Source organism: Wolffia australiana, chromosome 3 (genome assembly GCF_029677425.1).
Source record: "Wolffia australiana isolate 7733 chromosome 3, ASM2967742v1".
In the NCBI taxonomy this organism is placed as follows: Eukaryota; Viridiplantae; Streptophyta; class Magnoliopsida; order Alismatales; family Araceae; genus Wolffia; species Wolffia australiana.
Genome location: NC_135837.1, coordinates 3,261,676 through 3,333,006, shown reverse-complemented (window position 1 = coordinate 3,333,006; position 71,331 = coordinate 3,261,676). Strand labels below are relative to the sequence as shown.

The 71,331-nt window shown below is 38.5% G+C and overlaps 6 protein-coding genes and 1 pseudogene across 8 annotated transcripts in view; all 7 read left to right on the top strand.

Moving 5' to 3' along the window:
* Positions 1-1,573, top strand: part of LOC144700651 (uncharacterized) — a 5,759-nt gene extending 4,186 nt beyond the window's left edge. For both annotated transcript variants that reach the window (XM_078572099.1, XM_078572100.1), the window contains exon 6: positions 1,377-1,573. In XM_078572099.1, the coding sequence (XP_078428225.1) occupies positions 1,377-1,455 (79 nt within the window). In that variant the 3' untranslated portion in view covers positions 1,456-1,573. The remainder of the gene's footprint in view (positions 1-1,376) is intronic.
* Positions 1,574-1,960: 387 nt separating this feature from the next.
* Positions 1,961-10,378, top strand: LOC144700650 (long chain acyl-CoA synthetase 4-like). Its single transcript, XM_078572098.1, has 19 exons — positions 1,961-2,223; positions 2,873-2,936; positions 3,016-3,105; positions 3,275-3,331; positions 3,424-3,472; positions 3,969-4,045; positions 4,211-4,250; positions 4,486-4,580; positions 4,905-5,072; positions 5,691-5,801; positions 5,880-5,967; positions 6,524-6,590; positions 6,721-6,796; positions 6,897-7,014; positions 7,298-7,543; positions 7,830-7,969; positions 9,116-9,298; positions 9,392-9,511; positions 10,156-10,378. Exons 1-19 carry the CDS (start codon positions 2,081-2,083, stop codon positions 10,189-10,191), a joined length of 1,968 nt encoding a protein of 655 aa, XP_078428224.1. The 5' UTR covers positions 1,961-2,080; the 3' UTR covers positions 10,192-10,378.
* Positions 10,379-11,709: 1,331 nt separating this feature from the next.
* Positions 11,710-17,699, top strand: LOC144700649 (DEAD-box ATP-dependent RNA helicase 31-like). The gene is made up of 11 exons (XM_078572097.1): positions 11,710-13,111; positions 13,221-13,327; positions 13,864-13,919; positions 13,991-14,215; positions 15,216-15,422; positions 16,038-16,121; positions 16,209-16,304; positions 16,370-16,585; positions 16,825-17,007; positions 17,080-17,331; positions 17,443-17,699. The coding sequence occupies exons 1-10, from the start codon at positions 11,835-11,837 to the stop codon at positions 17,305-17,307; spliced, it is 2,679 nt and encodes an 892-aa protein (XP_078428223.1). The 5' UTR covers positions 11,710-11,834; the 3' UTR covers positions 17,308-17,331; positions 17,443-17,699.
* Positions 17,700-37,316: 19,617 nt separating this feature from the next.
* Positions 37,317-37,885, top strand: LOC144701471 (putative ribosome biogenesis protein RLP24 pseudogene; annotated as a pseudogene).
* A 14,330-nt stretch (positions 37,886-52,215) lies between these two features.
* Positions 52,216-54,270, top strand: LOC144700647 (ubiquitin-conjugating enzyme E2 28). 2 transcript variants are annotated; one of them, XM_078572095.1, is made up of 5 exons: positions 52,216-52,351; positions 52,471-52,565; positions 53,497-53,624; positions 53,706-53,810; positions 53,898-54,270. In XM_078572095.1, exons 2-5 carry the CDS (start codon positions 52,496-52,498, stop codon positions 54,039-54,041), a joined length of 447 nt encoding a protein of 148 aa, XP_078428221.1. In that variant the 5' UTR covers positions 52,216-52,351; positions 52,471-52,495; the 3' UTR covers positions 54,042-54,270. The 2 variants fall into 2 exon arrangements, with proteins under 2 accessions (XP_078428221.1, XP_078428222.1); XM_078572096.1 differs by having other exon boundaries at positions 52,233-52,389.
* Positions 54,271-55,443: 1,173 nt separating this feature from the next.
* Positions 55,444-56,480, top strand: LOC144700646 (ethylene-responsive transcription factor CRF6-like). The gene has a single exon (XM_078572094.1). It carries the CDS (start codon positions 55,590-55,592, stop codon positions 56,301-56,303), a length of 714 nt encoding a protein of 237 aa, XP_078428220.1. The 5' UTR covers positions 55,444-55,589; the 3' UTR covers positions 56,304-56,480.
* Positions 56,481-69,222: 12,742 nt separating this feature from the next.
* Positions 69,223-70,936, top strand: LOC144700645 (transcription factor TRY-like). Its single transcript, XM_078572093.1, has 3 exons — positions 69,223-69,378; positions 69,481-69,568; positions 69,668-70,936. Exons 1-3 carry the CDS (start codon positions 69,324-69,326, stop codon positions 69,780-69,782), a joined length of 258 nt encoding a protein of 85 aa, XP_078428219.1. The 5' UTR covers positions 69,223-69,323; the 3' UTR covers positions 69,783-70,936.
* The last annotated feature ends 395 nt before the right edge of the window (positions 70,937-71,331 follow it).

Here is a 71,331-nt window from a genome sequence, read left to right as displayed (position 1 = left end):
ATAATGGGCCCCCCATTACACATAGGAGGGGAAAAATAAAATAAAAGGAAAGGAAGGGGAAGGGGACGGTCCCTTCCCTTGACAATGAAAACGCGGATACAGGTCGCATCGCAGTGCGACGAAAACAAAACGATGAACAAAAACAAAACACAAAACATGACAAGAGACGATGAAAATAAAAAACGATAATCGAGCATTTCTTGATGGTGGGGGGTAGCGTGAACGACATCGTTGACGATCCATGATGGCGTGTGCCATCATGGAAACTGCATGTGGCAGGGAATCTGTAGAACGAGCTCAGTTCTGTAGAAGATGGGTCATTGGTCATCAAATCTGAGGTGGCTCTGAGGTTTTACGATGCCTCTAAGGGCTTTTTTGTGAGGGAGAACATGTGATCAGGGATCGGCAGGCGTCATCCATCACGTCATGCATCACCTTGACGGAAACTTGATGAATGACATGACGTTGACGAAGATAGGGGCCCGTGACGGTAACGAAGATAGGGGCGCGTGACGGTGACGGTGACAGTGACGAAGTTGTCGTGACGATGATGAGGGGCCTTGGATGCGTGATGTGACCGAACGGCCGTCACAGATGAAGAAGAAGAATGACGAATGAGGAATGAGGTCATTGGGAAGAACTCACCAGGAGTGACAGGAGTGACCGAGCGAGCGAGCAGGAGCAAATGAGCGAGAGCTGCTCTCACAGTCACTGACAGCAGTCAGGAGGAGAGACAAGAGTCGAACTGGGAGTCGGGAAGGAATCGTCAGGAGGAGTCGTCACGGAGACGGCGAGTGGGGGGCTCGGGGCAGGGAAAATATATCTTTTTAGGGTTGTTTTTTCACGTCACCGGTGACGGTGATGCCGTCCGGTGATGGGGGCGTGATTGGATGCTGCATGGAGAGACGTGTGACGTAAACATGACAGTTTTTTCCCAACATACTTGGACGCGTGACAGGACGGTGACGTGATGAAAGTTTCGTCACGTCACTGTCTGTCACATTTCGTCATCCGTTCCATCACGTCCAGGGTGTCACGTCCCGGAGGTGCCGTTTTGTGAGATCTTCGATTTGTTGAGTCAGACTTGGTTACATTTATAAAATTGATCAAGTCGCAAAGAATCTGAACGGTATTGATGCGAAACTTGGAAGCCAATACAAAAATAAAAATTGTCATGATCGAATACAAAAATGGCTCTTAGCTTCCTTCTGGTCTCGGTTCGTTGGGTGAGATATTACAGACATGAGGGGATCTAGAGAGCTCTTTGGTCCTTTCCTTTTTATTTTTCCTCTTATTTTTGCAAAGAAAGTGACATATTGCCCAAAATCTCTCCTCTCTCTTTCGCGAGATGAAGTGCCACGTGGCCTTTTTTTCAGGTACAGTTTGAGCTATGTGCCTTTCGCTCGGAGGATGGTCTCGAATCTAGTTATCAGCTGTTGGGACACAGAAATTTAATTACGATGCCCTATGGGTCTATCTCCAATTTCCGTTCTTCATTAAGGATGCTACGCAGCAGAGTATTATTTCTCATAATGAATGTTTTATCCAGATATTATTTGGCTTAAACTCCGAATTTATAGTTCTATGCGAGAAGGATGCTGCCGTGGAATTCAGGGAAAGTTGGCATTTACCCCCATTATCTATGAAGAATATTTGACTTTTATTGTTGAATAATCATTCATGTGTTCAGATCTTGAACTTTGGGATCCCCGCGTTCCATGGGTGTGAATGGAGAGGGACGGTCATTTCATGATTTTTGACGAAGGTGGGAGGACAGCTCCGTAAATGGAACCCACGTCATTGATTATGCAGATTTTTGCCCCAGCGGAGCAGAATAGCTTATCTTGAACCACCAATTTACACAAGGGCGTTGCTTTCTGTCCCGCGTTGGCAGCTGGTACACGATTGGCTGCACGTCTGCCCAACCCGCGGGAGCCTGAGACCCATTAAATGTCTCCAACGCCATCGGTGGAGCGTGGGTGGGTATTGGTTGACTTGATCTTCGCGGTCGCGTCGCCGTTTCTATAGATTCGAACTGTTTCCGGGGAGAATCAGTCGAGAGGAGAAGGCAATCTCAACGATGAAGTATCTCGTTGAGGTCGAGAACGGGATTCCGGCCTCGGGAGATCGCCCGTCCGCAGGACCCACCTATCGCAGTATCTTCGCCAAGGATGGATTCCCGGAGCCCGAGGCGGGCGTGGACACTTGCTGGGACTTGTTTCGGTAAATCCTATGGCTTTCTACTCGGTCTTGTTATTTATTTTCTTGGAAAGAATGGTGTTTGGCGAAATCGTAACCTTATCATTCCGTGGATTTTTGACGTTTCAATGATCAGAAATATGAAGTTTCCTGAACTGGGTGATCTCCAATATTTCGGGATTAGACCGTTGGTTCTTTGTTCTTATATGGTGATAATTGTTTTTTGTTCGTTTCCATCGAAAGAACGCTCTTTTCGACTGATCGGATCTTATAATTTCTTGGGTGTTTCATGTTTCATGGATCTGAAGCGTGACGTCAACCGATTTGCTTTTGTGTCTATCTCCCAGAGGAGTCTGTTAAGAGCGGCGTTGATTCAATATTCTTATTTGGCGTCAACTGTCTTGTTTTTTGTTTTCGTGGATTGAATATTGTTTTTTATGTGAATCGGACATTATAACTCCGAGGATTTTTAATGTTTCCTGGATCTGGAACATGCGGTCATCCGAGTTGGTTAATATTCTTTTCCCCGGATTCTTATTTCTGTCGAGAGAGGCCACTAAGCTCTGATTTGATTCAAGATTCTTTCGGAAAGCGTGGGAATTGCGTTTCTGTCAAAGTAAATTTTAACTAGTGTCTTCAGTGCCTAGTTTTTTACTATATTCTTGATCCGTAGAACATCGGTGGAGAGGAATCCTGATAATCCAATGCTTGGGCGTCGACCGACCGTGGACGGCAAGGTAATTGTTACATACAACTTTCTTACATCGCGCTATCTGTTACTCAGAACTTAATTTGACATGGATTGGCCTTATGTAGGGGGGACAATATCAGTGGCTGACCTACAAACAAGTTTACGATGATGTAATTAAAGTTGGGACATCTATTCGTAGCTGTGGAATTGAAAAGGTAATGTCGGAGCTCCTAATCACGTTCAATGAGCTTTTACTGAGACTGATGACTTACACGGCCTAGTAGTGGAACTATTTAATATTTCAGAATTACCTTTGTGAAATTTTGAGATTTTATTTGCACAGTCAAAACATGGAAATCAGTTTCCCACTTTTCTCTCTTGCAGGGAGCTCGCTGTGGTATCTATGGAGTCAACTGTCCCGAATGGATCATCAGCATGCAGGTACATGTCTCCGTCTGCTGAAGGACTGTTTATTGTTTTCAAAGTTATTCCCTGATGCTGTTTGTGGCATTAATTTTGCCTTTCGTGTGCAGGCCTGCAATGCGCACGGAATTTTATGTGTTCCGTTGTATGATACTCTAGGTATTGATTTAATGACGATGGAAACATAGATGGCAAGATGAATTTTTTATTTTGAATTGATAACTCTTTAGTGAGAATAACTCTGCTGCATACAATCGGGTTCAGCATGCCTTAAATAAAAATGAGATTCATCAATATCTCTCTTCTTTGCGTACTGATCTTTTTCTGTTCTCTAAAATCGACTAATCAATTGATAACGCTATTGGATTTTTATTAATGGATATTTTTCACTATTTTTTTGACCATTGTTTGACTCGTGTAATGTATCTTTATTTTCATGATCCCCAAGTTTGCGACTTTTCTTTACGTACTCTCCTTTGAGGATTTTTATGATAAATCTTTTGGGAGCTGATCATTTTATTTTCGGGATGTATACATACGCATGATTTGATTGTTCTAGACAAGTTGGTATCATGCGCTCTCTGGAGGCTAGAGTTTAGAATATAAGAGTCTCAAACCAAAGTTTTCACTCACTTTTTCCATGGCACTTTTGCAGGTGCTGGTGCAGTTGAATTCATCCTTTGTCATGCCGAAGTGTCTATTGCTTTTGTTGAAGAGAAAAAGATCCCTGAGGTACCAAGATGAAACATTGCTAAAGCTGAAAGCTTGTTTTGTTTAAAATTTGATGTTCTCTTCTGTTGTGATGACAAAGGCTACTTGTAGCAGCTTTAATATTCTATGTGCGAGCCCTTAAGTTAATTGATGAATAGTCAATTGATGAGACGATGCTGTTTTCAGGTTTTGAAGACATTTCCAAACTCAACAAAGTATTTGAAAAGTGAGTCTGTATTGCTTTATCCTGCTACAATGAAATACTATTTAAATTTATGTTTAGTGTGAAAATCCAGTCCGGATTATGCTTTATCCTGCTACAATGAAATACTATTTAAAGCTGAAAGCTGCTACATATGTTATGACCGGAGTTTGCAAATTCCAGTCCGGATTCGCCAGAAATATCTGTGAATGTTGAAATATTTATTTTGAACTAATTCAAACTTGCTATATTTTTCCAGCGATTGTCAGCTTTGGCACAGTCACACCCGAACAGAGAGAGACTGTCGAGAACTTTGGTCTGTCCATACATACATGGGAAGAGCTCTTGTCATTGGTAGGAACTACCCTCTCTTGCTATCATGTTCATGCATTTTTGGTAAAACTGATAAGTGGAAAAGGTTCTATTCACTTCATGAAACTTCTTACACTTTGTAACTGCAATCTAAGTGTTAAAACATTTTTGTGGCATTATCCTCACCATGATAGTATGATTTTATCCGGCAACATCGTCCTCCTGGAAATCCTAGATTTGGATTTTTAAGAATGTCAAGCAGGCTTCTTAATACATTATTTGGGCTTGACATTTTTCTAGAGTCCTAGATTGATGTATTTTTTCTTCTAAGTTAATTCATTAATTGTTTCCCTACTTATTTCACAGGGGACGAATCAACAGTACGATTTTCCAGTAGTGGGGAGGTCTGATATCTGCACGATAATGTACACTAGTGGAACAACGGGGGATCCCAAGGGAGTCATGATCTCCAATAATAACATCATTACACTGATTGCCGGTATGAAAAGGCTTCTCAGTTCTGTCAACGAACAGGTGACTTGTCATTATCAGACTATATTTAGTGCTCCATTAGCATTAACTTTCTCCATTAGCATTAGCATCAACTTCCTCCATTAGCATCAACTTCCTCCTCGTCCAATATATTTCTTACGGATTCTCATAGTATCTAGTGCTCTATACTTAGGTTCAGCGTCCAGAACGGTGATGATGAATCTAGGGATGACCTCATTTTTTGGCAGCTAGATGACTTGTCATTATCAGACTCATTCGTGCTCAACTAGGGATGAAAATGACAAGTTGTCTTCGTGATTACCATCCTTGCTCCAGAGAAATGATTAGGGGTTGGACGATAAGGATGGACAAACAAAAATATTTAAATCATTTTTTTTCTCTTAATGTGGCCATCTCTATTAGACTCTCCCAGACAATGAAGGACTAATGATTTTTTTGAAAGAAATGAAGGGACAATGATGAGTTCATCAATCCCGTAATTTGTCTGTGGTAGGATGACAGGTCATCATCGCCATCCTAAGCATCATACAAATGATGATGTTGATAATGGCTTCTGCCTTCTAATCATATTCCAAATAATGATGTATCCCATCATGGGGATTTCTGTGTATTGAGTCTTCTATGGATTAATATCTTCAGTTGACATCCAAGGACGTCTACTTATCATTTCTCCCTCTGGCCCATATATTTGATCGAGTCATTGAGGAGGCGATCATCTCTCACGGTGGCTCAGTTGGATTTTGGCGGGGAGTAAGACCCTTGCGCGAACTGTTTTGGATGTGTTGATCAATTGGGTATGTGATCTGACAATCTCTCAATTTTGTTCAGGACGTGAAATTGCTAGTTGAGGATATCGGGGAACTGAAGCCAACCATCTTTTGCGCTGTCCCGCGTGTATTGGATCGTATATATTCAGGTCAGCTCCACTGCATTCTTAAGAATAATTTTGCCCTTATCTTTTGAAAAACTAATGGGGACCTTTGGGGGCCAATTTTTGGGCCGGCCCAATAAGTGCATATTGGTCATTAGGTTTAACGAATCTACAAAGGTTCATTCATCTCTCCCTCATTCACATAAGTGATACATGTTTCAGATTGATCATTAATCCGGGACATAAAAACTCAACCTGAACAATTTTTTAAGATTTAGTCAACCCTATATCCGAAATTGTTGGCTGGCTAAAGGTGACTTGAAATTTCAAAAAGGAAAAAGTACTAAATCCTCAATCAGGGTGCTCGTCAAACTAAGTATAAATCCTGAATCTGGGATATATGGCTCCGATAGATCCTCAATCAGGGACTCTATCAAAAATACAACGTGCACAAATTTTGAAGATTTGGCTAACCTCATATGCAAATTTGTTTCTGGCTCAAGAAAACTATAATATCTAAAAGGGAAAAGAACTAATATAAATTCACACCTGGGTGCTCTTCAAACTAAATATAAACACAAATTTACTTGTCCGCCCTCAGGTCTTCAGGCCAAACTTGCTGCTGGAGGCTTTTTAAAGCACACCTTGTTTGATTTGGGCTTCAAATAGTAAGTCGATTCTCATTTTTACTTCTGGATATAAGTTTAGTTCTCTGTTGTGAATGTATTCGTATACCTGACAAAATGTGTTACTACTGTACATCGTTTCGATCTGAACTTTGCTGTGACTCTGGCGCAGCAAACGGCACAACATGAGGCACGGAAGCAAGCATACAGAGGCAGCTAAAATTGTTGACAAAGTTATTTTCAGCAAGGTTCGGAGAAAATCAATTTAAGTTGAAATAATTTGTATCACAACATGAGGATTTTATCAGTTTTTTATTGAAATGAAAATAATTTGTATCACTTTGCCAGGTGAAAGAAGGACTGGGGGGCAGAGTGCGCATTATTCTGTCTGGAGCAGCCCCTCTAGCCACCCACGTTGAAGAATTCTTACGCGTTGTTGCGTGTTGCCACGTTCTCCAGGGCTACGGTATTTAAAACATGTCTCCTAATTTACCCTCGACGAAATTCTATATCCATCACCGTTAATCATAATACTTCATTGACCAGTGTTACTAGATTGCGATTCTCTTTTCAATTTAATTTTAAACTTCCATGGAAGGTAGAGAGATCTATTTATTCTTTCATTGGATTATTTTGCGCTGCTATCTCAGCACAGTTTGATCATGACGTCCTAATTCCATTTTTTAAGAGAACTTCCCTGTGAGGAAAAAAGATTTTTCGTGGAAATTATGAGCCTGTAATATTTTCAGGTCTGACGGAGACCTGTGCGGGGACATTTGTCTCTCTGCCCCACGAGCATGGCATGCTGGGAACCGTGGGCCCGCCGGTGCCGAACGTGGAAGTCCGCCTTGAATCGGTCCCAGAAATGAACTATGACGCGCTTGGCCCAATTGCAAGGGGAGAAGTTTGTGTGAGAGGGGGCACCCTCTTCTCCGGCTACTACAAGAGGGATGACCTCACCCAAGAAGTCCTGATCGACGGCTGGTTTCACACCGGTGAGCACACCCACCCATTCCCCTCGACAAAATTGATTGTTGTCATCCAAAATCTGCAATTATCATCGTCATCGTCCACAGTTTCACTGAAAATGAATATTTTTGTCATCGTCGTCGCCTGAGTGAGGTTTACAGAGGGACAGTTACGAGTGGTGATGATGAGACAAAATCGTCGTCATCCAACTTGTAGACAACTTGTTATTTGATGACAGTGATTATTAGTTTTGCTTATTATCCTATATTGTGGGGCATCAGATCACATGGTTTTTCACATTGAGTGGTGCAGGGGATGTGGGGGAGTGGCAGCCAGATGGAAGCTTGAAAATCATCGACCGCAAGAAGAATATCTTCAAGCTCTCTCAAGGGGAGTACGTCGCCGTAGAGAATCTGGAGAACATCTACAGCCTTGTTCCAGAGATCGACTCGGTATGCTCAGCATGAATCTTGTTCGATTGCATTATTTTTATTTCCAATGAAAATATGATGATACCCGGTCTAAGCTCCTTAATACTGGAATTCCAACATTGAATCTCATCCTTTTTTATGATGGCGATTTACTAATTTAGTGCATAGTAATTATCTTCTCAGTCATTTCACTAACCTTGTAAACTAATGTCCTGCACAGACAAATCGTGATCAACAATATCCTGTTCGTCAACGAGGAAAATCTTCTTCTTTTTTCCTTTTTTTTTAACGAAAATATATCCATGATTAATAACTCCTTAATACTGGAATTCCAACATTGAATCTCATCATTTTTTATGATGGGGATTTTCTAATTTAGTGCGTAGTAATTATCTTCTCAGTCATTTCACTAACTGTAAATTCTTGAGAGAGATGAGGAAATGATGAGAAGAAGAGGAGAGGAACACCAGAAAATAGGGCACAAAAGGTTGGAATCTCCATTACTAATCCTTTGCCCTTTTTATACAAATATGCACCGAGGAGAGAGAGAAAAACAGTCCCTCCAATGGTCATATTTTTGAAAAATATGACCGTTGGGACCTATCACATCCAGCTGCCCTTTTTTGCAACTGGATGTCCAACGACTAGTTTTCCAGCCGTTGGAGTCTGGGCCTGATGTAAATCAGGCCCAGTATATATTAGGTCCTTAGTGGACCTAATATATGGCCCTAATGGGCCCCTCACTATTGGGCCCTTAATGGGCCCTTAGTGGGCTCTTAATGGGCCCTTAACGGGCCCTTATTTAGATTGATTTTAGTTAGGTTTTTTATTCATTTTCCTAGGGTTATTCTATTACATGTACATGGCCTTTGGCCCATAAGTCAGTCCAATCTGCCCTAAATGGGCCGTGATGATCTAACACTAACCTTGTAAACTAATGTCCTGCACAGACTTAAATCGTGATCAACTATATCCTGTTCGTCAACGAGGAAAATCTTCTTCTTTTTTCCTTTTTTTTAACGAAAATATATCCATGATTAATAACTTCACCCATTTGATCCATCCGGGACATACGGATACACCTTAGGTCTTTTCTTAGTTCTGACTGAAGGGGAGTCTTTGCCTTATTTGGGATTTATGAACTTTGGGGGTTTGGGTTATTTGCAGATCTGGGTGTACGGGAACAGCTTCGAGGCATTCCTGGTTGCTGTGGTGAACCCTAACCAGGCAGCGCTGGAGCATTGGGCGAGTGAACACGGCGTGCGTGGTGACTTTGCGTCTATCTGCGACAGTCCCCAGGCTAAGGAGTTCATTGTGGGTGAGCTTTCTAAGATAGGGAAGGCCCATAAGGTAATAAATTCATCATCGGCATCATCTTTATCATCATCATCATCATCATTATGACTGTATGTTTGATGAGTTTCTATGGATTTATGTTCACAGTTGAGGGGCTTTGAGTTCATCAAGGCTGTACACCTCGACCCCGTGCCCTTTGACATTGACCGCGACCTTCTCACGCCCACTTACAAAAAGAAGCGTCCTCAGATGTTTAAATACTACCAGGTTCCCTCTATCTCTCTATGTGTCATGGCTTTATTTCTCTCTCTCTCTCTCTGTCTCTGGTTTTATCTCTCTCTCTCTCTCTCTCTTTCTTAATCTTTCTCTCCTTTCTTTATCTCTCTCTCTCTCTCTTTCTTAATCTTTCTCTCCTTTCTTTATCTCTCTCTCTCTCTCTTTCTTAATCTTTCTCTCCTTTCTTTATCTCTCTCTCTCCCCCTCTCTCTCCCTTCCTCTGAATGTAACTTAGTTTCTCTCGCCACTTCTCTGTGTTCCTGAATCTCGCTCTCTCAACCCAGCTGTATATATCCTCTCTGAATATAACTTTCTATCTAGTTTTTGCTGTATCCCTCTCTTTCTATCTCAATCGTTCCATACATATTTTCTCTGAATATAACAAAGTCAAGTGTCTACTTTTCTCTGTATCCATCTGTCTCTCCAATCTACCTATCTCTCTCACCCTATGTCGATATCTATCTCTCCATCAGTATCCATCTAACTTTCTCTCCATCCAGCTGTGTCTCTAATGTAGCGCCGTATAAGATATATGCCAATATTTATCTATCTGCATATATCTATTCATCTATACTGTATACCAATTACAGTGCATTTATTTATCTCTCTTACACTTTCGTTTGATTTGATTCCAGGAGATTATCGACATGCTTTACAAGGGCCCTCGATAAGGTGGAATCCCTCTCTTTTGTCTATCCCTCGTCGTGTTACGAAGCATTGGCCCGCCTTGTAAACATTTAGTTTCTGCCACCTGGTCCAACCCGACTATTTATTTTATTGTGCGCCGGATCTATCTCTTTCTCCTTTTTGTTTGATAAAAATACATATTATGTTTATGGCATTCAACGATTTCTCACTCTTCTTAATCTCCCAATGGAGTTGGAAGGCACGACTTTAGGAGCGATGAAGATAAACTTGTGCCTACTTTGCATTCATTTAAATAGGCACTTAGGATCGGAGCGAAGAAGCATCAAACCAAAGCAAATTCATACTCTAACTACGACAAGGTTGATGGTGGTCAATGAGTTGACCTGATCAGGGTGGATAGAGGTCAACATGTTGATTATGTTATGGTTGACCTGTTCATCAGTGACTTCTCTCATTTAGTTGACCAAGTCAAGATTGACTTTCTGGATGATGTGGCACTTTACAGCACCAAAGGTTGGCAATTTGGTAGTAATATTAAATGTTATCACCAAATTATATAGAATTTGCCATATGGATATTAGAAATTCCTGAACCTCAATATTACAGTGAAGGCATGCATCATTCTAATTAAAAAAATCTATAAACCTTAGTTGGATGCTTCGAATTGGTGATAGATCTTCAAGATGCTAAATGGCAAACGGTACAGTTAGCTGTAGGTAATTATTACAGTGAGACTTTTGCTCCTGTTTGAAATGGAACCAGCACTGGACTACACTCATTTGGTGAAAAATCAATAAATGTTGCTCAACTCACTGTCTAGTGCATAATATGTATGGAGACAATCAATTTGGATCCACATGTTCTAGGGCAAGTCAAGTAAATAAAGCATTCAAATAGCTTCTGAAAAGATTTGACCTATCAAGTGTGTCAGACCAAATCTCTCAAGTATACTCAGCCAAGATGGGTGATCAAAATATTGGTGATTGACCAGTTTTCCCAAATAGACCTGTTATGTGTTGAATTCTACTGCCTTTAAGGGTTTTAATAATCTACCCATGTCAGCTAGTTGGAGTCCAAATAGCGTAAAGAAATCTGGAAAAGGTATTGGCCAATCATCTGATTTTCTGAGGAGACTATGAGTCAATTAAGTTTGCTCACATAAATCATTCAAATCAGCTAAGTCAACCAATATTTTAATTGGGAGGGGGAAGAGAGAGATGAACAGAAAGGTAACTATTCATATATGCATTGAAATATATTAGAGAAAGAGATGATAATGATATATTTCTCAGAGAGACACAATGAAATACCTCACTGAGAGAGATGGACAGTGAAATATCTCAGAGAGAGGAACAGTAAATTATCTCCGAGAGAGAGATGGACAATGAAATATCTCAGAGAGAGGGACAGTAAATTATCTCCGAGAGAGAGATGGACAATGAAATATCTGAGAGAGAGAGAGAGACAGTGAATTATGTCCTAGAGAGAGGAGGAGAGAGAGAGAGAGAGAGGACAGGTATAAAGAGCACCCATATAAACCCTGAACGCGCCTCTAAAACCCTACCCGGGTGGAGAAAAGAAACCTCATCCTCCTCTTATCCTCTCCCTCCCCGCAAATACCCTCTCCTCCGCCGTGCCCCCATCCCCCACCCCCGGCGGCGCTGCCATGCCAGGGCAGCTCCTCCGCCTCCGTCTGCTCGGCAGCCCCTCCAACCTCCTCTCCTCCCCCGCCGGCGTCTCCGTCCTCAAACGAGCCTTCCCCTTCAAGCTCAAATACTACTCCGGATTCCCTCGCCAATCCCCCATTCTCGCCATGGCCAGCGATTCCCGCCGCGCAGAGCCCCGCCGATTCCCCAATTCCTCCTCCGCCCGTGGACGCGGCGGCCTGCGAACCGGGGGAAGGAGCCTCGTCGAAGACGAAGCCGAGCTCAGCGACTGGGTCAGCGATCTCAAGGCCGATTCCTTCCGCGTGGCCCGGGCCAGCGACAGCGACGACGCCCCCGCCGGCCGGAGGGACAGCTGGAACGCCTACAACCGCGGCGGCGGCCGCGGCGGTGGCCGCGGTGGCGGCCGCGACGGGTCGATTGGCGAGCGGAGAGACTGGGGTCGGTCCGGCGACGGCGCCAGGACGAGGGGCGGAAGAGGGATGGGAAGGGAATCACCCTTGTCTCGCCGCGGTGGCAGCGGAGATGGCCGAGGACGAGGCGGCGCCCGAGGACGAGGCGGCCAGGGCAGGGACTTCAATTCTGAGCTGGGGAGAAGGGATTTTCGCGATTCTGGAAGTCGCCCTTCGGGTAGGATGATGGGTATGGACCGCACTTCTAGGGATGGTGATGATGATCGGATGGAATTGGGCGGTGGTGGGGTTCGAGGAATGCGGTCTTCGTCTCTGCAGACGAAGAGGGGGAGGAATGCTCCCAGAATTGGAGGCAGAACTGCCTTGCCGAGGATCTCTGATGATGATGATGATGATGATGATGATGATGATGAGGATGATCAGATGGAATTGGGTAATGGTGGAGCTCGAGGAATGCGGTCTTCGTCTGTGCTGACAAAGAGGGGAAGGAAGGTTTCTGGAATTGGAGGTAGAACGACCTTACCCAGGTTCGCTGATGATGAAGATGAAGATGATGATGATGAAGATGAGGATGAGATGGAATTGGGTAATGGTGGAGTTAAAGGCATGCGGTCTTCGTCTTTTCAAACGAGGGGAGGGAAGGATTCGAGAATTGGAGGTAGAACGACCTTGCCTAAGATTTCTGATGATGATGAAGATGATGATTTTGACGATGAAGAGGAAGATGAAGATTTGTTCCCCAAGAAGGATGGAAAATTCTCTGAGCAGGATGATAGTGATGGAATTAAAAGCTCTCAAACTGGGGAGAGCTCCACAGCTCTGCCAAGGGAGGCTCTTCGTGATAACTCTTACCTGACCGAATCTAGGTAATATGTATAAATAGTTTTCATGATGATATTTATCGTTGGGGTTTTGGAGATTGAATTTCTTTTAGGGTTTTGTACTGAAGTTCCGGGTTTTGGTGTTTGTTTTTAGGTTTGATCAGTGTTCTATATCTCCGATGTCCTTGAAAGGGATAAAAGCTGCAGGATACGAGATGATGACTGTGGTTCAGGCGGCGACGTTCCCTGATATCTTGAAAGGTCTGCCTGACATGTTTACAGTATATTTCTTACTAGACTCGACATATTTCGAATTGGTTGAAATGTAACTATTTCTTACTAGACTCGACGTAGTTCCTTTTTTTTAGTTGCCTCTCAGAAAATCTTTTAGTGTTAGAGATAGTTATAGATGTAGAAAGATGGATAGAAAATGAGACACAGATTGAAATGCTGATAGAAATTGGGATGTGAAAGGAGATGGAGAGAGAAATAGAGATTGAAAAGAAGATAGAAATGTAGCGCAATCAAGGATCGTAGACCACTGTAATGAGTTGACTATATCAACATTTTTACTCGAGTGTGGGTTGATCTATGGAAGTGGGAAAGAGATTTAGAGGTTTACACGTTCTTACCTGTCTCTAAGATTAAGTTTGGTGGAGATAGAGACAGAAGAAGAAATAGTAAAGGAGATTGAGATAGAGGGCATGCAAGAATCGTAGACCCATGTATAGATTCGACTGTATTAACCTTTTAATCCGATGTGGTAGCAATTTATAAATTCTTATACTGTTGAATAGGGAAAGATGTCCTGGCCAAAGCCAAAACTGGGACGGGGAAGACGGTTGCATTTTTGGTAAATTAATCACCTCAGCCGCCGTTCTTGGATCCCCGGTCGTCTTCTTCTTCTAATCGGGCAATTTCCAGCTTCCCTCGATTGAATTGGTCAGCAAGTTGCCGCCTGTTGACCGGGATCAGAAGCGGCAGCCCATCAATGTTCTAGTCGTGTGCCCAACAAGAGAGCTGGCAAACCAAGCGGCCATGGAGGCTGACAAGCTTCTCAAGTTCCATTCTTCAATTGGCGTCCAAGTTGTCACCGGCGGCACTAGATTAGCCCTTGAGCAGAAGCGCATGCAAGCTAATCCTTGCCAGGTTGACCCTCAGATATCTAGGGATACTGGGACAAGCTCTCTTCTCTATCTTTTTATATAAATGTATATATATATATTTATATTTATCTTTCTGTCTGAACCTACCTCTCTCTGTCTTTCTGTGTTATCTTAGTTCTCTTTCATTTGCGACGCCTCTGTTTCTGTTCCTCTCTATGTATGTCTCGTAATGTCTATCTCTCCATGTCTCTTGTGCTATGTTTATCTATCTATTTCTCTCTTTGTGTTTATGTTTCTCTCTATCTCTCTGTCTGACTCCCACTCTGTCCCTTTTCTCCTCCCTCTCCTCTCTATCTCGCTGTTTCTTTATTTTCTTGTTTCTCTGCATGTATGCACATATATGTTTATCTCCCCCTCGCATCTGCCTCTCTCCCTCTTCCTCTCAGCTGCCTGTTTGCCTGTCTATTCCTCTATGTTTCTCTCGCGGTCTACCTATCTGACTCTCTATCTCAATGTATATTCCTGTTTCTATGTGTCTGTCTCTCTCCCTCTCCCTCTCATTTGTCTGTTTATTTGTCTGTCTCCCTCTCTGATCTGTCTGCCTCTCTCTCTCTCTCTCTCTTATCTCTCTGCCTGCCTGTCTCTCTGTCTCTCTCGCTTCCCCTCTCATCTGTCTGCCTGTCTCACTCTTTCCCTCTCATATCTCTGCCTGCCTGTCTCTCTCTCTTCCTCTCTCATCTATCTGTCTGCCTGTTTTCCTCTCCTGCTCATCTGTCTGTCTGCCCGTCTCTCTCTCCCTCTCATCTGTTTGTCTTGTTTTCTCTCTCTTTCTATCTCATTTTTCTGTCTCTCTCTCATCTGTTTGTATGGTTTTTGTCTCTTTCCATCTCATTTTTTCTGTCTCTCTCTCTCTTCCTCTCATTCCTCTCTTCTTTCTCTATGTCACGCTCTTTCTCTGCATCGCTTTTCTTATTTACTATCTATTAGTATCCATCTGGCCATCCATCATTCTGTATATTCTCTCAATTTTTCCTATCTTCCAGATTCTAGTGGCTACTCCGGGGAGGCTTCGGGACCACATAGAGAACACACCAGGATTGGCCACACGGCTGATGGGGGTCAAAGTTCTTGTCCTGGATGAGGCTGACCATCTCCTTGATATGGGTTTCAGAAAGGACATTGAGAGAATTGTGGCTGCCGTGCCCAAGCAACGCCAAACTCTTCTCTTTTCGGCAACGGTCCCTGATGAGGTGATATGTCGCCCTTCAATAGGTTTGATTAGTGTTTGGCGTCAATGATGTTGATGAATGGACAGTGACGCTTTTTTATCATCATCGTCATATCCACCAGTTGATTGTGGATGAAGTCATCATCATCTTATCTTTCTAAAAAAAATCATCATCATCTGTCAATCCTTGTACATTGTCAACTACAGCCATGACGAGGTGTCATCGGCATTGTCATCCATAGTTGATGACAGGTCATCATCATCATTTCTTCCAGCCCAACCTTGGATGATGATGATGACATTTGGAGATGACAACGATGAATTTATCAATGCCTGCCAATCCTTAGTTCACTCTCAGTAATGACAATGACGACTGGACAATAGCGATGATGAATTTATCATCGTCTACCAATCCTAGTTCAGTGTCATTAATGACAATGACTACGGACAACATCGATGACTTCGTTATGATGAATTGTCCTTGCCATTTGCTCAAGCCCAAGCATAAATGGCAATGAGGATGACACGATTTGGGGATGGCAATGATGATAACGAAATGGTCGTCATTGTCCAACTCCACTGTTGGCAATCCTATGTATTGCTGCATTTCGGGTTTTGACTTATTGCCAACAAGCAGGTACGACAAATCTGCTACATTGCCTTAAAAAGGGACCATGAATTTATCAATACCGTTGAAGATGGTGAGGAGACGCATTCACAGGTTAGCCAATTTCCTTCTTCCTCATTATTCCGCCAAAACTACCCCTCTTCTCAGGCAATCGTTTTAATTAAATATACGTTTGACCAGGTCAGCCAGCATCACCTGGTTGAGACTGTTGACAAGCAGTTCGCTTTGCTCTATGGCCTGTTGAAAGATCATATTTCTGACAACGTTGACTACAAGGTATACCCATATCTTCTCTATGGCTTCTTGTTGACTTGAAGATTTTTTAACTGGGATCAGCACAGGTCCTTGTTTTCTGTACAACGGCAATGGTGACTAAACTCGTTGCTGACCTCCTTGCTGAGCTTCACCTAAATGTACGGGAAATGCACTCCCGAAAGCCGCAGAGCTACAGGACAAGGGTCTCAGACGAGTTTAGAAAGTCAAAAGGGATCATCCTCGTGACCTCTGATGTTTCAGCTCGAGGTGTTGACTACCCAGATGTCACACTTGTTATTCAGGTAGGCATTTCATTTTCAGGGTATCAGCTATGTGTTTCTTTCTGTTCTTATTTTTTCGACAGAGGAAAAAGGAGAAATTGGATTTGGGTTGTTGACTGTGATCTTGGGGGCTATAATATATATATATATATATATATATATATATATATATATATATATATATATATCTATATATAGAGGGAGAGGGAGGGATGGAGGGTGTATATTCATAGAATTCAAAAACTTCCTTTTTTTTGCAGATGGGTATGCCATCAGACAGGGAACAGTATATTCATCGACTTGGAAGAACTGGGCGAAAGGGTAAGCAAGGTCAGGGAATACTGCTCTTGGCTCCTTGGGAGGAGTTCTTCTTGTCCAGTATCAAAGACTTACCTGTGTCCAAAGCTTCTCCTCCTCTAATAGACCCAGACATCAGGAAGAAAGTATGTTCCTTTCTCCATCTTCCCATCTAATAAAACCTGGATTTTACCCTGATTTTTGTTAAATTTGGATAGGTGGACAGAGCGTTGGCCCATGTGGAAATGAAGAACAAGGAAGCAGCGTATCAGGCGTGGCTGGGTTACTATAACTCAAACAAGACCATCGGCCGTGACAAAGCGCGGTTGGTGGCGCTGGCCAATGAGTTTAGCCGCAGCATGGGGCTGGACAACCCGCCAGCCTTGACGAAGGTCGTGCTGGGAAAAATGGGACTCAAGAATGTTCCCGGCTTGCGTTCCAAGTAGAGTTGCGTCATTCCGGAAGATCTGGTTTGTGAACTTCCATAAAATTTCAAAGATTTTATGCGTTTTGATAATCATTTCTGTAATTTCTCTGATTATGCCCATAAATAGTCTGACGGGGCTATTTTGGATGACTAGGCGATTTCTGAATACCGTCACTACTGAAGCGGTTTGGGCCATTCATGGGTCTTGTCTGGTTTTCCCGGTCCTGCCTGATGTTGGCAGACCAGTTAGACTGACCTAGTTGATAGGGTAAGTCTTCATTTCTTCTTCTTGCTATCCATTCTATTTCTGGAGCCGAGGAAGATAGCGGCTGTGGGTTATAACAATATCAATTATTACTTCATATTTTTAAAGTGTTTTTAAATTACGAAATCAATTTGAATATTGCTTGATACGGAAATTTGCATAGATATTGGTCTCCGGTGTGGTAAAATTTAAGTTGTTAGTCTGCTGGAACTCCACTTAACTCCTCTTTGACATATCTTGGGCTCTTAGGGTTTGTTTGGGCTATTTAAATATCTGATAATAGTCCATCATTTGCTGGTCAGGTTCAGTAATAGCAGGCATTGAGAAATGGTCCCCCTCCATTTAGAGACATGGTTCGGTACTAAAGAACTGGAATCTGATATTGTAGTACTAAGCCTAATGGAGCAACTTGTTTGGAAGTCTTATTCTGATCTCATTAGAAAACAAAGAAACTTCATTTGGCGTTATGTTTAGGGATGATGAGAGGAGCTCACTTTGATATTCTTAAATTTTGATTCTTAAGTTCAATTATGATAAACACTAATGAGATTGTGATAAAGTTCCAGCAGACTAAGATATTTTAATTGACTATGGAGTAAAGTAGAGTTAAGTAGGAATATGGACAATGGACAATGTTGTTTCAGATCCAATCATCAACTCGCATTATTTGATCTATAATTTTGCATATGAGTTTTCATATGATTTATCTCAGATTCAATAAGGAACAGAAGCAGTGCAACAAGGCATGAAAATATCAAATTACAGTCCTATTATTTGATCTATAATTTAGCATATGAAAATTGAAACTAAATGCAATGTTCTCTGCATTCATGAAGTGTGCTCTTCTTTATCTTTTAGTCTACAATCACTTATTGGATTTGTTTTTTACAGCTCAATAACCATTTCCCTTAATTATCATCAGTGACATCTAATGTTCATGTTTGTTGTGGGGCTTCTTGAGCCATCCTTGTAGATTTCGGAAAAAATAGATTTATTGAAGCCTGCATCTGTCTGACATTCACTCCACCCTAGGATGCTCGGGAGACTCTTCAAGATGCAAAACTGAAGCGACAGGGGTACATACCTGCCCCACAGATACCTCAATGAACCAAGATAGGTCTGAATTTGTGAAAGAAAAATATAGGGGTTGAACTCAAATATTTTGAGGGTATCTCACCCAACCCACATAATATCCAAAGTGGCAAATAAATGTAGTTATTACCCAACCATTAATGCTGGTCTATTGAGATTGTTCCTTAAAACCAGAATCAAAGATTGTTTGTCTTCGCCCAAACAAAGAAAATGGTAGAACCTAATAATTTGAACAAATCATTGAGATTGCTTTCATTACTGATATATATACCAACTTCAGAGTGGAAGAAACATCTATGTTGATGCACAAAATACACCAACTTCAGTGAGCAGTAATTATTTAAAAATCTAGCAGAATCTAATCCAAATCAGAATATATATATATATATCAGTAATGAAAGCAATCTCAATAATTGAAATTAACAAACATTTGAAATCAAATATCACAGAAATTTTGATAAAACACATTTGACTCACTTTCTCTCTCTAGATTATTGTTCCCTGTTGTCAAAGTCTCTTAGTGCCTGATTTAAAATTAAAATCAAAATAATCAAACATTTCAAAACGAAATTTCACAAAAAATTGATAAAACCCATTCGGCTTAATTTTTCTCTCCAGATTTTTGTTATGTATTGTCAAATACTCTTAATGCCTGATTTGAAATTCCAATCGTAATCAATTAACTTTTCAAAACCAAATATCTCTAAAAATTTTGAGAAAACCCATTAGGCTTACTTTCTCACTCCAGATTTTTGTTCCGTATTGTATAAGATTCTTAATGCCTGATTTAAAATTCAAATCATAATAAACAAACCTTTCAAAACAAGATATGTCTGAAATTTTCAAACTCCACTTGAAATAATTACTCCACTTGAAATGAGGAATTTCAAACTCCACTTGAAATAGTGGAATAGGCATGTATTCAAGGCTCTTCATGCACATGTTGAGACGCTAAAGATGGAGCTTGCTGTGGTGGATCACCAATTTTAAAACACTTGGATTGAAGCAACTTAGGAACAAAATACTCAGACTTGCGAGCAGCTTACTGAGGGCATGCGACGACATAAAATAGTTAAACTCTATAAATCTCATATATAGTGGTTTCGTAAGGGTGATAGAAACATATGTTTCTTTCATGCCTCAATTTGACATAGATCTAGACCTAACTATGTGTCATTATTGGAGACATATAATCAGGATTCTGATCGTTCGGCCGCTGCTAACGTTGATTACTCCCATAATTTGATCACCTCCCAACCGATAGTGGAGAGTTCATTCGACATCTATTGACAACATGGAAAGCACCATCCTTATGGCCATCCCTACGCAAATAGAGAACAAGGATGCATTCTTTTCACTTAGTAGGAACAAGGCCCCATGGCTAGATGGATTTTCTGGTAAGTTTTATTCATCTTGTTAGGATATCAAAAGCACAGACTTAGTATAATCTATCAAGTTGTTCATCCGTATGGAGATCTTGATCCATAAAGTTGTTCTTAGATGCACTTATCCTGAAAATTGATAACCCAGCTTCTTTTCATGATTTCTGACCCATTATCCTTTGTACTAAAATCATTACAAAATGCCTAGGGACCTTTCTTCATAGACTCATCTCCCTTGAGTAGTGTGGTTTTGTCAAGGGCGGTTAGATCCATGATAATATCATACTAGTTCACGAATTAGCACAATAGTTAGACTACCATATTCCGTGATCAAACGTTATCATCCACTCGATATGGCGAAGGCCTATGGTGCAGTTGAATGGACTTTTCTTTCTAGAGTTTTACGATGCTTTAGATTCATTGATGCCTTCATAGACCTCCTTGACACTTATATTAGAGAGATCCATTTCTCCCTCTTAGTGGATGGCATGCTAATACCACGACAAGGTGATCCTATCTCCACTTCCCTTTTCATATTGGTAGAAGAGGTCCTTATTCTCACACTCACATAACTGATTATCAGAGGTCTCACCCAACCATAATTTTTGAAAAGGGGTTGCCTGATCATTTCCCGTTCCCTATTCGTGGATGATGCAATCCTTCTCCTTAATGACTCTAAAAAACTATTAAATGACTTGTGTGTGCACTTATTGCATATGAGATGGCCTCGGACCAGCTCATCAACACTTTGAAGAACATCTTTATGGTAGTTCCATCTACTACTTTCAAGCGCTCACACATCATCCAAACTAACACTAGCTACTCATGAGGGTGCCTGCCTTTCGATTATCTTGGATGCCTCATTTTGGCCACGTGTGACATCACTATTTTTATGCCTTGTTGAACATATTGAGGAAGAAACTTGGGGGAAATATATTTCATTTTCTATCTGGGGAGTGGGGCATCCAACTCATGCGTCATATCCTTGTGTGCATCTCGTTATATACCCTAGTAGCGCACTCCATATCTCTCACTACATGTTGTTCTTTGGAGTGCCTTTGTGCACACTTTACGTGGTGTGGTTAGCTTGAGGGAGCAAACCATCATAATTGGGTATGTTGGCAGAAAACATGTTAGCTGGTGGCCAAGGGGGGATAAGTCGGGCCCAAGACATCCAAGACATGCTTTAGAAAAAGCATGTGTGGTATATTCACGATAGGGGCTCTCCATTGGAACTCTTTATCTCGGCCAAGTATGGTGAGTGAGCTTATTGTGAGTTTGATATCAACGGAACAAAACATTGGCATACTTGGCACAACCACTAGCTATAGATATCCATAGTGACTCACTGGTATGTCGTTCATGGCATGATTAGTGGTAGCATATTACTTAGTTTACAGCTACCCCCTGATGGATATTATGTGGCCATCAAGCCAATAACACCACGACGTTTATTTAGTTCATTGAATAAAATATCACGTTCATTATTATTCTCATGTCATGATTACAATGAAGTCCATGAATACTTGCAATGACCCAGTGAATTATGACGAGGTCATAATGCATTGATCATTAGTCTTTACACGTGCATTCTAAAATATTCCTATTTGGTGGATAGTCGAGATGGACATCAAATTATCCAAATAGAATACACTAACTGATCCTACTTATACAATAAGTATAGCTAATCCTATGGCTATTAGTGTAGCAACACTAAGGATAGATAATGGGTGATCTTTGGAGAAAGAGTTCATTGAGTTGATCCGAAGAATCTCTAAATGATATTTTACCTTAACGTCAATCAGATTGGTTCATGTAATAGTTGTATAAGTGATCCATTGACTTGAGACACCAAGGAAATCACCTGGATGGATGACTACATTTTCACTTAGACTTAGAAGCCTCTAATCATGGGATTCAAACAAGTCATAGCTCGGGTGTAGTAAGAAGCTCACGAAGGTAATTGAATGGTCAAGATGGGATCATCCGCCCTCGGGTATAAGAGGAGATTGATTGAAGGAAGATGATGCATCAAATCCTTGGCCAACGTAGTGAGGATATTGGAGAAAGAGTTCTCTAATGTTCACAATTACACATGAGTATTAATTGAATGACTGATTAGGGCTTGACAATCAACCATACCCTAAATGTTTTGAGAGTCTTGTGAGGATGATGGATAATACATGTATGGTAACCCATGAAGGTAAAGGTTCCATGAGAGAGTTTGAACACTACCTGGTATTGTCTAGAGCAGGAGGTGTAACTTGGTGGCACACAAACACTTTACCTATTGATTGTGTTAACCTTATCTTTAGTTAAATAATTTATAAGTTGATACAGTTTATTAATAAGGTTGGCCAATAGTTGTTTTGGGAAACTAGAATGATACATGGGCCTAGGGGGTGACATGCATAAGAAATTTTATTTTCCATAATGGGTTTTGAAAAAATGTTAAGTGAAAGCTAAGACAAAAAGCTTAGTAAAAAGATAAGGTTCCACGATGATCTCTTCTCCACTCAACCAAGGAGAGTGTCTTGATGGTGAGAAGACCTTCAAGATTTTCTAGAAGAGTTGAAGAAGTGGAGATCCAAGAGCAACATGATCGCATAGATACTTCTAGAGGTCGGGCATGTGAACATCTTCTCATTAATCTTAGAGCGAGCAAGTGAAGTGTGGAACAAGTTCCCCATAAGGTACATGTGATGTATAATTATAATTTTTTATTTGAAATCAAAATTGCTTCCACATTCATGCAAAAACTTGTTTTTTCACAATTGACCAGGGCATAAAACCCAATTTAGGGTGGTTCAAGGATTAATCAAATGTAATATCATATTTCTCATTAGTAAAAAAATTGGGAAATGTTTTATTACCCCAAAAGATGTGTATGTTTCTCCATGTGAGCTTCTTACATTTCTAGAGAAATCACACTTTTTTAAGTTATAGAATATTTACCCTTATATTATTCCCATGAGTCGGGTAATTTTTAAAGTTCATAGTTACATGAAAAGCAAGGACAGTTGATGGATCTGGATAAATATATGGGTGTTCTAAACTTTAAAAGTATTTGTTAATTTTCCTTCAGAAAAATTAGGTAGGGATGGAGATTCAGAATTTAGAAAATAATCCTTAATGACTCTTGATGATACTTTTAGCAAAAAATTAATCATGACTCTTGAAAACATTTTGAAGGAATTCCCTTTTTGCATACTTGATAAACCAGAATTGGGGTTAAATAAGTGGTTTTCAGGATCTGATTTATACAACATATCAATAAGATTTTCCTAGAATAGGGTAGTGCTTGAATCCCTGTATCGATGGCTGGAGCGCTCAACCTCCCGCCTAACTGTTCTAACTGCTACGCACATCAACGATGACATCTGATGAACACATGTAGACTACACCTACTCCATCAAACACCACTGCTATGGGGCACAAGCACCTTGCGAGCGTCAAGCGGCCTTCTGTGAGCACTACCTAGGTATCACTCTTATAAATTTTTCTTTCACTGTCCATGGGAGTGGGCGAGTAGGGTCCGTGTGTAATTGTGACATTTACGCTTGATCCATGCCAATAAATTCTTATGAAAACTACACTTAATATATAAAACCCCATTGGGAGGCGTCCAGGGCATGGCTGGATCAGTCTACATGAACAACCCAAGTATTTGGCACCATGTTTTTAGTGAATAATAAAAAAAGGTTGAATCCACAAGGAGAAGGTGTGGAGAGATAAAATTGAAGTTTAAATATAGTTTCAAATAATTATTTTAGGTGATTTATATTTTTCTGGATTTTAACTACTTTCTAAATAGCAAAATCAATGAAATAAATGAGAACTAGTCAAAACTACTTTAAATAAATGAAATACACATATATTTTGTTTTAGATAAGTTATAATGATAAAATTATATTTTTGAAGGAGCTTTTGGAGAATTTTTAGTTCAAGAAATAATATTTAATGATGAAGAAAGCCTTTGGGCGCAATTTGTGGGCGTTGGCGCTCCACTGAGTGGATAGTAGAGCGAAAGCATTGTAACTTTTGCTACTGGAAGAAATTTTCAGTGATTTTTGATGTGTTAGAAATATTGAACTCTACTTATATCTTTTAAATATTTACCTAGACAAACTATAGAAAAAATTCAAATCAAGCATTCAGTAGGTCACGGGAACCTTGTTGTCACTTCCCCCATGGGTGAAGTAGTGTTCTTTTTCTAAGAATCTTGATCACACTTGAACTATCTATCCTGAAATCTTTTATAACAAGAATGAATCAAATAAATATGATGCACTCGGCCTCCGACAACAAGTTGGAAGCAGAAATCCAAGATGAGATACAAAGAGAGGGGAGAAGAGAATAATTAGAAGCGCCCTAATTCTCCTAGCCATTGGGTTTAATTCTACGGGTTTGTAGGTCTAGGATTTCTTGATTTCTAGCCAGGACCTGCGTTCCCACCCTTAAAGATATGAAAATAGCCTTTTCAAGTTTGAATTGTGGGTTAGTTTCACAGTTCCTTCCTTTAGTTGATCGGGTCTTGAAGGAGTTTAAGCCTCCTCTTATTATCTATTAGATGGCTTGTGTTTATACTTTCTCCTATTTCTATCTCAAATTCACCATTGTATTTACCTAAGTCATGTTTTTCAAATAAAACTCCACGAAGATGTGAGAAATACACTTGATTGTAAGGAGTCAAGTGGGGTTAATCTCAAAAATTAATAATATATATAAAAATATAGCTTAGGAAAATTAATCACAAATTTCTCATTTTATCCTTAAATGGTAAATAATACTAGTGAAAATTGAAAAATATGTGGTAAAACTGAAGTATTGATGCATAATTTATTGATCTAATTTGATGTTATCAAATACCCTCAACTAAAGCATTATTAGTCCATTAATTAAATAATTGTTTTTGAGTCATCCAATCATCCTTGAAACAAATATAAAGAGAGAGAGATTTGTGTTAGAAATATCAGTAACTTATCAATACGTGATACCTTCATTGACAATTTAGTCATAAACCTAGAAAGGACATGTAAGTTGACATCCTTGTAGCTTTGAAAGAGCCGATGAAGATGAGAATGGGAGTCTACTTTTCTCCGGGTTTCATGCTATGGATAAGAGTGTCCTTCCAATTCTCAACGAATAAGTGGCCCTCTCTCAAGGCTATGGATAGTCTCTGTCTCAATAGGTCACTACTTGGTGCTCGATACCTCCGATATATTTATTATGAAGTCATTGGGGATAAGATACTTTTCTCCTCCTGGTGAGAACAAAATGTCAAGTGGTTGCGAGTGAAGTGAGGTGGTGAGGATATGGTTACATGCGATAGCTATAGGTAAAGAGAGAATAGAAGGATGGATGGCTAGAAATAAAGGGGAAAAGTGAGATGAATGATAACATGTTTAGAGGGAAAGATTACACAGATAGCTTTACTCCCAAGATTTTAGACGAAAGGGGGGAGGTAGAAAAAATATAAATAGATTTTTAAAAGTTTTCTTTATTATTTCTTAAAAAATATATAAAAAATACAAAATTTTAATAGGATTTTCTTAATTATTTTTAAAAATTTTGGAAGTTTTATGATTTTTGAGTTAAATAAAGAAAAAATGAAATCAACTTCTTTAGACGCTATAGTAATAAACCATAAGTTAGCGGTTAAAACCCATCATTGATGGCTCTAATTAATGCAAAAAAAATAAGAGTTTACTTACTAAGAACATATTGTGAAAGGTTTCAAAGAAATAGAAGTTATTAAAAACACAGAAATTCAGTTAGGGTATAAATTCAAATTATAGATACATTTTCAAACATGTTAAATCTAATTAAAAATATTAAAAAATAGAAAAAAATAGATGGAATAGATATACACATATATGTTATATTTTTAAATAATTTATCAAAATTTTGGAGAAGTTTGGGTTTTTTTGGTAATGTTTATGAATTAAATGAAGCATAGAGGAAGAAAATATGACTTCCATATTTGCTTTGGTGATATTTTTTGTAGTTTAAAAAATACACAGAATTAAAATATTCTTCCGAAAATTGATTGAATCAATTTAGGCTTTAGTAACATGCATATATAATCACAAAAAAAATGATTAAAGATTTAAACTTAGTGATATTGGAATAATAATTTGTGTTACTAGTGGCACACCAGAATGGTGCCAGTTGTTTGTGGGGATGGGCACATTGGTTGGTAGGCATGAAAGCATAAGGGCTTATGTTGATGGCTTCAGGCATGTGCCAATATTTTAAATAATTTCTCTGTTTAAAAAATTAGGAAAGTGAATAGGCGATGCATTAGTTTCAATATTTATTTTCAGACACTACTTTCAATGGGTGTGAAAATCAAGATGAAAGTGTGTGTTGGAATTAGTGATTGATCAAATCATCAATTCTCATTCTTCTGCCATTTCAACCTTTATCACCTGTCTAAATGATTTGGGTAGAAATCAAGGTATAAATTGATTTCCTTATCGACTGGGCCTACAAGTGCCATATTTATGGTTTTACAAAAATATTTCTAAATGGCAGAGCCTCTAATTCAGCAAACATTTCATCCCGACTCATATGAAACAATCTAATGGTTCATCTGAATATGGATATTTTGTATTCTTGAGGATCAGCATTGATGTGGTCCTTTTAACACAACTTAACCCATGTTATTATAACATATGTTGAATTAGTCAAAATTGAGTGAATCAGGCCAATTAGGCTTTCGGTGGCCTTTTTTTATAGCACAATTGAGCCACTCTGGCCAACCCATTAGGTTGTCGTTTACTCACTCCGACAGACCCTTTTTTGACTAATTCACAGGCCATATAAACCTTTTTTAGCCCATTGGTTCCTTGTCAAAATCCAATTCACAGACCATATAAACCTAATTCTTGAATTAATAGGAAGTACTATCAAAATTATGTTACAAGAAAAAAGTAAACCATTTCTTGACGAATTAAATCCAAAAATCTAGAAAAGCTTCAAAATATCGAAATAGCAAAGGAAAAATTCAATAATAACTTTGAGCTTCTTTTTCAGCCATCATATATTCTATTTAATTACATAAACACAATATAAAATAAGAAACAACATGTTTTTCAGGAACAATTCAAGTACATATCAAATAACTAGTTATATGCATTATTTGAATACAACAATTCAACAAATAATGGTAACAGCATGTAAGTTCATATTATTTATATATTTTATCCGTTTGGACTGTGCAGATACTAGGTATTTCCTCATTCCATTTAATTCAAAAAGATATATATTGAATCCTGACATTATCAAGAAAATATGGTTGGACATGGCTTCTCACCGGTCAGAAAAAGATTAATGATCTTCCGCTTCATTTAGGACATTACACAATAAATTCCATATTGAAAATTTGTCAATAAATTCCTGGAGGCAATTGAATCCAGTGCCACAGATTTCAGTCTTAAAATTTAGAAATGATAATGTGCTAAATTATTTGTACATTACAGAATTAGATGAAAATTTGCACCAAGTTCATGAATAATATAATTACTTTATTCTATGGAACTGGCCTGGAATAATATTTAGCATTATTATCAAGTTTGTACATACAATAATTCTGAAGCAAAATCATTAATTGTATACTTAAGTGTGATAATGTGAGAATCTTTGTAGATAATTCATGAATTTATTTTGAAACAAAGTAGTGATTCATTTCTAAATTACATTTTATTTGTATTACTTCCTTAAAAGCAATTCGAAATTGTGTGAATGAATTGCAGAAACATTTTCTAAAATTTTGATGTCTGATATTCACTTATTTATTTGTCTTCTATTTTTATTAATTTCATAGATGAATAACTTTAATATTTATTAAATATATTTTTCATAATTAAAAGAATTTGAATTTTTAAAAATAGCTTTAGTAAATGTTGTTCTCAGTTTAATTTCATGGATATATCCTAAGTCAGATTACACTTTTCTATCTTTCTTAATTTATTCATTTTCTGGGAACCCTTTAGGGGTTTCTGATCTCACTTTTCTGCCTTGCCATGTGTCAGATTTTTACTTGATCAAATGGCATCATTCATGCCTTTCAGCAATGATTCAAACATCTAGATGTTACAAAATGATGTCGCAATGGCATCCTAAGTTGCAATGCCATCATGTGGAATCATGAACTGGTACATTTTTATTTTTTAAGTGACATGGAGAATCTGGACCAATGATTGCTGATGAAATCTTGAGAATGAAAATTTAGAGCATTCCTGGTTGTTGAATGTTAGATATCCCATTCATGAAAAATTCACATCCAAAAAACTTCATCCCTTGTTTCCTCTATTTACCATTCCAACTAGTGTTTGCCGTCCCGATATCCATCCGATATCCGGTATCGGACAACCGATATCCGATATCTGGAAAAAAATGGGACGGTTCCGGATATCGGATATCGGATATCGGGCGATATCCGTCTATCAGGGGTTAGACGGATATCGGTACCGGATATCGGGGGGTGAGGACGAAGACGGTATCGGTTACCGGATATCGGTTTCGCGATATCCGGTATCCGATACCGACCGATAAAATAATCATCTGTCTGACATTGTATTAGTTAGTAAATATCACGTAAGTAGATTTTAATATGTATTCAACGCCCGTTATTATATAGTAACAATCTTTTTTTATCTTTCCATATGGGATAAAGGGATTCTGAGTTTACCACAAAACCAGAATCCCTTTATCCCCTATGGAACAAATAAAAAAAGTAACGTGTATATAATAACTTAGTTGTATGATAAAATAATAATTTCTTTTGGTGCCCCCTTGCCAACGTTACCCCTGCGAAATATGAAATGTCAGTCGACCATATTTTTAGAGAAACATGGTTTCATGTGCTTCTCATATTTTGAGAGAGCGAGACATGAAAAGCTAGAGAGAGAGGGGGGGGGAGAGGGATAGAGCGAGAACTAGAGAGAGAGACTGAGAGAGAGAGAGGGGACGAGGGGAGAGGGCGAGAACGAGAGAGAGAGGGAGAGGGAGAGGGAGAGAGGGAGAGGGCGAGAACGAGAGAGAGACTGAGAGAGACTGAGAGAGAGGGAGAAGAGTGAGAGAGTGAGAGAGACTGAGATAAGGGTATATGATGCGGATATCGAAAACCGATATCCGTATCCGATATCCGGTACCGTCATCTGTCCCCCTGAGACGGGAGACGGATGCCGGTATCGGACGGATACCGGTATCAGATATGGGCATTGTAGCAACCGATATCCGATATCGATATCCGGTACCCGGATATCGGAAAAAATGGATACCAGAAAATTCATTTTCGGTATCTGGTTCAGCATCCGTCCCGATACCGGTATCCGATACCGGCATCAGGACGGGCGAACACTACCTGTGTTAGATTAAATTCACTTTTTAACTTCCAATTAATCCATGCATCTTGCCATCTAAAATAGTTATATCAGAAACAATGATTTTAAGCCAGATATATATAGATGAACTTTTAATCACTTTTCAGATAAATTTTCCTCTATATTTCAAAATGTTTGATACCAAGAAAATGAAAGGTTGATTTTTAGGTTTGTCGTCAAAAAATAATGAATCGGCATCATTGTCATCAAACCAACCCTCCATGTATCCATTGAAAACCAACAAGGGACATTATCTTATTAAGTCTTTCACAAGAACCTAATCTGACACACACACACACATATATGTATATCTTAGGGTGAAGAATACACATGATGTATTGAAGGATAAGCAGCATCCTTCTTGTATTTCAGAACCATTTTAGCACGACATATTATTTTCCAAATCAATAGGATACAATTTGAAATAAAAATATTTGATATCCCTTATAAAAAAACATTTTCCCCAGCATCTTGTAAAATAATAATGGTTATTTTCTTGCCTCCAGGATAGTGTAAATTTGGAAAAGATGTCAAAGTATGCACCCGATAAGCATGATTGTGGAAATAAGATAGTTTAAAATTACAAATTGGAAGAAGACATTTCGCTTAAGTATGAGAAAGCTCCTTCATTTATCTTCTTTATCAGGGTTAATACATCTGAAAATTTTGAAGTCAACTTCTGTTTAAACTTTATAAATTATTTTAATTTTTTATATTATCTTTTTGTCCTAGTTTTTCAATTTCTGAATCTTGATTCTATTATCCATTTTATTTTGATTCATATTATATATTAAAGCAGATTAAGTCTCCGAATTCCTACATTTATTTTTAATACTTTAATAATATAAATATTTATCATTGCGATGATTTTTATTTATTACTAAACTTTTGCTAATCTTGAGCTTTTGTTATTCTTCCCTAACATTTCTTTCTCTGAAGTTTAAACTTCAAGTTTATTATTTGGCGATTTATGTTTAAAATTTATAATTTATCTTTTATTCTTCATCAGAATAAAGTATTTTTATTATAAATATCATTGCAAGAGTTTTTCCAAAATACCGCTGTCTTACAGAAATGATTTTTTAAATAACCAATTTTTTCATAGAACTCACATGTTTGAAATCTGATATTCAAACTAGTAGGCCATTGAATATTATTCTGTCAATAAAATGTTTTTTTAGTATACAGTATAAAAATTTATCCTGCTTTTCTCAGTTATCAAAAAATATTTTTGGGAATGCAAAATTTGATATCTATTATTATAAAACACAAGCTATAAAAAAAATCAGGATTAACTATGATATTAGACAGTAAATTCTAATATAACTCCTGACCTTAATTTTTTTATACATAATACTTTGATACTTCAAAAAATTGAAGGCTAAGATTTTGGGATAATCAATAATCTATGAAGATTAACCATGAGTCTGTCAGAACAATTATTTATTATTTATTTGTTATTCAGTCCAACATATTTTACAAAAGTACATATATCAATTTTTTTTAATATGTGTCACAAATATTAATGTAAAACCAGAATTTGGGTACTAGTATGATGATAACTTAAGGCCTTGATTTTTGAAAAACTATCTCTAAATTTTACTTGGGATGGGTTGATTAAGGATTGAAATAGTTAAGAAATTGTAATGAGAGAATAAATTTTCGTTCAACAAAAATTCAAAATAATTTAAGGGTCTATTTTTTGTATTTTTAGATGTTTTCTAGGAATTAAATTTGGTGTAATATAAGAAAACGATTCAACATAAAATTTTAATACGGTATTGGAAAAAAGAGATTTTTAGGAATTTTCAAAATTGAATAAATAACGAAACTAAATAAATAACCTTTGGTTTGATTCATATTTGTTTGGATTGGAGTAGATGGGTTCAGATCAGTTTGTCTCACTATACCTTTTTGCATAGAAATGGAGTTTTCACTAATAAGGGATGAAAATATTGGATGGATACCAAATTATGTGGAACTTCTATTTAACAAATCTTGTTCAGTCCATGTATATTATCTTGGATTTCTGATCCTGACTTGTTTTTTGTCGCATTGTGGGTGCAATCTCTTTAATCTGTTCTTTTTTGATGGAAGAGTGAAAAAGAGATTCCAATTTTGATCATTGAGAAAAAGACAACTCAAATCCATCAAAGAAGTGACAATAAAATTTAAGTTCGCTTTACTTTCCACTTTTTAAAAGACAGCCTATATATCAAACTTTCCAATCCTACAAAGTATGTCTCTTAATTGAATATGTAGCTCAAAATAAAAGGGTTATAAGACACGCCCACCATCACCACTCACTATCTCCAGCCATCAATTGACCAGCCCGCAATGACCCTAGCCAGATGTTGAGATCACTGGAATAGTCAAGCAAACTAAATTGACTGGATTACATTGAATCAACTCAGTCAGTTCCAGCCAAAGATAGTGAGCTCCCCCTTATTATTTATCCCTTATTATTCAAAAAATTGATAACAGGAAACAATTACCATTTTTTTGATAAACCCAAAGATTTTGAATAATGTTCTCCACTATCAAATTTTCATAAAATTTCACTGTTCATTATTGTAGAAAAATTTTCAGGGAGAAGATACTATGTAATCTGCTCTCAAAATTCTAAATAAAATTAAATACTCATCACTGGAAAAAAATTATACATAGGGATGTAATATTATCTAATCTCAAAATTTCGTAAAACCTTAGTGTTCAATACCACATAAAAAAATTGCAAGAGATGTAACATTATCTAATCTCAAATCTTATATGCTGTTAAATTTTCAGAAAATATATAGGATTTGGTGGGAAACGGAAGTCCAGATAATTGATAGAATGTGACAGTATATGAATTGGTTATTCGACAATCAAAATGGTATATAGACTTATTATATCTTCCATGAAGAAGAATAATGTGGTAACCGGCATAGTTTTTAGTTTCTAACGCTATATTTACGAATCATTAATTTAAAATATATAGTAAAAATTACTTAATGAATCATCCATGCATTTAAGGATATAATATTTAACTAAATAACCTTACAGACCCTTTTGTTTGTCAATTTGCATTGGTTCACAAGAACACAATCAATGGATATGAATCTAAATACTAACCACATTGACAAGGATAAATCTATAGATCAAAAGGATACATACCATTTGTTGAACATAGAATTTTAGGCATGAACATATGGATTTAAGTAAAGAAATATTGGCATGAACATAACTATATACTTGCAAAATATTGGAAAATTTTCAGTAAGAATAACCCACCTGCCTATCTATTGGAAAATTTCCCATGTTTTGAATGTCCTATTTAGAACATTTTTACCTGTACATTAGAGAATGATTGCTTGTTGTTAAAATTCGTTAAGAAATTAAATTGAATACCTTAGTTCTTATTATTTATCAACGGACATTTTTCTACATTATCTGAAAAAAATGACATAGGTATGGGATAAAAGTTTCATTCATTCATGAATGTGTGAACATTCACAAACAAAGGTGAACACAACCCACCAAAAAAAACATGGATAATGGCCATGAACAGCTCACATACATATGAACTATTTGCTCAAAGGACGCTAGAATTTCCGACCATGGGACTGATTATAAAACTTGGTTTCTTGTTCATAAGTCTATGCTTTGGTATCTTCTCAGGAATCCAAACTGTAGACTCTCTGATGAAGTTGTGCTCCTTGTATTCTCATGTTTTGAAATTTCTTCATTCCTCATCTTTGCCCTGCTCCTCAGTGAAGGTTTATCTCTGTTGTCATATGTTGGTACATTCTCTCTTCCACCATCTTAATCCTTCTTCAAAAGTGGACATGGGTATTAGAGCTGAATTTCATCACAGGCGAGATCAGTTTGTCTTTGATGAAAGTAATTTATGACACATTATGATTAGAGGCAATGTCAATTTTGATATTGGACTACGTTAAATGTGACATATTGATTAGAGATTACTGTTATTCAAAGTTCATCTCTGATCAGAGGTCTACTTTGACCAAAGTCGTACCAGAGTCAAACTTTGATATCAATTTGACTTGTCCAAAGTTTGCGTTACTTTTTTTCCAAGAAACTCCGATCAAGTTGATTTATTTAGAAATACGGTTTCATTCATTTTAGTTGTTCTGGGGATTGTATCTGTTTTTTATTTTTTTAAAAGAAAAAGTTTCTTGAGGATACCTTTTAAATTTTGCATCCCAACTGTTATACTTTCTTGTTTTCTTCTTAAAGAGACATCTGAAGATAATTGCTGCTCATATATCTAAGCATTAATGGTACGATATTTGAGTATCTTTATATTTCTAATAACCTACCAATATATATTTATTTTTTTTATAAATTAATCTAAAAAAAATTCCAATACATTTTTAGAATATAATATAAAAGTATTGCAAACAACATGTCAAAATCAGTGGCCACGCGGCAAGGTGAAACCGACCCAATAGATGCTAAATTGAGGAAACTACAGACCATGATTCATAAACTGTACAAGGGGAGACCCACATCGACTTGAAAATTGAGGGCTTGAAAGGTACCTCATAAAGAAACTTTCATGGCAGGGAATCAAAGGTGATGAATTGTTTTAACAAGTTTGGATCTGATTGCTACCACTGAATGCATTGCAAGGATAACAATGATCAAATCACTAATATTAGTGAGAGAAAAATGGTTAGATGATGTCAACATTTTGGAAATACTTTCAGAAGATCCACATAAAACTTCAGAACCATCTCAAAGAGAAATAAGTCCAACAGACTGAAGATAACGCAAGTTCTACTCCACAATGATCAGCTGTTGATATATTAGATGCATTTACAGGGAGATATTAACAAAACTTATGTCTCACAGATGAACCATGGATCATGTTTGATGGAAGATTTTTTGATAATCTCCATTGTATCAATCACAATATGAGACAATAATACAGTGTTTGAAGACCATCTGTGATCAATGCTAATGTCTTCTTCATCAAAGAAAAGGAAATTTTACAAAGTTTGTATCCAAATTTAGATGTCTTCAATGCATGATACCTAGATGAGAGAACATAATTCACTTATTTTGAGAAAGTATGCATTTGTGAAAAATGAGATCAAGAAGCCATGTAGCATGAGGTATCTAGTATAATTTCTAGCGAAGGTTTTGGTAAACAATAGATTATGAAAAAGAATTATTTATATTACCTTTAAAATTTTAAGCAACAATTGGTTGATGATTACATTGTTGAAAAGAATTAGTTAGATAAGCAAACCCTATTTTAAACAGATTTCACATCATGCATTGTATGGTACACATCATCAACTACATCATTCAAGTACGTCTAAAAGCCTTGGGGATCCATTCACCACTCACCCTGATGAGGCTAAGAAGCTACATGATAAGGAGTCAAAAGATGCAAACACATGATGACCTAGGCATTTTAGGTCCTTGAAGATCTGGTTATACTAGTGTGTAAATTATTGTAGTTGTCGGCTTAATGGGGTCCATAGCTGCGATTATGATGGAGGACCATCCCATTGAGCACGCCCAGACTCGTCATCAGCCACGTCGCAGAGCCCAAGACAACGCGAAGAACCCGAGCTTTCACTACCAGGTATGAAAACCACATATGCGTCGTGTTGTTATATATCGTGTTAGCGTTGTTTTTACGATTTTACGGAGGCCCTTCACAGTTTTACGGAGGTCCTCTTAGCGTCATTGTGGTTTATTTTGTCACCCCTTGGCTATAGGGAGGCCCCTCCTGCGTGTGTACGGGCCTCCCCCATTTGAGTTTTTTTTTTGTTTATTTTACACTTTTGTTACACCCTTGAGGGGGGGGGGAAGCAATGAATGGCTTCTTCCCCTTGAAGGGCCCTTTAGGTGGGGGGAGGCCCACTAAGCTTCCTCCCCCCTAAAGGAGCCCATTAGAGCACTTCTTACCCCCCCTTTTTTTACCATAAAAGAAAGGGGGAGGTCCTCAATTCTGATCGGATATGTTTTGTTAAAAAAAATTAAAGACTGCTATCGTGCACCATGTGTTAGGGTTCCTCCCTCCACCCCTCTCTCAATCCCCTCGTTGGGGAGGTTGATCATGTTTCCCCTTAGGGTTTTCTCCGTATCAAAGACGGTGACGGAGCCCTTCGCTGGGTGAAAGCTCTAAATCCACCTTACTCAATATCACCATCATCCAATATCTCACCTGTCAACAAACTGGACTGCTTGCTTGGGATCTCTTTGAGCAACGGTGCACGTGCCGCCAAGTTGCACCCCAGTTTGGGATCTGTTCGACTGACCTATTCATGGTCGCCAGGCGGCCTTAGTGGGGCCCTCCACCCCGACCATCTCTACCGACGGATCATCCCTTGGTCGTCAGAATCTCTAGATGACAAACACCACTGTCGGCCTTGTGCTCGCTTACATTTTCGTGAGCATAGCATGATGGAAATATATGTGGCGGACAAAGCAATCACACATTCCACATCTCGTTCCATGTTCATTACTACAACGTATTCATTATAGTTCGCTTGTGATGTTTATAATGCAGTCCATGAATACATGATCGGACTTAGTGAATTATGATGAGATCGTAAATATGGAGATCATTAGTCTTTAAGCATGCGTTCTAAAAATTCATAATTGAAGGATAAGCAAGAAAGACATCGACGTATCCAGATAGAATATCACTATCTACACTTTAAGAATATCTCACTCATATGATGAGTATGGCTGGTCCGTAGTCATTAGTATGGAGACACTAAGGATAGATAGTGGGTGCTCTTTAGTGGAAAGAGTTCACTGAATTGATCCGTATGAATCCATGAATGGTATTATACCAAACTGTCAATCAGGTTGATTCACGTCATGGATGTGTAAATGGTCCTTAGACCTGAGACACCAAAGATGTCTTGTGGATGGAGGGTTGTACTTTGACGGTGGCCACGAGTCTCTAATCATGGGATTCTAAAAGTTCTTAGTTCGGGTAGATCAAGAAATTCACGAAGGCGATTGAATGCTCAAGATGGGATTGCCCACCCTTTGTATAAGAGGTGACAACTCAAGGAAGACGATGCGATGAAGTCCTTGGCCAAGGCATTGAAATATCGGAGAAGAGTTCTATGATGATTTTCGAAGAGTACTAATTCGGATGACCGATTAGGGTTTGATAGTTGACCATACCCTAAATGGTGAAAGGAGTGTCAAGTGGCTGAGGGATTATACATACACGGTAACCAATGAAAACATTGTTCCATGAGTGAGTTGGTACACACTCCTTTGTATCTTCTAGAACACGAGGTGTAGCTTGGCACCCCACACGTTGGAGACTCGACCTATCTATTGGGTTAAATGGATCTGACATCAATTAATCTATATGATGATATAGTTAATTAGTTTGGAAGGCCAATAAAGATTATGGGGCCACTAGAGTCATTGACTAGATTGATACATGAGCCTAGAGGGTCACACACAAATGATCTTTTGGACGTCATAAGATATACTTAAGTTTTGGAAATTTTTATGAAAAATACCCAGTTAGAATAAATAGGGGAAGGCCATGAAATTTTTTTTCAGGGGCCTTTCCCCTTCTTCTCCCTTCTCCCCACACCCCCTCTCCATGCATGATGCAATCCGAACGGCATAACGACAACGCTAGAGGTAGAATGGGGCTCGTCAAAAAGAAGGGGGATATTCGATGTGTCGGGGATTTTATTAATACGTTTAGAGGCTGCGCACTTGAGCAGCTTGACTAGTCTCATTTCCGGATCCAAGAAATCACTGATGCAATTCGTGCAAAGTTACTTCATTTCATGGTTTTAATGATGTCGTTCCTTTTCAAGGGTCGGGCGGTCCTCTCCGACTTCGTTGGCGGCGCTCCGCCATTCTATTTTCTCGTCTCCATCTAAACTTCACATGGGAATATGAGAATAGAAAAATGTTGGTTGTGCTCTTCAAGCATCTACCCAGGCCATGGAATACAGTTTGTTTGTAATGATGCCAAGATATTTCGATTCTGTAGGTAGAAGTGTCACAAGAATTTCAAGATGAAGAGAAATCCTCATAAGGTTAAATGGACTAAGGCCTATAAAAGGCTCCATGGAAAGGATATGATGCAGGACGCCACCTTTGAGTTTGAAAGGAAGAGGAACAGACTAGAGAGATACGACAGGAATGTTGCCGAGAACACGCTCAAGGTGACTAAGAAGATAAACAAGATCAGAGTGGCCAGGGAAGCCAAGCACCATGCCCAGAGGATGAAGGGTAAGAAGGTGGCTGGGATGAAGGCTGCCGTGAAGGAACTGGAACAGAGCTTACACATGGTGAAGGCTCCTAGTGTGCTCAAAGAGGACCCCTCTCTCACTCTACCCAAGCTCAAGGTCAAAATTCACCATTCGTCATAGGCCAACAATCAAATGGAACAATGAGGCTCTCTCTCTCTCTCTTTGTCACACTTGAAAGACTATTGTTTAGAAGATGTCTCTTTTAGGCATGAAATGCTAGAGCTAAGAAAATGAGTTTCTGTTTCTCTCAAAAAAAAAAATGATGTCGTTCAATTTTGCATTGGTCTTCCGCTATGGAATGTTTTAATTTATTCATACATGTCAAGGCCTCTAGAACCCAACACGGTCAATAAGAAATCATTACAGGACTCCCCTTTGTCACTGCTGAGATCGACACTCACCTCCATCATCCCCTGGCCTTCCTTGATTTCCCAACGTGCTATGTTGCTTCCTAGTGCGTCTTGATTTGCTAGCCAGCTACGATACTCTCACGTAGGTCCAACCTAAGAAGGATCACACTGCGCGGTTGTCTCCACAAGCCTAGGTTGTCCGATGTGCCATAGGCGTTGGTGGGTAGTTGTCCTCTTTTCAACTACCGCGGGACTTGCTGACTTGAGTTGCTGATTGGAATGTACGTTGCCCTCTACTACTCGGTCGGACCTCTATCGCCATCATCAATGCGTGAGGCCTTGCACGTGTCAAAACTGTCATTCCAAGTTGGTGACCCAACGCCAAAGCAACTCCTGTGGACCCGCGCTTTCTCTATATCACATGCCTCACACGATTTTCCAACTCGAGGATCTCCTCGTAGATCACTCACAACACGACACCGTCTCTCACGCCTGTTAGATCTTGGCAATTGCCAGATACTGATTGTTGTACCGTCTCCTTCATTGCCTTAGTTTATTCGCCCGGAGAATTCCTGGTCAACTGCCTCCGACCCTGCCTTGTTGTCTGGACGACCAGGTCCCAACCCATAGGTCACACTCGCTTCCCCATTTTATTTTGTAGTATCATTATTTCTTTCACTGCCGATCTTCGTTTCCTCCTCTATCCTAAGTGAACCTTTGACGATGATAGGACTAGCCACCTTCTCATGCTAGGGTTCATCTTTGACGGTGTCAGGTCTGCTCGTTCATGCCGATGACACGGATGCTATCAGACGGAAATTGTCTCTCACTTTGTCGATCTTTGAGCTGATCACACGGGTCATTGGGAGCTTGGTCAGGCGCGACACTTCTCTGTGCTGATACCTGAGTTACATCTTGGATCGGACGGCTATTATGTATTTCTTGTTGGTTTTACTCTAATTGCCCGCAACTTATCACAATGTTGCATCATTTTCGTGATCGTTTCCCCTATGGCGTAGCACGCGCCGGTCAACTCGTTTGCCATGTTACATCAGATTAAATCATAGCCGTTGGACTCATGTGAGGGGGATCTGAGGTCCAATGGCAGTTCTGTCCATTCCTGCCCCCCCCCCCCCCTAGTGGCACTGTCACCAGATGATGGTTTTTGGTGGGTAGGGGGACCGCCAAGGGAATCTGAAGGCTTGGGAAGACCCCCAAGGCCATCCCATTAAATTGACGTACATGGCTGGTCCTTCCTAAGCCTTTAAAGGGGGTCCATTACCCCAATTTTCATTATCTCTCATCGCAAGAAGGAAGACAATGGCAGAGGTTCCTTTCGGAGATTAAACACTCGACAGCATTGCGACAGTCTGTGGGTGTGAAGACGACTCAGGAAGACATCAAGGAACAATAAGGATGTGAGGATTTTGCTCCAAGAAGGAAGAGACAAAGGTAGTAAGCAGTACACCACTATTCGGGGTTGGCGATCAGCATTCCCACCCCTGTTCCTTGATTCAGGGCAGATAGATAATTTTTAGGATTTTTCGTTGCAATCAAGTAAAATAACACTATATATTTGATTCAAGCTCTTCGATCACTCAACAAAGTTCAATCTAATCAAAAGTCATTATCCCAATATCTTTTAGGCATTTCATCGAGCACATAGTGTGCATTTGAAGTTAGTCATCGATTTATCTAAATTCATCCTGATTTATCCTTATATATACTTTCAAAATGTAAAAGTATATATCTCTAAATATTCAAAAAAATGTGCATAGTGAACAATTCTCGTATTTCAGCCTCTTTGGGGATTTCTATCGAAAACCTGAAGGCTTTCGACATAAACACCTCATTTCTCGGGATTTTATGCTATAAAAAATACATAGAAAAAGAGATATATATATATATATAACTATATCATAAATACAAAACCTATATAAGTGAATCCCTCTAAAACTAGAAAAAATATTGCCCGTCCTCTCTTCATACTAAGCTCTTAGTATATATATATCACTATACTCTTACGTTCTCGTTTATATCGGGATATAATTCATTAAATCCTTAATCTATCATTCCCTTTATCAATGATAATTCTATTTCCTTTCTCTCTTTCACCCTTCATCTTATTTTCATTTAAACTAAATATTTCTATCAACTAACTTCTTACATCTTAGTACCCTGAAACCCTTATTCCTTGTCTAACTAAAATATAAATCTCCAGTATCATTATCTCCATCTCCAATTAATAGTACTACACTATTCTATCTATTTTATTAATCTTCAGTACTTCTTCACTACTTATACTGATATCAGTCTAAACTAAAATGCCATTAATTCAACTCAATATCCTGCTTTCTTATTTACTTTAAAATATACAAAATATATAAACGAAATATCTTATTCTCTCTTTCCCTAGTTGTTTTTCTTATCAAATAGTATTCATTATTATTAAATATTATCTTAAATTCTCAAATCCATTATATATTGTCCCCTAACTACTAATTTCTTATATTCTACTATTGTTGCTATCTTTTTTCATATTGTTAGACCTCCCTAACTATAATCAATTGTTAAATTCACATCTAAAGGCCAACCCCTTTGGATACTACCTTGCTCTTTCTACACATCTCAGTGAGTTTTCTATCTTTCATCAAATTATTTTATTTAGGCAAATTAAAGTTAAAAAGACATTAAAAATACGTAATTTTCCTTTATCAGATGAAACTTGGTGTAGGTTGGGTCTGTCAGAAGCCCAACCATATATTCTTATAATTATCATAAGGTCGCGACTCGTAGGGCTGCCATCTAGTTTGAATCTTCAGGGCCCTAACCATGTGATTTTGAAAATTAAAACACCATCATTAATCCATATCAAGAAATTCTAGAAAACACCACCATCATTATATAAAATTTGAAAAAAAAACTAAGAATTGAACAAAATAAACCACTACCGTGTGAATGTGTCTGGCCTATACTTTGGCCTTTGACTCTGTCCTCCACGCTGGCATTCTAGTGGCCTTGTTTGTGCGGCCTTGTGTTTTGCTTTGAATGACACTTCCAACATGTGTGCTAGTGCTCGCAAGTCTTGGGCAGGCTTGAGCACTCTGCACTCGCCTATCTATAGTGGTTTGAATGCTACCGTGCTTGAAGGACTCCACTGTTAGCAATCTTCAAAAGCTATTTTTATATTTAATTCTTCTTACACCTCTTTTTTTATTATTTGTTTCTTTAAATTTTACCTTAGCCCTGAAAAATATATAATAACATACTTGAGAGAGGAATTAAACTCATTAAATTTCATAATATTTTTAAAAATTATTTTAATGAAAATAAATGGACCTCTAAATTATGTAAAAGTTATATTAAAAAGTGTTTTTTTAACCATGTTGCCTATTTTCATTGAAATAATTTTTAAAAATATTATGAAATTTAAGGTCAAGTTGTTCATAAATGGGCTAAGGTCAAGTTGTTCATAAGTGGGCTTGGCAAAAGCTTCATACCTCTGATTCTAACTAGGATTTCATGTGTGTTGCATCAGCCTCAAACTTACCTACATATGGCTCGAGTGTCAAATATCCCCCCTCTGCAGAAGCAAGTAGAAAAGTTTCCATTAATTTCTGTTGTGGACAAGACTTGCATACTAATTGTGCCACCAGCGCACCGGTCAAAAAATTCCCATCATTTTTCAGAGAATTTTAACTTAAAAACATTCAAGGCTTTTGGAAAAAAACATATCCATCTTGATGACATTGAACTTTTTATTGTGACAAATGGACCTTGAAAGCAACATGATAGAGCTTTTGACAAACATTGAGGAGATCTACCTAATATAAAGAGGATAGGCCGATGAACCTCCCCCATAATTTTTATTACAAAAGAGGTATAACCATCACAATGTTGTACAGATCTTGTTGTACACCAATGACACATTCTAACCATTGTGTTCTTCTCTTGTTGTACAGCTTTCACATCAGGCAAAGAGGGGAAGGGGCATCAGACACTAAATCGATTTACACTTTTATTTTGTTTCTCTCTATCTTGTTTAATTTTTGTATAACAAATGCCTTCAATGATATTGTGGTTATTTTAAATCTATGGTGCATATGAACAAGGTCAAAACTGATTAGAGTTTAACATTAATTCCAGTTGGACTCTGATCATAGTTGAACTCTGCCCAGAGCTTTGCTCTGATCTGGTTATCATTATCTTCTTTCCCTTTTTTTCTAATTTCCTATCCTCTTTCCTAACTCTTCTGTTTTGTTTGACCCCTTTTTTGACTTATTTTCTGATTCTTCTTTTGTTTGATCTCTTCTCTCTCATTAACATACTTATTCTTGTGTGGATATTTTTTGATATGTTATTTAAAAAATATGCTTTGTTGTTTGTCCTCGGATATAATGGATTGTGTACTGGTGAAAGATGTGGAGCACTTTTCTTCGATCCCTTTCAATTTTTATCATTTTCTGAAATTTTGGGAATTAGACCTGCAGCAGGGGGGCAACAGCTTCATTGTTCTGATGTTGAACGCTCTTGATTGATTTTGATTTGTTGATATGTTATTTTAAAAATATGCTTTGTTGTTTGTCCTAAGATGGATATAATGGATTGTGTACTGGTGAAAAATGGGAAGTACTTTTCTTATTTCCCTTTTTTATTTGTATCTTTTTCTGAAATTTGGGAATTAGATCTGCAGAAAGGAGGCAACAGCTTCATTGCTCGGATGTTGAAAAGCCTTGATTGATGTTGATCTGCAGATCCACTAAAGGATATGAAGGAAAACGGGATGGTGTAGAAAAGTATATTTTAAATGGGAGTGAAAGAATAGGATTTCCAAGGGAAGATGATTGTGTGTTATGTGTGAAGGGTGGAAGAGAAGGAAAGAATATGAACCGACAAGATGATGGATAAAACAGAGAGAAAGGATTAAGATATCAGGAGGGGCGAAAATGAGAGGTGAGTTTCAGAATGAGGATTAAGATGTGCATACGAGGTTGATGATGTGAAGGCTCAAAGGTGGAGAGGATGATGGAAAAAACAAGGTATTCAGGAAAGGGAAAGAGGAAACCAAGTGGAGCTGGTCTATGTACAAATTTAGAAGGACTTATTGTTTTTTCTGATTGTGGGAGAAAGTTATGAGAGAGACTTTGAGTGAAGTCAAATATGGCAGTTATAGATATGGAAAGGAAGATGCAGAATTAGTGAGAAAAGAGAGTAGTAGAATAGTTGAGAATAGTGGATGGTTAAGAATAGAGACAGGATAGAAAAGAGAGATCAAATAAGTGGAGGATAAAAGACAGAGAAAGTAGCTGAATTAGGAGAGATAAAAGAGAAAGAGTGAAAGAGAGACACAGAGAGAGAGAGAAGAGAAGAGTCAACAAAAAGAGAAAAAGAAAAAGAAAAAAAGGAGAGGGAGTGAGAGAAGGGAAAATTTTATGCATTTTCCATCACTAGGTGCTTAAGGCAGGTGAGAAGCTTGTTCAACTTTTAAAGACAACATTTTGTTTTTTGCAAGGCAAATCACTTAGTCAAACTATAGATATGGGTTTTATTAGAGTCAAAATTCATGTAAATATAATACCATTGACAAGAAAAAAGGAACACAAATTTGGGTTAAAATAGATTATTTTTTTGCTGATCATTCACCCCATTCTTTAAATTCAATAATTTGTATCCAAATCTTATGAACCTATTATATATTTGGGTAAGTATTTTCTTGAAATATTAAATGCCTAATTTACCTTTGTCTTCTTTTAAAGGCTTTCTTGTATAAACTTTAAGATAATAAAAAGTTTAATATAAGACGAGATACCATTGTGATGATGAAACAAAGTGTAGACAATTTTAATATTAGGATGCACTGATCCATTTTTATCTTGATGTTCAGTAATTTATAACCACAATTTTTATATTCATGTCTAATGATCCATTTTTTTGCCTTTAAAGTAAGGCTACAATATAACCCACAGGAGCTTTCAGTAAATGAATTTTACCCCCTCACAGTTTGATAGCCCAAACTAATAGTAATCAATGAATTTCTGAATCTCCTCTAATGTTCATCCATGAGTTATCTTTATAGGAGACCTCAAGATGAAAGTATGGTTATTTATGCAAAATCCGCAGATAAATAGCCTTCATTTCAAGTATTGCCTTTCCCTCCTAAGGATGAGATTTCTAGCATCTAACTCCTTAAGAAAACTAGGTGGGAAGTTAATGGAAATGCTCATTACAAATATGTGGGAACTTCACCAGTGTTGCAAAATTCTTGACCAATTTGGATAGCCTCACAAAAGACTCCTGTGACGACTAAAAGCCAGAGCTAGTTGCAAAGATACAACTGTAAAAGATCTTCGATAGAAGTTGACAGAAGATGATAGAAGAAGTGAGAAGGGAGAAGATGAAGAAGAAGAACACCAAGAAAAGAGGTGTAAAGAGAGATCGTTGTTAATCCCCAAACATCGATGGTTACATTGATTTGTTTTTATAAGTAGTATAAGAGTGTAAGAATAGCAAGTAACCGTTGTTTGAGATATATTCATTGTAACCGATTACAACGGATAAATTCATTTAAACTCAGATATAATCTGTACCGTTATAATGAATCGGGTGCACCGATCAACGGTGCACCTTTATAATGATCCCTTTCTTTATAACGTTGAGTTGGTTATATCTGGACCATTATAACTAAATGGGTGCACCGATCATGTCCGTTGATTGGTGCTGTGGACCCATTATAATCCTAGCCATTATAATCCTAACTAGATTTAATCCTGACTGTCTAGATTTAATCCTATTCTATATTTAATCCTATCATCTAATTCTTTAACGAGTATAGTAGTTATGTTGATTTTACTAACTAATCTTGATTATATCCTAACTGAAGGTCGTAACTCATGTCCGTTGACTTGGCGAGTTGGCGCACTGGTCTTCTGGTGCTGACTCCTTAACACCCCCCCTCAAGCTCAGTGGGGAGGTAGTGAGCAAGACTGGATTTCCAATGACCGAGACGTTGAGCTTGGCCCGAAGATGACTTAATCTCGGAGAGGGTATTGGCTTGGTGAGAATATCGGCCAGCTGCCCTTCATTGTTGACGAAACGGATGCTGAGTGACTTGGCTGCGACCTGCTCTCTTACGAAGTGGTAGTCTATCTCAATGTGCTTCGTTCTCGCATGGAATACAGGACTTGCAGCGAGATAGGTTGCTCCGATGTTATCGCACCACCGGGTGGGAGGAGTATTGCCGTCTAGATGTAATTCTCGTAGGAGTATTGGCAGCGTTGGCTAGAGCTTTATACTCGGCTTCTGTGCTTGATCGGGCAACGGTTTGTTGCTTTTTAGTGCTCCAAGAGATCAAGTTGTTTCCAAGGTACACTAGGAAACCACCACTAGACCGACGATCTTCTTGGTCTCCAGCCCAATCTGCATCACTAAATGCACTTAAGGAGAAATTGGAGTTATTGTAAATAAAAGGACCATGCAGAATTGTGCCTTGAAGATAGCGAAGGAGATGTTTTAAAAATTGCCAGCCATGAAGAGTGGGGGAATGCATTTTCTGGCAAGCTTTATTAACGGCGAAGGAGATGTCGGGTCTGGTCAAGGTTAGATATTGAAGAGAGCCAGTGATTTTCCTATATAAAGTTGGATCAAGAAAGGGGTTGTTGGATGAGAGTGTTTTGTTCAGACAGCATGGAGTGAGTGAGGGTTTGCTGTTCTCCATGTTAGCGTCATAGAGTATTTCGGATAAGTATTTAGATTGGGAGAGGAGATAACCAGAGTTGTGTTTGATTAATTATATCCCAAGAAAATAATGGGTGGGTCCTAAGTCTTTGATTGCAAAATTCTGTTGTAATTGATGAACTAGAGAGTTAATGGTGGATGAACATGGAGAAATGATAAGAATATCATCAACGTAGATTAGAATAAAAACAGGTTTTGGAAAAGTCAGTTTAAAAAGAAGAGAAGTATCAGTCTTTGACTTTCAGGTTTTGTTAAGGAGTCAGCACCAGAAGACAAGTGCGCCAACTTTCAGATTTTGGGCTTCGTTCTTGCTCAGTTGGATTCTTCTGGTTGCTGTGCCAGTTCTCATTTCTTGATCCTCGTCCATGGTCAGTGGTGTGCCACCGATCATTTCTTGACCCACGTCCGTGATCAAAGTTCCTGTGAAATTGCTTCTGAGCAGAATTTGCCATTAGTGGAGTTCCATTTCCATTCCCTTTATGATGATGAGTAAGATAACCATCGTGAGCCTTCAGATTTGTGACAATCTGCTCAAAACTCAGATGATCAAGATTAGCATTGATACTGATGACGAAAGAGGAATATTCAGGGGGTAGGCCTCTTAGGAACGTGTAGATTTTTGAAGGCTCATTGACTGGATGTCCTACCATATCCAGAGCTTCGACAACAGACCTGAAGTGCTTGATATAATCTTCTATTGCCATCGTACCTTTCCCAATATTTGTAAATTATCTATCCAACTCAATGATTCTAGATTGGCTCCTCCCAGCAAAGGTGTTTCCTAGAGCTTCCCAAGCCTCTCTTGCTGATTTGGCTTTAATTAGACAGGGCAGGACCGACTCAGAGATGGTGGATTGGAGGAACCCGAGGACTTGCTGATCAATCCTCCACCATTTTTCATATTCTGGGTTTTCAGAAGTGTTCCCATGAAGATATGTAACCAAGATGGGGGGAGAAGCAGTACCGTTAATGAATCTATTTAGTCCATACCCGTTGAGGAGAGGCTGGACGACATTTTTCCACATTTGAAAATTGCTTGATTCTAGCTTGAACGCAATAGTCATTCCAGGAGAGATGACTATGGGCACATGCCCTATGGCCGTCATGCTTGATGCAGCCTGTGGAATTGCTGCAATAGAGGGGACATTCCTTTCTTCTCCCATGATGAGGTCGCCTGGCTCTGATACCATGTAAAAGATCTTCGATAGAAGTTGACAGAAGATGATAGAAGAAGTGAAAAGGGAGAAGATGAAGAAGAAGAACACCAAGAAAAGAGGTGTAAAGTGAGATTGTTGTTAATCCCCAAACATCGATGGTTACATTGATTTGTTTTTATAAGTAGTATAAGAGTGTAAGAATAGTAAGTGACCGTTGTTTTAGATATATTTGTTGTAACCGATTACAACAGATATATTCATTTAAACTCAGATATAATCTGCACCGTTATAATGAATTGGGTGCACCGATCAACGGTGCACCTTTATAATGATCCCTTTCTTTATAACATTGAGTTGGTTATTGATGGAAATATATGTGGCCGGCAAGCCAATCACACATTCCACATCTCGTTCCATATTCATTAAATAGAACATATTCATTATAGTGCACGTGTGATGCGTATAATGAAGTCCATGAATATATGATCAGACTTAGTGAATTATGATGAGATCGTAATACGGAGATCACTAGTCTTTAAGCATGTGTTCTAAACATTCCTATTCGAAGGATACGCGAGAAGGACATCGAAGTATCCGGATAGAATAGCACTATCTAGCCTCACTCATATGATGAGTATGGCCAGTCCCGTAGCCATTAGTGTGGCGACACTAAGGATAGATAGTGGGTGCTCTTTAGTGGAAAGAGTTCACTGAATTGATTCGTACGAATCCCTAAATGGTATTATACCGAACTGTCAATCAGGTTGATTCACGTCACGGTTGTGTAAGTGGTCCTTAGACCTGAGACACCAAAGACGTCTTGTGGACGGACGATTGTACTTTGGCTATGGCCAACGAGTCTCTAATCATGGGATTCTAAACGGTCTTAGTTCGGGTGCATCAAGAAGTACACGAAGGCGATCGAGTGGTCAAGATGGGATCCTCCACCCTCGGTATAAGAGGTGACAGCTCAAGGGAGATGATGCAATGAAGTCCTTGGGCAAGGCAGTGAAATATCGGAGAAGAGTTCTCCGATGATTTCCAAATGCATCAGTACTAACTCGGATAACCGATTAGGGTTTGACAGTTGACCATACCCTAAGTCGTCCAAGGAGTGTCAAGTGGATGAGGGATTATACATACACGGTAACCGATGATAAACAGGTTCCATGAGTGAGTCAATACACACTCCTTTGTATCTTCTAGGACACGAGGTGTAGCTTGGCACCCCACGTGTCGGAGTCTCGACCTATCGATTGGGTTATATCGATCCGACATTAATTAATCTATATGATGATATAGTTAATTAATTTGGAAGGCCAATAAAGGTTATTGGGCCACTGGAGTCGTTAATTAGACTGATACATGGGCCTAGAGGGTCACACGCAAATGGTTTTTTGGACGTTGGAAGATGTACTTAAGTTTTGGGGATTTTTATGAAAAATACCTACTTAGTATAAATAGGGGAAGGCCCTGAACGAAATTCACCCAGGCCAGAATTGTTCAGGGCCTTTCCCCTTCTTCTCCACTCTCCCCACACCCCCTCTCCATCCCTGATGTGATCGGGACGACGTAACGATGCCGACGGAGATTGAACGGGGCTCGTCTATGAGAAGGAGGAGATCCGACGTGCCGAGGATCGCGTGGATACGTCTAGAGGCTGCACACTTGAGCAGCTCGACTCGTCTCGCTCCAGGATCGAAGAAATCACGAATGAGATCCGTGGAAAGGTACGCCGTTTTAATGTTTTGTTGATGCCGTTCGATTTGCAAAAGGTCTTCCGCTGTGCATCGTTTTGTTCTGTTCATCCAAGTCAAGGCCTCAAGAACCCAACAATTATATCTGGACCATTATAACTAAATGGGTGCACCGATCACGTCCGTTGATTGGTGTTGTGGACCCATTATAATCCTAGCCATTATAATCCTAACTAAATTTAATCCTGACCGTCTAGATTTAATCCTATTCTATATTTAATCCTATCATCTAATTCTTTAATGAGTATAGTAGTTATGTTGATTTTACTAACCAATCTGGATTAGATCCTAACTGAAGGTCGTAACTCATGTCCGTTGACTTGGCGAGTTGGCGCACTGGTCTTCTGGTGCTGACTCCTTAACAACAACTTCATCTAGTGAACAAAGTTGTGGTCTATTTAATCAGAGAAAACAACACAAAAATCTTTGACAAAAACATTGTTTAGCTGATTATTATCTACCTTTAGAGCAAACAAGTAGTTTAATTGATTTCTTTCTTTCCTTACGTTCAATCGACAATATCTATGCTTTCCCCATGAGCGAATCTGTGGTGCCATCCTCATCCTCGGGAAGCAGCAGCCGCTGGGAGAACGCAGAAGAGAGAAGGCATGTGCCTCTTGAGTCGTGAGATGCATTGGAAAGAGGTGACCAAGCTCGGCGGCGCTACTCTGTAGCATCAACGGCGGCTAAAATCTTCCTTTACATTAGTTTCTTATCTAACTCTTGAACTCTAGCGTCTTGTAATCTTACGTCGATTGAATTTCATCGGTAAGTTTTAGCTCTGACAGTGTACAAAGGTAGATGGATAACATGCTAGAAATCAGATGCGGAAATGGTGGAGTCTGCGATAAGAACAGAAATTGCTTGTGATGATTGATATCTATTTGCTTCCGCACGCTGGTCAAGACTCTCCGTTCCTGAATGGCTTGCAGAGGAACATAAATCATTGGAATCACCGATCTGATATGATATTCGGCATTTTAATAATGCATTCAATGAATCTGCATGCGTCGGCGATCATTGCGCGGTGAAACCGTCAGGAACTGCCAATCCTCTCCTTGAAGTTCTGATAATTGCAGGTATGCGATCTTTCTCTCTCTCTCTCTCTCACTCTTTCTCTTTCCCTCTCTCTCTCTCTCTCTCTCTTTTTCTCTCTCTCTCTTTCGCTCTCTCTCTCTCGCACTCTCTCTCTCTTTCTCTCACTCTCTCTTTCTCAAACACTCCCCCTCTTACTCTCTCTCGTTATCTCTCTCTCTCCTCTCTCCCTCTCTCTCACACACACACTCTCTCTTTCTCTCCCTTTCTCTGACACACACTCTCTCTCTCACTACCTCTTTATCTCTTGCAGCAATCATTCTCTATCTATCTATCATTCTCTATCTATCAATATATCCATCTATCTATCTATCTATCCCGCTATCTATCTATCTATCTATCTATCTATCTATCTATCTATCTATCTATCTATCTATCTATAGAACTATGTATCTATCTATAGAACTATGTATCTATCCATAGAACTATGTATCAATCTATCTATCTATCTATAGAACTATGTATGTATCTATCTATCTATCTATATCTCTATTTCTATCAAACTGTCCGGTGACTGATATTCCATGCTCTGCATTTGTTTAGAGAAGGTCCACAGAACAGCTGCTAGTATAGGATAGAACGAGACGTCCTAAGCTGGGACCAGAGAGAGAAGCTGCCTTTGGGGAAGACATAATAGAACGATAGATGATTGAGGAAACGGGTAGCAAATCTTAGACATAAGCTTGCTGGGGAACTTGAGCGAATGAAAAATTAGTTCAATAGCAGTTAAAACCTGATAGACTCAGTATCAGCCGTGGAGATGTGGGAATCATAATTTTCCTCCTCTATCTCTCTCTAATTCATTTATGCGCATTAAATTACTGACGATATCTATAATTTAATGATGAAATCCCATCTTACCTTCCCTTTGGTCGCACAAGCTCTCCCTTCAACCCACCATTTATGTTTTGTTCAATTATCTTTACTTCACTTTGTACGTTATATTAACAACAGTTATACCCTGATTTGTGTAATGAAGAAATCCCATCTTACCTCTCCTCTCTCTCTCTCTCTCTCTCGACCAATGATCAATATTGTTTCAAGTATGTGTAATTCTTTATGTTATGTTAAATTGTCCCTAATTCATAACGTACATTAAATACTGTTATGAAAAGACATAATCCTCCAATTACCACTCGCTTGATCAGATGAACTCTATTTCAGTATTTTTGCCCCGCGATCATACTCTTGAGACTCTCCCTCGACAGGTTACCAGTGTTGTATTCAATTATCTAAAATTAATTATGTGCATTAAATATATAACAATAATTTCAATTCATTTATATTATAATTTAGGTAACAATGAACTCTCATTTCTAAATCCTGTGGACGCACGCACACGCAAGTTCTCAATCTGTCGTACTCTATCTCACACACACACATCTCTCTTTATTCCAACTCAACACCCTCTCTTCTCCTTTTAATTATTTTTATTTTGTTTGTCAAATATTCTCCTCACCAATCTCTTCCTTACCTTACACATATTCCACAATAATTATTCTCTAGTTTCATTAACTTGCCCTCAATATTCCTCATTTCCACAATACTTTCATCCTTGCTTTTTCATTCCCCTTTTGTCTTATTCAATCGCTTCTTTATATACTACTTCTGCCCAACTCAATACCGTAGATTCTTTAGATTTTTTATTTATTTTTGTCATTCTAGCACACATGACTCCATTTCTCATGTTTCTTATTTAGTCTTTGCACAAGTTGTATAATCTTGACATTGCCAATGGCAGGCTGATAATTTTCAGAAACTTGAAGAAATAACATTTTTTTTTCAGCACATCTTCATCCAGGCAGACAAGCAGTTGTGACTCACAAAATACAGAGGTTAATACTTAAAATGTTGTTTTTGTGACGATGTGTATATCAAAAGAGGGAAAACTCAGATTAAAAAAAAACAAAATTTACCACAATTCATGCACATAATTTAGATGGCTCAAACTTCAATTTGAATTATGACAGATCACAATATTTTACTGATAACATGCTTTTAATCTCCATGGATGTATAAATGATGGAAGGGTGGATGGATGAATGGTACACTGATAAACGGGCGTAAAGATAAAACATCAACCAGCTAACATGCTCAAGGAAGACTAATGGTTATCATTTCCAAAATATTTTTTGACTTTGACTTGAATGTCGACATAGGTTGGTTCGACATCAAATTTGGTTTTTCTAATAAGTGAGAACATGCATATCTTCGGAATCTTCATCTTCATTGACTTTGCAACATGCACCCTCATATTCATCATATTTTAAACAATAGGTTTAACCAACTTTTTCCTGAACCAAACCAAAATTCTGAATTAGTGACAAGTTTTAGGTGGGCATTTCAGAACCAAAATTTCATTGGGTTTTGGCCCGCAGAAAATAATATTAGAAAATGGATATGTCTGCTATGGATAATTGCAGTTAGGTCCCACTCGGGATAAATATTTGAGTTGGGGACCGGAGGTGGGGGACATAGAAAAGAAGAACCTGTCAAAGACGACTTCTTTCTTCTTTACTTTTTCTCGGGAGAACGCCGTCGGCGAGGAAGCTCAAAGGGTCGAAGGGCTGCCGTAGGAGAAGTATTACGCGTTCATACGCTATTTAATCGCCGATCGCTGTTCGTTCTTGGTTTCTCGTTCATCGGTTGGGTTGATTTTGTTTTGCCTTGTTGAAAAATCCGATCTTTTTCTGTTTCTAGGGTTCGGAAAGTTTGGTGGGCTGCGATGGCCTCCAAGAGGATTTTGAAGGAGCTCAAGGATCTCCAGAAGGATCCCCCGACATCTTGCAGCGCAGGTGCCTTTTGATCCCTGTTCTTCGTCTATATCGTAGATCTGGATGGTATCTTGCCGATTTTTTTGGTTTTCTGTCGGAAGATTATCCGGATCTTCTATTTTTTTTCGTTATTCGTGAATAGGCGCGGAAGGGGGTTCCGATTCGTTGCAGTTTTGTCTCGGTCATGTATTTTTTTGACGTAGATGGTTCTCCTTAATCGATTTATTGCTGTTCGAAGGAAATTTGATGGGGCTTTCTGGTGGCGATTGTCGCAGCGATGGCGTGGTTTTTGAGCTTGAAAAGTTATTTTCTGGAATTTTCTTGTCTTCCTCATAGATGTTCTGATGTTGTTCAGAAATTGATTTATGCAAGTTTACGAGGGTCTAATGGGAGATCTTGGCCATTGGTATGGCGTTATTATCATGAACAGTCCATCGATTTTATCCATGGAACTCTTTATTATTTTGATCATAGATTTTCATATAAATTAGTTTGGTCGTAGTCAAGATGGTTTCCATAGTATCTTATTTGAGTTTGCGTTATTTTCAATTAAATCCTCAACTCATTTTTCATCTTTTTGAATATCCAAGACGTGTTGTTGTCGTCGTTCAAGTATTTACCCTCTTAATATCCTTTGAACGGTGCAATAGATCAATTTCTACGCATTCATTTTGCACATAATACAAATATCCTGCCTTCATATTTGATATTTTTTGGGAATATTTCTTTGATTACATGAAATATAAACTGAAATATATCTTTGACACCCCGGGACCGGCAACCAGGGACGGGCCACGAAGGCTATTTTTTTCCCATTGTGCTGGTGTCTTCCGTTTTCGAATTTCATGATTGATAATCTAAATATTGGCAAAACCAAAATTCTTCTTATATCGATTGCGTGACTTGATTATTATTCTTACTAAAGAGGCAAGCAATTTTGCATATTATCTAGGTCCTGTGGCTGAGGACATGTTTCACTGGCAAGCAACCATAATGGGCCCACCAGACAGCCCATATGCCGGAGGTGTCTTCCTCGTTACCATTCATTTCCCTCCGGATTACCCTTTCAAGCCCCCGAAGGTAATTCCCCAAAAAATAAAAAAAAATTAATTTGTTTATTTTTATGGAAATTTCAAGGCTAACAAGCCGTTGACTTTACAGGTGGCCTTCAGGACTAAGGTGTTCCACCCCAACATCAACAGCAACGGGAGCATCTGCTTGGACATCCTTAAAGAGCAATGGAGCCCGGCGTTGACCATCTCCAAGGTCAACTCATTCATATGACCGTTGACCGTAAGCGGTGACTTCTAATTTGGCCGTGGGCGTTGACCAATCTGATTTGGCTGTTTTCAGGTGCTGCTCTCGATCTGCTCCTTGCTGACGGATCCGAACCCCGACGACCCGCTCGTGCCCGAGATCGCGCACATGTACAAGACCGACCGGTCCAAGTACGAGGCGACGGCGAGGAGCTGGACCCAGAAGTACGCCATGGGCTGAGCGCAGGCCCATTACCATGCAGGCTCTTGGATTTGGCCTTCTCCCAGTAAGTCCTCTCTGAATTGTCATTTTCTATCTCTCTCTCTTCCTCTCCGACGGACCGAACAAATGTCTCTTTGTTATGTCGTGTTGGTCAGTGTCTGATGGTCCGTCTCTGGCGTCACTTTGTGCTTCAGACATCTATCTCTCTCTCTCTCTCAATTTCTATATGCATCTATTTATCTCTCCACTGCCCTCCATCTTCTACTTTGACTGGATGATGCCTAGGATCATAATTCACAGGTATTAGACATAGGTATTAGCAGAATGATCTAGGAATTAGATACATGAATTCACAGGTAATAGATATAGGAATTCACAGGTATTAGATTGAGCTTCCCATCTGCTGGAGAAGATTTGTTACTATCAACTCTGCTAATACATATATTAATATAGGTACTCGCAGAATTATCTTCAGAGTTTTAACTAAGATGTAAGAGAGATGAGATGAACAGCTATTAGTAAGGATACTATGGATATTAGTACAGATGAACAGCTATTACTAAGGATACTATGAGATGAACAGCTATTAATTAAGATGTAAGAGATTTGTTTATTTTGATTGGTAGTAGATTATATGTAAGAAAGAGAGATATAATAGTAAAGAACACCCCATCCCCTCATATGTCAGAACTTAGCCACTTGAAAAAAAAAATGATAATTGAGAAAGGTTCGGTCAAATAAAACCTAGTTGATTGTGAAAAGTCCCTTGAATTTTATTATTTTGACTTAACATTCCTTGAACTTGGCTCTCTCGGTCACCATCAATCTCTCTTTCGCTCTCTATCATCGCCAGTCAATTTTCCATAATCTCCCTCTCATTTGTAATAAATTTAGCTGGGGAAAAAATTAAAGGTCCCATTATGGGAAATACAAAAAATACGATTCCCGGAATTCCGCCACCCCTTATTAGGAAAATACGATAAATTAGAGAAAGCGTAACGGCGTGCCGGGACGGCTGATTAGACGGCAGTCGTTAGTCGGCACGTGCGGGGCCCCACACACGTGCCGCGGCGGTCTCGACTTCCCAGGCGACAACACGTCCGAGTCGCCGAACCGCCGCCAACGCGTCCGCGGACACGTCGTCCGCCGCGTTCGGCGCCGGCCCGGCCTCTTCCGTGGGCCCCACCGCCCAGATTTTTATTTTCTTTTTTCTCCGCCCCCAATCGGCAAAACCCAAATTCCCCCTCTTTCCAGGGGGCAAACCGAAAATTTCCCTCATCCGCCCGAGGAGAACGCGCGCCGTGAAAAAGGCGAGAATTGAATGAAGGCCTCCTTCGCTGCCGCAGTCTCACTCTCTCTCTCTCTCTCTAGTTTCTCTCTCTCTAGTTTCTCTCTCTACTCCTCTCTCTCTCTCTTCACGGGCACAGTGAACTGCGGCAGTATATAGAGAGAGGAGGGAAAGCCAACTGTTTACAAGGGCCTAGTTGCCGAAGCTGTTCACTTCACTGTCGAAGCTCCCTCTTTCTCTCTCTAGAACCCCTCTCTGTCTCTCTCTAGAGCGGAAGAATGAAGCACGCGGAGCGGCGGCGGAAGCTGACGGAACACTACGCCCCGCGGCGGAGCGCCGCCGCGTACCCCCGCGTGGTCCGGATATCGGTGACGGACCCGGACGCGACGGACGACGAGGATGACGCGCGGGGGAGCGCGAAGCGGTACGTGAGCGAGATAAGGATGGAGGCGTCGCCGTCGCCGTCGTCGTCGTCGACGTCGTCGTGGAGGAAGAAGAAGAGCCGGTCGCCGGAGGAGAAGACCAAGTTCAGAGGGGTGCGGCGGCGGCCGTGGGGGAAATGGGCGGCTGAGATTCGAGATCCGGCGCGGCGGATGCGAATCTGGCTGGGCACGTACGACACGGCGGAGGAGGCCGCCAAGGTGTACGACTGCGCCGCCATCCAGCTCCGCGGCCCCGCCGCCGCCACCAACTTTGTCGGCGCCGCCGTATCTTCCGGGGGATCTCGGATTCTGTCCTCGCCCACGTCGGTGCTGCCGCCGCCGGCGGCGCCGGCGGCGGAGTTTGGCGGCGGCGGTGGGGGGATCTTCGAGGATCTGAGGCTGGATATGGCTGAGCTGGCGCCGCCGGATTGGGCGTTCGAGGAGTGCCTTGGATACGGCGGCAGCGGGATGTTTCTGGAGGAGGCGTTGCCGCCGTGGCGGGAGTGCGTGTTCCAGGACGTGGGCGACGTGGCCGACTTGTTCAGCTCCGACGCTTTGCTGGTCATGTGAGAGAGTGATAGAGAGAGAAGAGAGGAGAGAGTGATAGAGAGAGAAGAGAGGAGAGAGGAGAGAGAAAGGGTCGGTCTCCGCCGCCGCCGGCCGGTATAACGGCAGGCTTTTTGCGGCGGCGGAGTACCCACCAGTTTTGCTTGTTTCTAGTGAGTCAGCATAGATTTTTGTCTCTAATCCAATGGACGGATGCCGGCTAGGACGGACTGATGACGGTTAGGACGGAGGGGTTGGGGGGTTTCATTGCGTGAGGTGGGTCGATGACGGATTGGGACTGACAGATGACGTAAACTAAACTCATTCGGCTGTGACGGATAACGTTACTGGACGGATGGTCATTGATAGTTTTCCTCTTAAACCATGGACGGATGACGTTACGGACCGAGGGGTTTAAGGTGGATGACGGTGTATGCTCATATTAACGAGTAGACGGATGACGGATGATGTAGTGGAAGGGGTTAATTTTCGTTCGAGGCTGGAGATGGATGACGGGATTGGGTTCGTGATATTTTATAGTTTTTGTCTGTAGTCCCAATGGACGGATAGAGGATGACGCGTTGAACGAACGCACGACGGAATGGATGGAGGGTCGACTCTCGTTTCGAGGTTTGGGATGGATGACGGATTGTGTATAGGATAGTTCTGCAGTTAGAGAGAGAAAAGAACAGGGAGTTCGGCGGGTGGGGGGTTCTCTCTCTAGTTCTTAGGGTAGGACAGATGACGGGCTCGGTACGTCTTGTTTTGATTGTCGGCCGTTTGGGGAACTCTGCTCTAGAGAGAGAGTTAAAGGAGTACGGAGCTCCGTTGATGTCTCTTTCTCTCTCTAGTTCTGAGGTTAAGACGGATGACGGGATGCGTTCATGGAGGCCTGAGGTCCGATCTGAGAGAGAGGAGAGATGGGGCTTGAAGGGATACCCCAGAACCTTGAGAGAGAAAGGAACAGGGAGGTCCGTTGGTGTCTCTTTCTCTCTTTAGTTATGTGTGTTCGTCATCCGTCCACGAACCCTGTTATTGATAGAGAGAGAGGTGGGTTTGGATGGATAACGCAGAGTCTTGAGAGAGAGAAACAAGGAGACCCATCTGTCTTTTTCTCTTTCTAGTTCTGATGTCAGCGAACGGATGACGGACTACGTTCCGTGTAGTAATTTTCGTCCCCCGTCCAAGAACACTACTCTAGAGAGAGAGAGAGAGAGAGTAGGAGAGATGGGATTGGAGGATAGCTCAGAGTGTTGAGAGAGAAAGAAACAGGGGGCTGTGCTGCTGTCTCTGTCTCTCTCTAAGTTCGGCTTTACCAGGGAGGGTCACCTGACCAGCTGGGGCTGGGAAAGAGACAGATGGTCTCTCTGAACCCTTCTGCTCTCCGATACGGTAGCCTCTTCTCTCTCTCTACAACCCAGCCACTAGCTCTCTCTCTCTTTCTCTCTCTAATTCTACTGGTCTGCCTTTATCTCTATCTGTTTCTCTCTCTAGTTCTACCGGCCTGCTTGCCTTCTATCTCTATCTGTTTCTCTCTAGCTCTACTGGTCTGCCACTATCTGTTTCTCTCTCTAGCTCTACTGGTCTGCTTCTGTCTCTCTATGCCTCTGAAGGGTCGACGCGCAGAGCGCAGACCAGAGGAAGAAGAATACGAAATGAGCAAAGCCCATGAGACGATAGAGAGAGAAACAGAAGGATAGAGTGAGAAAGAGATAGAGAGAGAAAGAGAGAGGGGGGTCTCGGACGTTCTGATCCGCCAGTTACGGCTCGTGCCGTCCTCTCAGTGGATGAGAGGACAGTGGGCTTCTCTCTCTATCTCTCTCTAGGAGCTTCTCTCTCTAGTATCTCTCTATCTATGCACTATTCTCAAGGGGATATGAACGTTTGAAAGGCATTGAATGCACAGCAGGTGTCTCTTTTCCTCGGTCTAACGGGCCGCAGGCTTCCCATGCGCCGTCGCCTTGAAAAGGGCAAGAATTGATGGGCTTGTTTGGGCCACAAATAGCACGGCCCAGATGGGAAAACCTAAGAAGACCCCCCCCCCCCCAACATGCTGCTCGCTGTTTGTTTCATGGCTATAGGGTCATATGCAATTGTGATGTTTACATGGAGTCAAGGCCTCATCTTAGTCATCAGTAGGAAAAAATCTAGAGAGAGAAGCCTCCATGGTATTTTTTGTTTCTTGGCTATAGGGTTGTATGCAATTGTGACGCTAACATGGAGTCAAGGCCTTATCTTAGTCATCAGTATGAAAAACATCTAGAGAGAGAAGCCCACATGCTACTTTTGGTTTCATGGTTAGGGTCATATGCAATTGTGATGCTTACATGGAGTCGATACCTTATCTTAGTCATCAGTATGAAAATATCCAGAGAGAGAAGCCCACATGATGTTTTTTGTTTCATGGCTATAGGGTCATATGCAATATTGGTGCTTACATAGAGTCAAGGCCTTATCTTTGTCATCAGTTGGAAAATATCTATAGAGAAAAGCCCGATTAATGTTGTTTGTTTCATGGCTATAGGGTCGTATGCAATTGTGATGCTTACATGGAGTCAAAGGCCTTATCTTAGTCATCTGTAGGAAAATATCTAGAGACAGAAGCCCACATGCTGCTTTTGGTTTCATGGCTACAGTGTCATATACAGTTGCGATGTTTACATATGTTCAAGGCTTATCTTAGTCATTAGTAGGAAAATATCTAGAGAGAGGAAGAGAGCGAGAAACAGAGCTCAGGTACTAAGTGTGCTGCAAAGGGGCAGTTTGGGATGGGGGACCTCTTGGGAAGTCCACTTATGTGCATGCACGGTGCATGTAGATGGCAACTTGGGGAGCTCAGATAAGAAAATTTAAGTAAAGTGTGCTTAGAGAGGAGCAGAGGTGAGATGGATTACTTGAGACATACAATGCAAAAAATGGACTGATTCTATATTTGAATAAAGTCAGAAAGGAGTCCAAGAGTTTCCTAATCCAGAGTGTGGTACCTCGCTGGTACATAAGTATGCCGGCCAATGAAGTTTTTCATGGACTAGGGTCTCCCTGCTAGATTTGAATGTGTGACCACATGACACAATGTTTCTGTGATGGCAGAGAGTTCATAATAAAGGGAATCCATGACGGACAAGCATCCATTGCCTAGATTCGGAGATGTGGACCACAATTGAATAATATGCTCAGCGCCAATCACACATCCACGCCTCATTTAATTTAGTTTTTACAATTCATATCCATTATATTTCATGTGCAATTTTTTAATGGAGTCCATGAATATGTTCATGAATGAGTGAATTATGATGAGATCATAATACAATGATTACTTATCTTTACAAGTCCCATTTAAATTTCTTTATAACGACATCCATGGATATTTGCAATGATGAGTGAATGATGATGACATTTTAAAAAATGATTGCTTATCTTTACAAGTATGTCCTAAATATTCATAATCAAAATATCCATGTAGAATACCATTATTTTATCCCTCTCATTTTCTGAGGATGATTAAACTCATGACTATTTGTGTGAAGACATTAAAGATTTTCCTAAAGGGGATTGTATCAATCCATGATGCAAACAATCAATCATGTCTATTCATCTCACAATTGTGTAACCATTTCATTGACTTGAGACACCAAATACATCAGGTGTATAGATGGTTTTGTTCTACCAATGATCTACAAATCCTAATCACAGGACTCAAAATAATCTGAGCTTAAATACATCAAAAAGTCCACAAGGTGATTCTATGATTAAAAATGGGCTTTTTTGTCCCTTGTATAAGAGGAGACTTGCTCAAATAAGATGATACAAAAATATGTTGCAAAAGATAATGAAGTTATACAAAATGAGTTTTTGTATGATTTATAAACGCATCAATCCTGACTATGATGTCAGCCTAAGATTTAATGGTTGACCATGACCTAAGTCATATTATGAATATTACATTGATAAGGGATTAAATGTGCAACCACTAACAAATTAGAAATATATTCGATGAAAGAGTTGATGAATTAACTTTTACCTTATAGAACATGTGGTTTAGCTTGTGGTGTGCTTTGTCACGTGATTGAAGGCCTCCAAAAAATTAATGCAGGACTAAATAAAGTAAACTGAGACACAGACCATAAAAATAATTAAGGGATGATCTGATCTCCTTACACAGAGTCAAAGTTTCTCTTGATTGATTCCACATGGTTCTCAGCATGCCGAATCTCTGCATCGTGTCATCAAACTTAATCTTTACATTTTCTCACCAATACAATTAATCAGAGAGAGGATGGGGATAAAAAAGTAAGGAGGGCATGCCCTTCAGAAACTTTCTTAGGTGATTTTAAAAGGGATACTGAAATAGGAGTATTTTATTTAAAAAACTTAAATACTTTATGTGTGTGACCCTCTAGGCCCATATGCTTATCAAGTTAACAAATCCATAAGCCCAATAACCCGTTATTGGGTAATTAAATATATTGAATAATCACATATCAAATTAACTCAATCTATTGGTCAAACTGACAACGGCCAAGCTACCAACTTACATTAAGTGCTCTAGAAGTTGTAAAGGAGTTTACTAACCCTTTTTGTTATCAGTTATTGTATATGTATAATCTTCATCAGCATGGTGCTCCTAAGATAGTTTAGGGCATGATCAACTATCAAATCCAATAAATTAGCCTTATCTTGCATGATTATTTTTAATTTAAGTTCTTCCACTGCATTGAATTGATTTTGGATCCAAAATATATCCTCTAAAACCCAAAATGTATTATCTAATAAAATAATTCTTTTCTTAGGAAGATAAATCTAGTAAATTACTTTTTTTATTCTGGTCATCATTCATCTCAAATTCAACTCTAAAAATTTTGACCTTAAATTTATAGTTTAACACTGCCCAATTTCAACACAACTTGAAGATCCATATATAGTATCTTCTCTCAATATTATCACTATTATTATCCAATGTAGAACCATAAATCTTTATGACATTATAAAATAAGGATGATTTGCTGTTATTTACCTTCCTTTCAGCCAAATCAATTGATGATTTTTTTGTAAACATAAATATCTTAAAATTATAATATTAGATTCTTATCCTGGTCAAAAGTTTTGATAGCTGAAAGGAAACTTTCAGTTTCATGAACATAAATATTACATGCTTATCTTCATTTGATTTCATGCTTTATTCATCATTTTGATTACCCTTAAATTTATTCTAACAAGAATGAGGCATAACTGATATTTTCAAAAAGAAACCCAAAGTTAAAGTAAATTAAAAAAATGGAAAAAACGTCGAAAGGGTCCTGATGTAGTGGGATTGCTCGGATTGTTATAACCTCTAGCAGATGGTTCGAAATTAATTCTAAAAGAACCTATTTCACCAAGTAGTGCTAATTTCTCCTCCTATTTTTGCTTCTCCAGAGAAGATTATGTTATTTTTAACATAAAACATTATCCAAATATAAATTTCTCCTTTTATTTTGTAACAAGTTGTCATATTTTTGCAAGTTATATTGTGCTTTTTCTGTTAGAAATGAGTTCATGCACTCTATAAATTAATATGTTTTTAGTAAATATTTTAAAGAATAATACAGAAAAGTGATGATAGTTAAATTCAAGTAATCTCTCAATTGACTAATGAAAATAATTGATGCAACAAAATCAAGAGTTTCTCATACTTATCCTCAAATATAAACAAAAATGATATCTACAATTAGGAATCTATTTTATATTGTGAATTACTTTTTGTGAGAATATTACCCGGGTTTTGGATCATTGTATAAATCTTGATTCAGATTGATATAGACTGATATACATGGAAACTACTTATACTACTCTCAAGAACAAATACACTTTTTTGTAAAAGACGGTCGTCTTCTTTGAGAATCATATTCTATGAGGAGATAGAGGGCGTAAAGTAGTCTTGGAATAAATTCCAGATATGAACATAACTACTGCCTTGTTGGAGGGCTCATTTTTAGAACATTTTCAATTACACACATAGGACACACATAAGTCAGGAATAATATTTTCAATTACATACATAGGATACACATAAGTCCTGATAGCTTGAATTAAAAAAATTTACATCTGCCTAAAGGTGTAGTCTTGACTTCACCCATAATGATATGTCAAGCATATTATTTCAGAAACCTTAGAAAAAGTGGATTTACAATTATCATTTGTTTGTGAATCTATCACCAAAAAAATCTTGATCAATTTTATACTTATCTGAAATAAGTCAGGAATAATATTTTCAATTACATACATAGGATACACATAAGTCCTGATAGCTTGAATTAAAAAAATTTACATCTGCCTAAAGGTGTAGTCTTGACTTCACCCATAATGATATGTCAAGCATATTATTTCAGAAACCTTAGAAAAGTGGATTTACAATTATCATTTGTTTGTGAATCTATCACCAAAAAAATCTTGATCAATTTTATACTTATCTGAAATAAGTCAGGAATAATATTTTCAATTACATACATAGGATACACATAAGTCCTGATAGCTTGAATTAAAAAAATTTACATCTGCCTAAAGGTGTAGTCTTGACTTCACCCATAATGATATGTCAAGCATATTATTTCAGAAACCTTAGAAAAAGTGGATTTACAATTATCATTTGTTTGTGAATCTATCACCAAAAAAATCTTGATCAATTTTATACTTATCTGAAATAAGTCAGGAATAATATTTTCAATTACATACATAGGATACACATAAGTCCTGATAGCTTGAATTAAAAATTTACATCTGCCTAAAGGTGTAGTCTTGACTTCACCCATAATGATATGTCAAGCATATTATTTCAGAAACCTTAGAAAAGTGGATTTACAATTATCATTTGTTTGTGAATCTATCACCAAAAAATCTTGATCAATTTTATACTTATCTGAAATAAGTCAGGAATAATATTTTCAATTACATACATAGGATACACATAAGTCCTGATAGCTTGAATTAAAAAATTTACATCTGCCTAAAGGTGTAGTCTTGACTTCACCCATAATGATATGTCAAGCATATTATTTCAGAAACCTTAGAAAAAGTGGATTTACAATTATCATTTGTTTGTGAATCTATCACCAAAAAAATCTTGATCAATTTTATACTTATCTGAAATAAGTCAGGAATAATATTTTCAATTACATACATAGGATACACATAAGTCCTGATAGCTTGAATTAAAAAAATTTACATCTGCCTAAAGGTGTAGTCTTGACTTCACCCATAATGATATGTCAAGCATATTATTTCAGAAACCTTAGAAAAAGTGGATTTACAATTATCATTTGTTTGTGAATCTATCACCAAAAAAATCTTGATCAATTTTATACTTATCTGAAATAATTTTATCCAAAATTTTCAAATAGTCAAAATTAAAATTTTCTATTTGTGCTCTATAGAATACCCAATAAATTCTGGATTGACTATTACATTTTTTCCAGGAAAATAATATTAGACCACTTTAAATATTTTCCCAATAGTATACAGAATAATTATGTAAAATTGATCAAAATCTCTAATCATAAATTGATACTCTTAACTGTTGATCATATGGTCCAAATACATCTGTATTTTTATCCATGAAGATAATCATTCTAAACTTGATTCGATGCATGCATAGGTTGTGTAATCCAATGTATATAAAGTACCCACACTTGATGATATGACTGAACACGTGTGATATGATTTCAAGCACATTTATTGAGTGTCGATATGTCATAATCTACTTTGAAAATTCATCAAAGCATGTATACCAATTTTTCCCTAAAATGCTGTAAAATATTATTATAATTTGTTAATTATAATTGTTTCATATAATATTTAAAATTATTCATTAATATGTACATCAAAAGCAAAATTTAATACCCTGATATAATAAATGTATGCACTAATATACTATACACCCATATGGATTGTATTTTAAAATTTTCAATGATAATTTTCATAAAAAAATACTAATTTTGGCAGTATTAATTTAAAACTATTTATAAGATAAATGGAGAAAATATTTATATCAAAAATATTTAGTAGCTTTTAAATTATATAGTTAGTCATTTCGTAAAGATAATTTTCATAAATTATTTATCAAATTGGATAATATGATTTTATAATTTTTTTAATGTTTTCAACCCAATGCAAAATTTAGACATTTAAATAGTTATGCATTAAAATTTTATTCAAAAAATAATATACTAAATTTGTGTTGTAGAGCTTAAGATTTTGTGCGATGAATGGAATCATTCATCATAATTTACTGTACCAAATATTACTGAATTTACATGTACATACTAGCAAGGTATAAATAACACAATGCTAAAATGAAATGTATTAAACTGTGTTGTCTATTGAATTTTTAATTTTTTTCTTGAATTGGATATCTTCAACCCAATGGATAAATAAAATTATATGTTTTCTTCATTGATGTTTGTTATGAATGATTACTTCTTTTACTTATAAATGAACGAAAATATTTAGTACATGCTTTTTAATGGAAGGTCAATGGTCACTGAACACTAAAAATACAGTCTCATCTAACATAAATTAAAAAACTAACTTATACTACTATTTTTAAGTCAATTTTTTAATGTTTGACTTCAAAGTCAATGCATTTGGGTAATTTCAGAATTTTATATCACAAAAAAGTATTGAAAATTTGAATTAATTCAATTTATGTATGCTCTAGGTTAGAGTGATGCATTGAATCTTTTCATAATCTTTTGAAGTAAAATTATTAAGTCATAAAATCTCAAAATTTAGAAATCCACGTAACTTAAAGTTTTTCTTTATTGCAATAAAAATCATTTTCTAAAATATTCATTTAATTAATCAAGAAAAATTTTAACGCTTGTATATTTAACAGAATAATTTAAAATTTTAAAATTAAATATAAATTTACATATTTTGTTTATTTTTTGTAATTTGAATATTTTCAGAAAGAAAATTCAAAAGTTCGAGATAGAAGATGCAATCAACTCAACAAGGAATTTAAGTTGAAACTAAGGTTACCATGAAGAGTCAAAATAAGAAGTACATCGATAAGCACAAAGTTTTACATGCATAAGTGCACATCTCCAAGTTTATTTATGAATTTTAAGAATCAACCTACATTGATGCATGATCTATAAATGAAAATATGATTCATGAGATTTTATGACCTATGTTCAAAAACACAATTTTAATGGTTATAGGTTATTGGTACTTCATGACCTTTAGTTAATTGTTTATGTTATCATATTTTCCTGAGGTTAATAGAATGAAAAGACATACAGAAAGGTTAATGACTATTCATGGAGTCAAATAGAGACTAGGGTTGGATAAGAGATTTCCTTGACCGTAGGAGTAAGTCCAGATTGAAGATGAAGTATTCAAAATTCCAAATCATGTGGTGTTTCATGCTCATGCCTTGGTCAAAATAGTTCCACATTTTTTTAACCTGATCTAGCTTCCATAACTAGGCATCCATGGTAAGGTCAAAATATTTTTGCATTTTGTGGATCTTAAAAAATATTAATCTGATACCTAATTTCAAATATTCACCATGGAAAAACATAGATATCAGAAGCAAAAAGGTGCATCCTAAAATTTATTCCTAAAGCATCAAATCAGGATATGTATGTATCATTGAAAATCTGTATTTAATCTTCTTCTGTCATTCATAAAGCCTACCTTTGGCATTTTTCCAGAAGTGGAAAGCCTTGTGAAAAAACATTTCCTCTGTTCATTTCTTGTTTAATGCATATTGGTGGAGCTCCGGAGAGGTTTATCACGGGTTATGGAGTAGTATCACTTTCCTGACATGATAAATGAGTTTTTTTTGTTCCTTCCCCCTATGGTCATCTTGAGATTTACTTCCAAATTATGATCTTGTACTTTTATGAACCTTATCCAACAAATCTCAATTCAAAATTCACCATCTTCACCCAAAACAAGCTGTTTACCAGTCACCACTATCACCAGCCACAGAATCAGCCATGGCCATGGCCTTATCCACGAATATAGCCCATAATGATTGTGGGAAAATCCCATCGCCTTTGTATCCATCCCACTACAACTGATGCATGTAAATTGTGTGATTCCATTTATTAAAAATGCCATTATTTACATCAATTCCCTTTTTTCTGCAAAAGCCTCTATCCTTGTTGCCGTCACACACCACATGCCAGACTGTTGAAAACTTGCCACCAATGCCACCAAGCATAGGCAAAGGAATGCATGTCTATAATGCATTGTATGATCATGATGGTGTGTGCATAGTATATTAAGGAAATTATCTATATATGTCACAATTTTATGTACTCTAGATGTCCATTACTCAATATTTCCCTCTTATCTAACTGTATCTAATTCATTCAATTTAAGAGTATCAATAAACTATGGTGTTTCTAATTCCTTTAAAATATTATGAATGAAACTTATTCATAGCTCCACACTCTCTTAAATTGAATGAGGTAATAATCAGATAGTCTAAGTTTGAGTCTTCATCTCATAACATTATCACAACTAATAGGCGTAAAGAGCCTAATCACGATCAAAATAACCATAAATTTAATTTTTTTTCTCCTTAATCTAGATCCAACTCAATCAATACATTATTTAGATTCATATTTTGGGAAGTAGGTTTATTTTCTATATTATAACACAATTCATTCACTCACCTCATCGTCTAGGCTAGGTTAATATAAATTTAGAGTTTTCTATGCCCTCCTATCTCAGTGCTTTAATCCTTCACTTATCATATAAATATTATAATTCAAAGCATACAGTCAGTATATAAAATAGCAATACTCTTACTATCTACTCCTGCATACTTCTATATAAGGAAAACAAGGTTTTTTTATTCACTAGACTAAGGTTAAAGGAGACACCCTAGGATCTGGTTCATCAATGAACTTGTTACTTTAAGTGGTCTTTCTTTTGTTTCTGTATTTGGAAAATCATTATTGAGATTAAAATATTGATGAAATAAATAAATTAAATTAAATTATATTGGAGTAATCCAAATCAACTCCAACTTAGGGATATGTTACCACCCTCACTAAAGGTAAATACGAGGGACATTACACACTGCATATTTGTGACAGATCTGTGGTACATAAATTGATTTTTGTTAAGAGTTTTAAACAAACATACTAAAAAATTTTTGTGGCCTGATGTATTGACAGAGTTCCAAATCTAAAATAAAATAAAATAAAAACAATCAGTATATTCTTCTTCTACCTACCTAAGATCAATTCTATACATATTTTTACAAAAACTTATTATTGAGTTAATCATCTGTCATTTTTGCTTTGCATCATACTGCTCCGTGCGTTCCACTTCTTATGTTAGTAAGATGATGTTTTTTTGCTCCCAAAGGGAGAAATATTGTCTCCTATCTTGAAAGCTAATTATGCAGTCTATAAGAACAACATAGATATAAGGAAGATTTCTATTTTCAAATTTCCCATAAAACTTTATGGTAATGATAAGAATGAAAAAATATAAATTCAGGTGAAAATGAGACAATTTCAGATTTCGTTCTCGGATATCAGATGGATATCAAATATATATCTGATATCAGATATTGGTACTGATAATGAAGGGTTCAGAACGGTGGCAGAGGACGATACCAGATATCCAATTCCAATATTCTTGCCGATATTCAAATGTTGGATATCAATATCCAAGAATTGATATTTTTTTTGGGGCAATGTCCCATTTGGAAGAAAGAAACAAAAAAAAACAGTTTTATACATTTTTTCTATCAGAATACTCTATTGAATCTCAAATATATTGGGCATGATAACTGTTGGGAACCGTCAACCTGAACATTGGAACGCACAGTTGCACTATGGTTGAGTTCAGGACGGCTTCTTTGTTCCCTGTTGATTCTGACTGTGGACGTTTCGCCTCGGTTTTGTAGAATTATTTAAATATTTTCAAATGTATTGGTTTCACTCAAGTTTTTATAAGAATAGTTAATTAACTTAAGTTAAATGATTTAATAATATTAATGCGTTATTCATACATAGAAAAAGACTAAAGTTTCATTTCTTAAATACGTATTTATATGGAAAACTATTTAAATTATATTGCAATGTGCACAACATATAAAATAAAATTCAATATCTGACACCAAACTTTGATATGCCTGAGTCAAAGTTGGAAGCTGATATTGGGATGAGTAACAATGTCGGATAGCAGCCCTGTAGTAACTGATATCCAACATTGTCATCTGATACTTAGTAAGTATGACATCGGGACAGATGTTGTACCAGATATTAGAAATAGGAAATCAGATATTCGGTGTTTCCAACATCTAAATATTGGATATAGGTACCAGAGCCACCAATATTCCACACGATCTTCCAATATCAAGATATTGATAATGATGGATATCAGATTTCTGATATCTGGTACGACATCTGTCCTGATGTCGTCATCAATGGCAAGATCCGAACCAAGTGAATACTACCCACAACTAACAGGGAACATGGAAATGATATTTCACTTTGACCATGATTTGCCAGAGTTACTGAAAAGAATAATGCACAAGTGAGTAGAGACATCAACTCTCTCTGGGGCTTTCTGGGCCCAAGACTGGTCGATGACTTAAACTCTCCCCCTCCAGAAGTGGGACCCAACTGCCAGCTCACCAGCTCTTGTCGGCACTCAGTCAGTCAAACCGTGAATCTCAGTTACACTCAGATGACGTGTCAGCCACGTAGGATCAACCCTATCCATAGAACCTAACTCAAGGCCTGTGATAACCTCTGCTATTGGGTGTTTATCGGGTCCGGATCATGTAATCGGGTGAATATAGACTCGCTTGTGGAATTACAACCCGACAACTACCCTTCAACTCGAGTTTAACCTACTTTCTCTTATAACGGTCGTTTCACCGGCTATTCCATTGCTGACTGTTGTACAAACGTATAAATACGAACGGCAGGACTCAATCTGAAATCTAACACAAGAAAGAGAGAGAGAGAAAGAGATTTTTATCTGGGTCTGACTCATTCTCTCTCTACTTCTTCTCTTTGTTATCGTCCGATAATGGATACGAGATGGCCAAGGAAACAGCCAAGGGTAGATAAACGCGCGTCAGAAGGTACCCATCGACGAATTTCTGAATTTTTTCTTTTGAATTTTCTTTAATCTTTGAGAATTTTTGGGATTTTTTTAAGCAGTCCGTGTTGTTTTTTTGTGGTAGAGGTGAGCAGTATCGAATGGGAGTTTGTGGATTTGACGGAGCAGGAGGAGGATCTGGTCTGTCGGATGCACAGGCTCGTCGGCGAGAGGTTCGGTTGTATTTTTGCACATACGAAATAGTTGATAAAATGGTGGTAAGATTGAGGGGTTGTGGTGATAAGGGGGAGAGCTGACGTTATTCTGTTCAGATGGGCTCTGATCGCAGGGCGGATCCCCGGCCGTACTCCGGAAGAGATTGAGCGTTTCTGGATTATGCGGCACTCTGAGCAGTTTGCTGAGAAGAGGAAGCATCGCCACAGCTAAGGCTCTCTCGCTCTCTCTCGTTCTCTCTCTCTCTCGTTCCCTGTCTCTCTCTCTCTCTCTCTCTCTCTCTCTCTCTCTCTCTCTCTCTCTTGTTCCCTGTCTCTCTCTCTCTCTTGTTCTCTGTCTCTCTCTCTTGTTCCCTGTCTTTCTCTCTCGTGTTCCCTGTTTCTCCCTCTATTGTTGCCTGTCTCTCTCTCTCTCTCTTGTTCCCTGTCTCTCTCTCTCTCTCACGTTCCCTCTCCCTCTCTCTGCACCTCTCTCTCTCTCGTTTCCTGTGTCTCTTTCTCTCGTTCCCTCTCTCTCTCTCTCTCTCTCTCGTTTCCTGTGTCTTTCTCTCTCGTTCCCTGTCTCTCTCTGTCTGTCTCTGTTTCTCTCATTCTCATTCTGTCTCTCTCTCACTCTCTCTGTAAAGTGTAAATATTTCTCTGGATATCTCTAGCTCTCTCTCTCTCTCTGTTTCTGTTTCTTTCTCTCTCTGTCTCTCTCTTTCTCTGTGACTGTCTCTCTCTATCTCTATCGCTCTCTGTGTATCTGTCTCCCTCTCTATCTCTATCTCTGTCTTTGCCTCTTTCTCTCTCTCTCTCTCTATCTCTGTCCCTTTGTCTCTATCTCTGCCTGTGTATCTCTCTCTCTATCTCTATCTCTATCTCTGTCTGCCTTTGTCTCTCTCTATCTCTATCTCTGTCTGCCTGTCTCTCTCTCTCTCTCTCTATATCTTTCTGCATCTCTGTCCCTCTGTCTCTAACCCTCTCTCTGTATCTCTATCTCTGTCTGCCTGTCTCTCTCTCTATCTCTTTCTGCATCTCTGTCCATCTGTCTCTAACCCTTTCTCTCTCTCTCTGCCCGTGTATCTGTCTCTCTCTCTCTCTATCTATCTCTGTTTCTATCGCTATCTCTGTCCCTCTCTCTGTCTTCTCTCTCTCTCTCTCTCTCCCCCCTCTATGTTCAGTCTGCATGCAATGCAGTTTATTGTACTGCGAAAGCATGCTGAGTTGCCGACGGGCGTTCCGCCATTTTTTGATATTACCGCGGTTAAACTTTGGAATATTATTTTAGGTCTCCACCGACCTATGTTTAATGACGATGATGTTAAAACATGGACAAATATAGCACGTTGCAAGGTACATTTATTGAAGAAGTCATTTTTCCTGTCAGTTTTGTGCGTGAGTTGAGTCCATAGAATTGTAGGTGGGGTGAACTTAGTAGAAGACGACGTCGTGGCCATTAATGTGCGGTAAAACAGTGGGTTTCACTTCAAACTTAATCTCTCGTCGAGAAGTATAGTTTTGGAGTCAGTGAAACGGATACTATTCTATTTCTCAAGTAGGACCCCTTCTGTACATACATAATGGTTGCAGTCTTGCGGACCTTCATTTAGAACACCCATTTGACAGTCGCATTAAATCAGGAGAGTGAGGTTTAAAATTTTTATTTATCTCACCGAGATAAACATGCCTCTGTTGTTTTCAACTTCTCTCAAAGGTTATTTTTGTAGAAATCGACGTGGTTCCAAATACCAGTAAGAAAAATCTTATGTCTTATCTATTCG

What these genes read in the sequence shown, in the direction of transcription:
- LOC144700650 (XM_078572098.1), top strand. Translation starts at nt 2,081, where the DNA reads ATGAAGTATCTCGTTGAGGTCGAGAACGGGATTCCGGCCTCGGGAGAT. An exon ending in TCCGTTGTATGATACTCTAG is followed by an intron (nt 3,473 to 3,968) that starts GTATTGATTTAA and finishes GCACTTTTGCAG; the next exon opens with GTGCTGGTGCAGTTGAATTC. An exon ending in AAGAGAAAAAGATCCCTGAG is followed by an intron (nt 4,046 to 4,210) that starts GTACCAAGATGA and finishes TGCTGTTTTCAG; the next exon opens with GTTTTGAAGACATTTCCAAA.
- LOC144700649 (XM_078572097.1), top strand. Translation starts at nt 11,835, where the DNA reads ATGCCAGGGCAGCTCCTCCGCCTCCGTCTGCTCGGCAGCCCCTCCAAC. An exon ending in TGCAAGCTAATCCTTGCCAG is followed by an intron (nt 14,216 to 15,215) that starts GTTGACCCTCAG and finishes CCTATCTTCCAG; the next exon opens with ATTCTAGTGGCTACTCCGGG. An exon ending in ATGTCACACTTGTTATTCAG is followed by an intron (nt 16,586 to 16,824) that starts GTAGGCATTTCA and finishes TTTTTTTTGCAG; the next exon opens with ATGGGTATGCCATCAGACAG.
- LOC144700647 (XM_078572095.1), top strand. Translation starts at nt 52,496, where the DNA reads ATGGCCTCCAAGAGGATTTTGAAGGAGCTCAAGGATCTCCAGAAGGAT. An exon ending in CCCGACATCTTGCAGCGCAG is followed by an intron (nt 52,566 to 53,496) that starts GTGCCTTTTGAT and finishes CATATTATCTAG; the next exon opens with GTCCTGTGGCTGAGGACATG. An exon ending in ACCCTTTCAAGCCCCCGAAG is followed by an intron (nt 53,625 to 53,705) that starts GTAATTCCCCAA and finishes TTGACTTTACAG; the next exon opens with GTGGCCTTCAGGACTAAGGT.
- LOC144700646 (XM_078572094.1), top strand. Translation starts at nt 55,590, where the DNA reads ATGAAGCACGCGGAGCGGCGGCGGAAGCTGACGGAACACTACGCCCCG.
- LOC144700645 (XM_078572093.1), top strand. Translation starts at nt 69,324, where the DNA reads ATGGATACGAGATGGCCAAGGAAACAGCCAAGGGTAGATAAACGCGCG. An exon ending in AGATAAACGCGCGTCAGAAG is followed by an intron (nt 69,379 to 69,480) that starts GTACCCATCGAC and finishes TTTTTGTGGTAG; the next exon opens with AGGTGAGCAGTATCGAATGG. An exon ending in CACAGGCTCGTCGGCGAGAG is followed by an intron (nt 69,569 to 69,667) that starts GTTCGGTTGTAT and finishes TATTCTGTTCAG; the next exon opens with ATGGGCTCTGATCGCAGGGC.